Source organism: Phoxinus phoxinus (genome assembly GCF_949152265.1).
Source record: "Phoxinus phoxinus genome assembly, chromosome: 9".
Classification (NCBI taxonomy): domain Eukaryota; kingdom Metazoa; phylum Chordata; class Actinopteri; order Cypriniformes; family Leuciscidae; genus Phoxinus; species Phoxinus phoxinus.
Window position 1 is genome coordinate 3,352,920 of NC_136884.1, and position 72,089 is coordinate 3,425,008.

Consider the following 72,089-nt stretch of genomic DNA (forward strand, 5'->3'; position numbering starts at 1 on the left):
AAGGCGAGAAACACTTTCTTTCCTGTTTATTTCACGTTCAGTACTCAGTTCCAAGACCTATATGCACAAAATATAAGATGTCCATAGGGAAAGTGTTCAGTTTTATTCTCAGAGGAAGCTTCCACATTCATTTGTGTTGCCAAACCAGCTCACGACACATTAATTTTAGCTCTGTTAAGCATTAGAGGAAAAAAACATCAAGCAGTGTTGTACATGACTTCTGAAGTTGCAAAGAAATGTGCAATAAAGGTAGTTTTCTCTTAGTGGTTATAGCAGCCTCCCTGTGGCTTTATGAATTATCAATGTCAAACCAGTCTTGATACTATTTTTAATTCTGTATTTGCAAACAGGATTAAGGCGCTGGTGTGTGGGAATGCATGTGTCTTTAGACATGCAAACATGTTCTTCTCAGTGTGACTGCTGCTATCTTTGCTCTGGGGTTTGTGGCACGGGTGAATCCTGTCTGTTTTTTCACAGTGTGTGAATGTTTTCGTAGAAATTGAAAGATGAGCAGCTTTTAGACTAAGGCCAAAAATCCAGCAGTGTATGGAGGCCCAAAACCTGCGGAAATTTATAATGAATAAATAAATGAGATCCATCCATCCATCCATCCATCCATCCATCCATCCATCCATCCATCCATCCACCCACCCGCCCATCCACCTGCCCATCCACCTACCCATCCATCCATCCATCCATCCATCCATCCATCCATCCAACCGCTCATCCATCCATCCATCCATCCATCCATCCAACCGCTCATCCATCCATCCATCCATCCATCCATCCAACCGCTCATCCATCCATCCATCCATCCATCCATCCATCCATCCATCCATCCATCCATCCATCCATCCATCCATCCATCCATCCGCCCATCCATCAATCCATCCATCCATCCGCCCATCCATCCAACCGCTCATCCATCCATCCATCCATCCATCCATCCATCCATCCACCCGTCCATCCATCCATCCAACCGCTCATCCATCCGTCCATCCATCCACCCACCCGCCCATCCATCCATCCATCCATCCATCCATCCATCCATCCATCCACCCATCCATCCATCCATCCATCCATCCATCCATCCATCCATCCATCCATCCATCCATCCAACCGCCCATCCATCCATCCATCCATCCAACCGCCCATCCATCCATCCATCCAACCGCCCATCCATCCATCCATCCAACCGCCCATCCATCCAACCGCCTATCCATCCATCCATCCATCCATCCATCCATCCAACCGCTCATCCATCCATCCATCCATCCATCCATCCATCCATCCATCCACCCGTCCATCCATCCATCCAACCGCTCATCCATCCGTCCATCCATCCACCCACCCGCCCATCCATCCATCCATCCATCCATCCATCCATCCAACCGCCCATCCATCCATCCATCCATCCATCCAGCCGCCCATCCATCCATCCAACCGCCCATCCATCCATCCATCCATCCATCCATCCATCCATCCATCCATCCATCCATCCATCCATCCATCCATCCATCCAACCGCCCATCCATCCATCCATCAATCCACCCGCCCATCCATCCATCTGACCGTCCGTCCATCTATCCGCCAATAAATTATTTTGGGGTTTGATTGTACAAAACCTTTAGATCTTCAACAGGTAGAACAGCTCCCGCTTGTGAGAGAATCAGTGGCTATTTTCTGTTTGAGGGAAAGACCAGTGGATACTGTAATGAGTGCATGTGAGTCAGAGATGATGAATCACTCCATTAGACTCAGTCCAGCTGTGATTCGCTCTCAGCTCTAGAGAACTGAAACCCTGTTTTGCACACTTTAGAAAACACCATTCACCTTTAAATTGTTAAATGGATGCTTCTACTTCCCAGTATAACTCACTTTGAGTACATCTAGTTTTTTAATAGTATATGCAATGCCCCTAATGTTCACAACACACTATTACCTGTAGATTTTTATGGTAAACAAATAGGTTAGGGTTTCTTTGTTGCTTACATGAGGAAAATATATTTCATTAAAATATTCCGTCAATGAAAGTTCAGTGACTGCTTTGACTGATTCAGAGTTCATTCAGGAAAAGAGGCATCAGACAGATTCAAACTGTAGTTGCCAAGTCAACCAATCAATCCGGCCTTTAACCTCGGATACTTTATTCGAATCAACTTTAATATAAATTCAGGATTAATAAACTTTAATTGAACACATTTGTATGTGACAATAAATGCGGTACAGTAAGATGAACTCATTCAAGCCTGTAAAGTGTTACAAATATTCCGAATCTAATTTGAACATCTCGAGCTGGTGTGACAACCATCATATGACATCATATTTATATGAATAGGCTATATTTATGCCGAATGCCACTGAAGAGAAAGGGTGTGTCCTTGAGAGAGAGAGAGAGAGAGAGGAGAGAGAGAGAGAGAGAGAGAGAGAGAGAGAGAGAGAGAGGAGAGGAGAGGAGAGAGAGAGAGAGAGAGAGAGAGAGAGAGAGAGAGAGAGAGAGAGAGAGAGAGAGAGAGAGAGAGAGAGAGAGAGAGAGAGAGAGCTTGTTGCTCTCAGGTGATGATGGGTCGATAGAAGGAAGAGCTCTCGCGCCGTGTGTCTTTCACCTGTCTGCGCGCTCAGGGCTGGTCGGAGGCGCGCGCTCATTACCCTCAGAGACGCGCTCGGGAGCGTGAGTAAGTTCTCCTCTCGCGCTCCAGGAATAAAGCGAAGCCTTCGGTTCGACACTTCAGTTCAATGAGGCTGTTCGTGAACTATTGGAGTACTCAAGCATCGCCACAGCATCGTAGAGTAACGTTACTCCCCTCGCGTCATGTCTCACTCTGAGAGATGGGCAAGTTCGACGAGCACGAGAGGGTAATCCTCAACGTCGGGGGCACGAGGCACGAAACTTACCGGACCACGCTGAAGACCCTGCCGGGCACGCGTCTGGCCCTGCTCGCCTCCGAGTCAGACCTTGAGTCAGTCCTGGACCAGCTGCAACAAGTCCCGGGGTTCATCGAGTACAACGCGCGCAGCAACGAGTACTTTTTCGACCGGCACCCGGGTGTCTTCGCCTACGTGCTCAACTACTACCGGACGGGGAAGCTGCACTGCCCGGCGGACGTGTGCGGACCGCTGTTCGAGGAGGAGCTGTCCTTCTGGGGCATCGATGAGACGGACGTAGAGCCGTGCTGCTGGATGACCTACCGACAGCACCGGGATGCCGAAGAGGCGCTGGATGTGTTCGAGATGAACGTGGACAACGACGAGGACGACGAGTACGGCAAGCGACTGGGCATCGAGGATGTGGTGTCTGCAGACGGCACCGTCAGCAGGTGGAGGAAGTGGCAGCCGGTCATCTGGAACCTGTTCGAGGACCCGTACTCCTCTAGAGCCGCCCGGGTAAGAGCGCATGCAGCGTGGAGTCTCCAAACGGTTGCGCGCGCGCGAATCTCTTCCAGTGCTTCAATAGAACATCCAAACAACGTCTAAACTTGTTTGGATGCATGCGTGCGTGAAGATAAGTCTGTTTTGCGTTTGAGTTATCATGCATGCTTCTAAACATGTGCGTGATGTGTGCTGGAAACATGTCAGGAAAGGGACGAGAGCGTGTCCTGGTCACCTAAAACTGTTTAAAACCTGTTACAATTCCAACAAACTTAGTAAAGACATCACAACTCGAGCATGCATCAAAAATGAGTGCTCGTAAGCGCTCGTGCATGAATCGTAATGGTGTGCGTAATGGTCAGATACACGTATTGGAGAGGCAGGTGTCACATATTAATAACTCTCACCTGGACGCGCGTAATCTCCAGATTTACATTAGTAACAGGTGTCAGTCACACATCTGTGATGAAAGCGCGTCCTTTAATCGCAGCATTAGATTGTCCAGGAAGTAAAAGTTCTCAAGTGCAGGCATTATAGCCTCTGTTAAAACACTCTTGGATAAATTTGGCCTGATTAAGGGAGAGAAAATAATCACAGCCCTCCCACACTTACGTGACACAACCCAGAGCCATAATGGAGCTTCTTTTCTGTTAGTCGGCATTTGAAATACTCTTAATTAAACGATGGGTTGGAGGAGGCTGGTAACGTCAGTGGAAAAGAAAAATATGAATTATTGAGATTATTGCAGGCAAATTCAGATGCACTGCAGAGATCAGGCAGATACAGTTTTAAAGATCTTTTCCTTTGTTTTCTGAGTAAATGTCATAACTTATTTTGCTCTGATTATATGGATGGTAATGCATTTAAGTCTTCTACTACATCTACTACATGTTTTAGTTTAGAATCCTCAGATTGTTGTTACTCAACTTTAAGGATACCCCTTAAATGTCAATTTACTTCAAATGATTACAAAGAGAGAAATTGTTTTAAACTGATGTTCACATTAATGGTCAACCTAACCCATATTATTTTATTTTAATATTATTGGCTGTTAAATTGGAAGTTTGGTTGTAAACTGGGAGTTTAAGTGTGCTTTCTCATCTGTTCGCTTCATTTGATCCGGATCAATGGCGAAAAATAAGATTTTGTAGCACTTTTCACACCACACTGCTCTGGCCCGAATCAGTTGATGAGTTGATGAAACCAACTAAAATGCAGTCACGTGACAACATCCACATCACTCGTTGGCCAGATGTGTCTTGAATGTATTTCCATACCTGCACTTCGATTGGTCAGAATTAACGTGCGGGAAAATTCACACAGAACTCCCGGAAGTAAACAAAGAGGAGGAAAATCCGGCAGACAACGCACCGCTTTTTACTCTGGAGAGACGACTGCGTGGGCTGATTGAATCCCTGGTCATAGTTTATTGTATAGTTTGTCTACACCACTTTAGGCAAACAATAACATTTGAGAATGAAGCGAGGATGCGGCTTGAAAATAATGTTTTAATGCACTGCACGCGGCGAAGGCACTTCAGGAGGAGGCGTGCATTAATGTTGCTAAACGGTGACATAATGCACAGCGCAGCCGGCGACTACGGCAGCTGCTTTAGTCCAAAAATGCGCAGTTCTTTGGCAGTTGGGTCTGTTCTCACCGCAAACGAACCGCTCCAGAGTTCGTTTGAAAGCGTATCGAGACCTCCTCAAAGAGTTGGTCCGCTTCCACATTCACACCTGCACAACCGCACCAAGGGGGAAAACTAACTCTAGTGCGATTCAACCCAACTAAATGAGGCAGGTGTGTAAGCACCCTAACTTGAGTTGGTTTGTGGAAATTTGTGAAATGGTTATGATTGATTGAATTTTGCAGAGATGGACCAGACGAGGCGGCGAGCGAGGTGCTCATCAGAGCTGTTGATCAAATCAATAATTAAATGTTTATTACGCATAAACGTAATAAACATTTATTGTTTAATAAATAAATGTTCTCGTGTATTACGCATCACGTTTGAGCTTCAGCAAGATCCAATGAGGTTCATTCTTGTGTTACGCGGCATGTTTGAGCTTCTGCGAGAACCAATGAGGTTCATCCTCGTGTTACGCATCAAGTTTGAGCGTCTGCAAGAACCAATGAGGTTCATTCTCGTGTTACGCATCACGTTTGAGCTTCAGCGAGAACCAATGAGGTTCATCCTCGTGTTACGCATCACGTTTGAGCGTCTGCAAGAACCAATGAGGTTCATCCTCGTGTTACGCATCACGTTTGAGCTTCAGCGAGAACCAATGAGGTTCATCCTCGTGTTACGCATCACGTTTGAGCGTCTGCAAGAACCAATGATGTTCATTCTCGTGTTACGCATCACGTTTGAGCTTCAGCGAGAACCAATGAGGTTCATCCTCGTGTTACGCATCACGTTTGAGCTTCTGCAAGAACCAATGAGGTTCATCCTCGTGTTACGCATCACGTTTGAGCGTCTGCAAGAACCAATGAGGTTCATTCTCGTGTTACGCATCACGTTTGAGCTTCAGCGAGAACCAATGAGGTTCATCCTCGTGTTACGCATCACGTTTGAGCGTCTGCAAGAACCAATGAGGTTCATCCTCGTGTTACGCATCACGTTTGAGCTTCAGCGAGAACCAATGAGGTTCATCCTCGTGTTACGCATCACGTTTGAGCTTCTGCAAGAACCAATGTGGTTCATTCTCGTGTTACGCATCACGTTTGAGCGTCTGCAAGAACCAATGAGGTTCATCCTCGTGTTACGCATCACGTTTGAGCGTCTGCAAGAACCAATGAGGTTCATCCTCGTGTTACGCATCACGTTTGAGCGTCTGCAAGAACCAATGAGGTTCATCCTCGTGTTACGCATCACGTTTGAGCTTCAGCGAGAACCAATGAGGTTCATCCTCGTGTTACGCATCACGTTTGAGCTTCTGCAAGAACCAATGTGGTTCATTCTCGTGTTACGCATCACGTTTGAGCGTCTGCAAGAGGTTTGTTCTCGCGTGTCAAGCAGTTTCGAATGAGCTTTTGTTCATGTTCGCTGATTAATGTTTATACGTGAATAAAAGCCTAAATTAAATCTCTTCATCATATAAAGCCATCAAGTCTTTTCAGAAAATTTTGACTAAAACGCTAAAAATTAAAAATTAAGTTTTACAATCTCTTTATGATCGTTTTGATGCGTAAAATTGGTAGTTGCGTAGCTGTCAATGGAGGGACAGAAATCTCAGATTTCATCAAAAAAATATTTATTTGTGTTCCGAAGATGAACGAAAGTCTTACGGGTTCGGAACAACATGAGGATGAATAATTAATGTCAGAATTTTCTTTTTTGGGTGAACTATCCCTTTAAGATTCTTGTGTTTTGTTCTCAATGAGCATTAAATATGTGCAAATTTATTCTAACAAAGACTTAAGTTATTAGCAGGAGGACACATTTCCCAGAATTCACCTTGCAGTTTCTAGTTTCTCCCTTCTCCCTCTATTAATCCATCTGTTAATGTAGCGGAGGCTGTTGACGTGTGTGTGTGTGTGTTTTGATGCCGAGCGTGCCGTTGCCACTTAAGAGGTTAACACTGGCGCACGTCTGAAGATGCTGCGCCGAGACCGTTTCCATGGTGACCTTATCGTTCATCGGCCGCCCATGTTCATTCAGAGCAGCGATTGATTTCAGGAATTCAGTCGAGCACAAACCTGCCTTTAAACACAGTGTGCGTCTGCTCGTATCCTCTGGCACTGTTTGAAATGTGTGCGCGTGTGTGACATATTGTTTGTGTGGATGATTCATGCACTGGGAAAAATAACACGGTCATACAGATTATGTGTATTTATGTGGGCACAGATGAGTCGCATGCTGATGCCGGCAGCTTAAACTTTGTTGTCAGTCATTTTCTTTAGATCACTCGCTGAGTGCTGATTATCTCCTTGAGTTTAGCATGTGTTGAGGCAGTGGGCGTTTTTTCGTGGGATGTTAGTGTCCGTGTTGTTCGATTACAGTAATGAAAGTAACGTCTTTTAAGGAACATTTCACCCACAAATAAGGTTTCCAAAACTTCTTTTAAAGAACAATGATGTCATTAAGAACAAGCCATGAGTTGTTGATGATGATTATGATGTCATTGTGCATCTAAAATGTCTGTAAATTGTTGTTTGGCTCAATTTTTCTTTTTTTAAAGCAACATGAAAAAACATTTGCGACCCATTTTTGTTCCATAATGTGACGCATGTCTGAGTGAAACATAATAATTAATGATAAAATGTGAGTCTTAAAGGAACAGTTCACCCAAAAATAAGGTTCCAAAAGGGCTGTGCGATATTGAAGAAAAATGTGATATGCAATAACTCCTTAAATAATGCGATATTCGATATGCGATACGATAATGCTTAAAGTGTGTAAAATTAACTTAAATTATCTTTAAAATATATTTAAAATGATATAACCTACATGTTTCACATTCTTTTTATGACAAGAAAACATCATTATAACTTCTGAAAGTGAACATCAGTGTTTTACTGTAGCATAAGAAGTGTTATTTTAACATCAGTGTAAACCACAGGGGTTCAGGTTATCCTGCATTAGGTTTATTTAATAAAAGATACTGAATCATAAAATATAAAAATAAAACATTGCTTAGTTTTCACTGTATGAATTAAATATGTCCTGATACTTATTAAAGCTAAAAAAAACTTTGTCTTTTGTTCATGACCCCATTTATTGCAAGCTGTTGCGATATATACATTTGCGATATTTCGATAAATTCGATATATTGTGCAGCCCTAAAATGTGTCTGTAAATTTGACCATAATATGATCCACGAGTGGAACAGAATAACAAACAAGAATATGTAGCGTGAGTCTTAAAGGAACAGTTCACCAAAAATGACTAAACACTGATAATATCCTCTTTTGTATTCAACAGAAGAAAGGAATGACATGAGAGTGAGTAAATGACAAAATTAGGGCATTTTCACACCAGATTTGATTAAAACCACTTCTGAGGAGGCTTTTCCGTCCGGACGTGGAGGCATTTCAATCATTTTCTCAATGGAAGCGCTGCTTTTTCAAATCTGTCATTGTTTACTATCATTTACTGTCACACTTGTTGCATTTAAATGAGTATCAGTGGCTTTCTGATTGCATAGTGCTTGTGTTCATGCACTGAGACAAACATGCATGTGTGTGTGCGACATATTGACCAGTGTTTTTAGTCCAAAGTCCAACATTAGCATCTTGAATTGCAACCGTTTATAGGCTCTGTGTGTCATTTTAGTGCGAGACAGTAATTACAGATCTGTCTTTCTCGCTGCTGACGGGAGGACACTGCGAATCACTGTTGGTGTAAAGCGCGGGAGAGAAAGATGTGTGGAGAAATGAAACCGAATGCAGGGTGCCGTGCTAAACAAGCTGTCGCTCGACACCGATGTTTTGGTTTTGTGTACTTCTGGACGAGGGAGGGTTTGGCTTTCATGTTCAGCTCGTTTGAATCTCACACACATGCATTAGTGTGCTCATTTCGGCCAGGACTGTCTTTTGTGCTGTGATAATTGCATAGGCTTTTTCCCGTATCTGCACAAACGGTCCACGGCTTCAAACGCCCCGCCTGGAGAGAGTAACACAGGCTTAATGAAGCCGTTCAGACCACCGAGGCCAATTGCACACACACACACACACACACACACACACACACACACACACACACACACTCCAACCTGTCGCATTGAGCCTTCGACTTTTCAAAAAGCATCAAGATATACTTCGCCTACGCTTATCTTTAGATGACACTGAAAACGAAGCCGCTCTACTGATCTTTAACTAATGGAGGAAAACTTTCAGGACGTGTTTTGACAGCATTTCAGCGCGTGAGTGTTTAATAGTGTTTTAATGTTTTGAAAGAATGAGGTTGGAATGAGTGCAAAATATTATCACGATACGAGCAATTTAGTTGGCATTCAACTGAAATAACTATGATAATGAATGTTTGCATGCTCTATACAACATGTCTTTGTGTATAAACATTAGTAAACCCAACACAATCCATGCAAATAATGGTGTAGCAAAAAGCCATTTTCAATGGACGCATTCTCATCAGATATCACTGTACGGATGCTGTCAACTTTTTTTTTTGGGAGACGTTTTTCTGATGTCTATATTTCCATCCGTTCAGATGAGATCGTACTGTACAAACTTTCTTTCATCTTTACACATGTCCTCTTTGCCTCTTGTCAATGTCAACTCTTCTCACACATGCATGCAACTTTTGCTTTAGTTTATTCTTCAAATAAGGAGTAAAAATAGAGCACTACATCATGCTCATGGGAGGTTATAGAGAGGTCATTCTCATAGCTTTGCAGCAATAACCGGTACAAGAAAGACTTCGAGCAGGAAAGAGCGTGTGCTTTTCTTCAGGTGTACAAATAGTTAGTTTGAAGCTAAAATGGGATGCTGTCTCCATCAAGCACACACACACACACACACACACACACACACACACACACACACACACACACACACACACACACACACACACACACACACACACACACACACACACACACACACACAGTGTTGAGTTCAAGGGCAGCGTGTGCCAGACTCAAACTCAATAGGGATGTGAAACTCACACTCCAGTTAGCAGCTCAGTGTCTCCACGGTTAGTGTGTCTCTCATTGAAATATGGATTATTGTCAATCTCTTATGTTTTTCTCTGGTAGCTCTGATTGTCAGTAAGCTTTTGGATAGTAATGACTCAAGTGTTATACATCCTTCTAAAGGAACTACAAATTATTTGGATAGATCATATACTCTAAAGTGAAGATCATGGGAACACACTAGTCAAGTCAAGTCACCTTTATTTATATACAGTCGTGCTTTTTACAATACAGATCAATGTATCAAAGCAGCTTCACAGTGATAATATGAAAATAATACAACAAAGTTTGTTTCTAGAAGAAAATTGCGTCATCGTCCACCTTATAAGTAAGGCAGATCAATAATATTGTTGAATATTAAATGTCTCCAACCAAGCAAGCCAAAAGCCAAGGCAACAGTCTGACTCAAGTGTTACCAAATCCATCGCAAGGAATTACTATATTCACAAAAACCTCAAAAGCTTACAATGACGTACAATATTAGGTAGTTAGTTATCATGATCACTTTACATTACTGATCCAAATAATGAGTTATTCCTTTGGTAATACTTGAATCATTACACTCTTAAAAATGCTGGGTTGTTTCAACCCAATTTTGGGTCAAATATGGACAAACCCAAACGTTGGGTTAAAATTTTTATTAAAAAATGTAACCCAGCATTTTTTAGAGTGTACTATTTCCGTATTTAATTATTTTTGCTTATTAATTAATTAATTCTACATTGTTCATTTGAACCTGTAGTAGTTATTAGTTCTCTGGGAGGTATGAAAGAAATGTAGTTACCGAACAGCTAATATTGAACGACCTCATTCAACTGAGCGCTGTTACTTACTAATTAGTTTCTTGTTAGTTAATAGTTGTCACGAGTGTTAATATTGCGTTTGTTCCTGTGTTCTTATTCATTAATGACGGAAGAGTTTTCTAAAGTGTTACAGAGGTTACCTTTCATCTTTTCTCCCTTTTTTCCTCTTCTGTCCTGTTCTATTTCTCCTTTTCCCCCCTTCTTTCTCATGTTTTGGGGGTGATGTTGTGGACTGTGTGTCCTCTCTGCAGGCTTCTGGATCATAGCGTTTCTTCCTCGGCGTCTTGAAACTCCAAACTTGGACAAAACCGATCCAGTCACCGGGAGCTCGACGTCTTATCCGATTGACCCGCGCGTGTCCTCTTTCTTCAGATGCAGAATCGATGCAGCTTTGCCTGTAAACGGCTCGTCTTTCTCCCAGAAATCCACAGCAAACGGATTTCTATTTCACATTCCTCCACAAAACGTTCACCTTCAAGACGCTGATCAGACCGTCTCCAGTGTCGTGAAACTTTACTTGGTGTCACTCGGAGAGCGTAATTGGAAAATATTAGCTTGTGTAGTGCAAGGTTAAACGGTTTAGACGCTCAAGCTGTCACTCGTCTAACTCATTCGGTTCAGTTTACATGTAGCGGCGGTGTTAAGCGCTGACATTTAAGGCTCTTCACTCCCTGTTGGTGTGTAAATACGGTATACTCCATTAAGTGAAGGCCTCTTCACTGTGCTACTGTACGCCGGCAGCCGCAATTATCCTGTTGAGTTGAGTTGAGCCGGGCTGCTAGTCCAGGTTTAACTATTAGGAGTCACTTCAGCCGAGCGGGAGAGATCTCCTCGTCTGAATGGCACTCAAAAGCCCGTCTCGCTCTCTAGTGCATCTATTAGTCAACATGTCCGTCTCGTGCACACGTGCTTTAAAGACACACAGGTGAACTTAATTGAGTTTGTGAAATTAAGATGAATCTGAGCACTTGCTGTTGCCGACATGAAAATGGCATTTGCAACCATTTACACACTGTAAAAAAATGATTTCTTAAATAAAATGAAGATTATTGGAATACATTTTACAAGTAGACACTAGTTTTTCTATTTCAAAATGTCACGTTTAGTTCAATGTTACTTGTTGTTTCTTTGTAATTTGTCAAATTTACTGGCAATTTCAGAGTGAATTTGTTTTCTCTCGAAACTTCATACTTTGTGGAATTGATCGGATAATGAAACATGTCTCAACATGTGAATGGTTTGAGTTGAGCGGCTGAAAAGGAAAGTTGTTTCCAAAGTTCATTTAAAAAATAAATGGTTTAGGACTTACTTTGAAACAATTTTCACTCCGAAATTGCTAGTAAATTTGACCAATAATTGAACATTAAATTAAGTGGTAAAACTAAAATTGTATTTTCTTGTAAAACATATCTTTCATTTATAGTTTAGATAAAAACAGCTCCACAGTGTACAAATATTTTTATTACTACTGTACCTTTAAGTATGTAAATGAGCTCTGTCGTGATTGGCTGAACTGGCCAGGGTGACTGTGGATATGCAAAAGAGGGTGGTCAAATTTTAATGAGCTCATTACCAAGATGGTTTAGGAAATAAGATGGTTCAGTAAACCTTTGAGGAAGCTTTGTAAACGTTAGCACATTATGCAACGTTTTATAAACAACAAGAGACCTTTACAGTCAACAGTTTGATTATGATGATCTTTTCTATATGGTTTAACGTGAAGCTTTTCATCGCTGCATGTCAGATGACATTTTCAACTCGCTGCTGTTGAGTAATAATAATTACAGTAATTTGCCGAAGGAAATGAACGTATAGTAGAGCTGCATGCATAAGTGCAGTTTAGTAATAATGAGTCTAGACTGTGATCTCTCTCTCTCTCTCTCTCTCTCTCTCTCTCTCTCTCTCTCTCTCTCTCTCTCTCTCTCTCTCTCTCAGTTCTCTTACGTAGAGTTCTCTCGTACTGCGTCGAAGAACGCTACGGGAAAGATATTTCTTTGTCGAGATTGAAGCCTAAAATTAATCCTTAATTTTGTAATAATGTAAAACGCTTTTCTGAAGCATACAACCTAGGCGGAGCAATACAGCTCACCCATTGGCTGCTCTGCCAGAAAAGCACAGCCTATGCGAGGCCAGGACGCTGACCAATGAGGGCGCGTCGCGCCCTTCTGCGTCACCTCCCGCCCAAACAGGCGTGGCCTAGGCCTATAAATACGAGCATAGCTGTCTAACACGCCGATTTTCTAAAATTCAACGAAGCTGCACGCATCGCTGGATTGGATTCGAGCCGCCACAGCCGTTTGGAACAAGCACCTCAGCAGGACGCGCCTCTTACCTGAAGCCGCTGGTCTTCGCCGCCTTCAGCCGCCGTTCCCTGCTGCGCTTCTCCGGTGTGGAATATCCTTTACATTATGTGTGTGTGTTTTGTGTGTGTGTTCGCCGTCGCGACACACAGTTTTTCCACCACTAAAAGAGCCGAGCGTCTTTTTCAAGATGTCTCGCACCTCCTGTGGCTCGTGTAGAGCCCCGCTCAGCGACAGGGACCACGTGCTGTGTTTCCTGCCTGTGAGTATCACGCAGCTTCAGCTCTCGTCGATGGCGGCTGCCATCGCTGTAATTTGATGCCTACGGTGACTCTGCGGACTCGCCTGGCGTTCATTTACTGAAGCAGCATCTTTTCCGCCTGCTGTAGTGCCGCGCCGTGAAAGCGCCGTGCTTAGCAGAGCCCGGAACCTCCCTTCACCACGAGGTGCTCGCCGCTGCTGCCGCCAGCTTCTCCGCCCGCTTCGCTGGACTCTATGATCGACGGACAAGGGCCGCTGTGTGCCGCCGCGTCCGTCATGAACGAGGAAGGTGAAGCCGCGTCTGTGGAGGAAGACTGCTTTTCTCTCCCGCTTCGGATGGGCGAGCTCCGAGGATCTCCCCTCCCCCGCCGCTCATGAGCGTCGACGGAGAAAGACCAGCATCGATGCGCTTACCGGCTGGATGGCTGCTTTTCTGCAGAGGAACGTACGTTACCGTCCTCACGACCCGCGCCTTTTTCTTCCTGAATTCACGAAGAAATCGCGGAGTCCCGGAAAGCCCCGTTTTCAGCCAGGATGCGCACTTCTGCTTCGAGGAAAGCTAACGTTACAGTGTTAAAATCCCGCCGCGGCCGGATTTCACTAAAATGTCTCGCTCGCACAGTCCCAACATACGCGACCGTGCCAGTGTATTTTGCAGTCACCAAATCAGCATCAATGCTCGTTTGCCTGCACACAAACGCCGTTTTCACGACGCCCCAGGTAAATCTGAAAATGTATTTTCTGGTGTCCCGGCCACGGCCGATGGTGTAATGTGTGTATCCGTAATGCCCACGACTCAGTGCCCATTCATACACACAAGCACAGCCCTGCACAATACAGGGCTTGCACACATAAAATCGACTCGTGTCGGTTGTGCAATACATGTAAGTTAGTGAACGTGCCCGCTTTTCAGTGCCCACAATCACTACACACTGCATGTCCCGTGGTTTCTGTAAAAACGAAACGAATGCACGGTCAGTCGGTTCTGATAGACAGTACTCTCTGTGCTACACGGTGTCCCGGCCACAGCCGATGATGTAATGTGTGTAACTGCAATGCCCACGACCCAGTGCCCATTCATACACACAAGCACAGCCCCACACAATACATTGTGCACTATATGTAGTGAGCGTGCCCGCTTTCAAGTGCCCACAATCACTACAAGCTACATGTCAACATGGTTTCTACGGAGCTCGCACCGCGTTCTCTCTCTCTCTCTCAGCTGAGAGAGCTGAGCGCGCGCGCGGGCTGCCCGCTCGATAAGCGCGCCCCCGCATCACGCCATGTTACAGCACACGACTGCTCTCGTGTCGCCGCCATTTCGCGACCAGAGCCCGGTTTTTCAACCAGTGCAAGCACAGCCCCGTACAACACAGGGTCTGCACACATAAAAACGACTCAGGTCGTTTGTACTTTACATGTAGTGAGCGTGCCCACTGTCAAGTGCCCACAACCACTACACACTGCACGTTCCGCGGTTTTCTGTAAAAACGAAACCAACGGACGATCAGTCAGTTCACAAACACAGTATTCCCGGTGTTATAAATGTGCCCGCTACCACGCGCCCACATTTATTCACAAATATACGAGCCCTACGGGCAGCCCCGTTCAACACAGGGTTTGCACACTTAAAATCGACTCAGATCGATTGTGCTTTACATGTAGTAAGCGTGTCCACTGCCAAGTGCCCACAACCACTACACACTGCACGTTCCGCGGTTTCTGTATAAACGAAACTAACGAACGGTCAGTCAGTACACAAACACAGTGTCCCCGGTGTTATAAATGTGCCCGCCACCAAGCGCCCACGTTTATTCACAAGCATAACGAGCCCTACGGGACTCGTCCCGCGCGCTCTCTCTCGACACAGAGAGTCGAGCGCGCGCGGGACGCATACTGTGTTAAACATGTCCCCCGCCTCAGACGCCACGGCGTCCATGTTACAGCACACGGTTGCTCTCGTGTCGCCGCCATTTCGCGACCAGGGCCCAGATTACATTCAACCCCTAGTCACACGTGCACATGCATGGGAAAGACTTCCCGGGGTCTCAGAATGGGTGCTAGAGACTATAAAAAGAGGCTATTCGCTACAGTTTCATCGACGCCCTCCCCGTTTCACGGGAAAAGTCGAAACCACGGTAAAAACAGAAGTAGCACATCTACTTCGAGCCGAAATAGCGAAGCTATTGAGCAAAGGGGCCATAGAGCCTTTATCTCAAGCTCAGAGCGAAGGGGGTCTGTACAGCAGATATTTCCTGGTACCGAAGAAAGACGGGGGTCTCAGACCCATTTTAGATCTAAGGCGTCTGAACAAAACGCTAACAAAGCGGAAGTTCAGAATGCTCACGACCAGAAAAATCCTCGCGCAAATTCGCAGAGGAGACTGGTTTATGGCGATAGATCTGAAAGACGCGTATTTTCACATACAAATTGCGTCACGTCACAGGCGATTTTTGAGATTCGCCTTCGAGGGCCGGGCATATCAGTACACAGTCCTGCCATTCGGCCTGTCTCTAGCACCTCGTACATTTACAGTGTGCATGGACGCGGCGCTGGCACCCCTGAGACTCCGAGGCGTTCGAATTCTGAACTATTTGGACGATTGGCTGATTCTAGCTCAATCGCCGTCAGAACTCGCTCACCACAAGACACTAATACTCGATCACCTCGAGTGCTTAGGTCTGAGAGTCAATTGGGAGAAAAGTTCACTGTTTCCCAGTCAAAGGATCTCCTTTTTAGGACTGGATCTGAACTCACTGTCTATGACAGCACGCCTGTCATCACAGCGCAGGCGAAATACCCTGCAAATGGCGAAATCCTTCCGCAGCGGCCACATAGTGCCGCTCAGGAGATTTCAGAAAATGCTGGGCCTCATGGCCTCAGCCTCTACAGTGCTGCAGTTGGGCCTGCTGCGCATGCGCCCACTACAGTTCTGGTTGAGAACGCGCGTACCGCGCCGAGCATGGTTACACGGTCGTTATCGCCTCAAGGTCACTCAGGAATGCATTTCAGCCCTGACACCATGGAGAGCGTCAGACTGGTACCGGTCAGGTGTAAGCCTGGGAACTTCCTCGAGCCTGAAGGTGGTGTCCACGGACGCGTCCACCTCAGGCTGGGGAGCACTGCTCGACGGCAGACCGCTCTTTGGCCAATGGGCAGAGCGAGCCAAACTACCGCACATAAACTGCCTGGAAATGATGGCGGTGGACTTTGCGCTGAGGCGCTTCTGTCCCCGGATAAAAGGACACCACGTCCTGGTCCGCTCGGACAACGTGTCGGTAGTAGCCTACATAAACCACCAGGGTGGCCTGAGGTCCCGAAACCTATTCAGGTTAGCGGAACGCATACTGGTGTGGGCTCAGCACAACCTGCGCTCGTTAAGAGCAATACACGTGCCAGGCCACTTGAACGTAGGCCCGGACAGACTCTCACGGAACAATGTTCCTACGGGAGAGTGGTCCCTACACACACAGACAGTGCGTCTGCTGTGGAAAAGGTTCGGCAGAGCGGAAATAGACCTGTTTGCAAACCAGGAAAACGCTCACTGCCCAGAATTCTTTTCGAAGAGCACGAACGCGCTGGCCAGAGTCTGGCCCCGCCGTCCGCTCTATGCTTTTCCTCCTGTCTCACTCCTGCCTCAAGTGCTGGAGCGTATCAAGGAGAGCGGATGCTCAGTACTACTGGTTGCTCCATACTGGACGAATCAGACCTGGTTCCCAGCTTTGATGCGACTGAAAAGTACTGCCCAGTGGCCGATTCCAGTGAGGAGAGACCTCCTCTCACAGGCCAAGGGCGCGATTCTGCATCCTCACCCCGAGCTTTGGTCCCTACACGTATGGGCCATAAACGGGTACCCGCTAACCTCCCAAGAGGAGTGTTAGACACGATCGAGCAAGCTAGGGCTCCGTCTACTAGACGGCTCTACGCTTCCAAATGGTCGGTGTTCTCTGGATGGTGTTCAGATCAAGGTCTGTCACCACTTCAGTGTGGAGAACCGGAGATTCTCTCCTTCTTGCAAGAGCTATTGGATAAGGGAAGAACCCCATCCACGCTCAAAGTCTATGTGGCTGCCATATCAGCGTTCGTTAATCCAACGCTTGGCCGTTCACTAGGCAGGAACGACCTGGTGGTCCGCTTCCTTAGAGGCGCCAGGAGGTTAAACCCTCCAAGGCCCCCCCTCAGTCCCCGTTTGGGACCTTTCTACAGTGTTGAACGCTATGAAAGGGGCCCCTTTCGAGCCTATTCACTCAGTTGACATGAAACACCTGTCTTTCAAGACCGTGTTTCTTTTGGCTCTCGCTTCAGTGAAGCGTGTGGGAGACTTGCAAGCGCTCTCAGTGAGAGCTTCTGGTATGGAGTTCGGGCCAAACGACTCTGTAGTCGTATTGAAACCGAAGCATGGGTACGTGCCTAAGTCCCTCAACACACCGTTCAGGGCTCAGGTCATCTCCCTGTCGGCCCTGCCGGCCTCAGAGGACGGAAATAGCTCCCTTTGCCCGGTCAGGGCATTAAGAGCTTACGTGTCCCGCTCCGCTGTTTTTCGACAGACGGAGCAGCTCTTTGTTTCGTTCAGCGGACGCTCCAAGGGGCGAGCCGCGACGAAACAGAGTCTGTCTCGATGGGTAGTGGACGCCATTGCGCTAGCCTACGCATCTAGAGGTTTGGAAGGCCCTTTGGGCATCAGAGCACATTCCACGAGAGGCATGGCCTCTTCATGGGCTTGGTATAGCGGAATCTCGTTACAAGATATCTGTATGGCGGCAGGCTGGGCCTCCCCGTCTACATTTATTAGGTTCTATAACCTAGAGGTTCCTGCGTTGCAGGCTAAACTGCTCTCGGTCTAGAAGACTATGTATTAGTGTCCTGCCCCGCGCTGCGGCCCAGATCACTTCAATGTTAATATGTATAAGTGTTCCTGCCCCGCGATGCGGCCCAGGTCACTTCAATGTTTAATGTGTATAAGTGTTTCCTGCCCCGCGCTGCGGCCCAGGTCACTTCAATGTTTAAGCATCACTCACTGACAATGTGTCCCATGAGCATGCTATTACCCCTCATATATATCTATATTTACATATATATGCTGTTATGCCTTAAGAGGCACTACTATAAAGGGATGATGCTAATTTAGCCGCTCTCCCTATACTTCTTGGGGTAGGCACTTGTATACCAGGGCGCGCGCGCCCTTAGGTGTCTGTGTCGGTCCAAGAGCACGCACGGCGTTTTACATGGGGTTCCCGTAGCGTTCTTCGACGCAGTACGAGAGAACTCTACGTAAGAGAACGTACTCGGTTACTAACGTAACCTCGGTTCTCTCTAGAAGAGGGAACGAGTACTGCGTCTCATGGCCGTGCGTGTCCGCGCTGCGTCGCTTCATTGACGAAAATCGGCGTGTTAGACAGCTATGCTCGTATTTATAGGCCTAGGCCACGCCTGTTTGGGCGGGAGGTGACGCAGAAGGGCGCGACGCGCCCTCATTGGTCAGCGTCCTGGCCTCGCATAGGCTGTGCTTTTCTGGCAGAGCAGCCAATGGGTGAGCTGTATTGCTCCGCCTAGGTTGTATGCTTCAGAAAAGCGTTTTACATTATTACAAAATTAAGGATTAATTTTAGGCTTCAATCTCGACAAAGAAATATCTTTCCCGTAGCGTTCTTCGACGCAGTACTCGTTCCCTCTTCTAGAGAGAACCGAGGTTACGTTAGTAACCGAGTACGTTTGTGTACTGATAACTCAAATAATACATTTGATATCTGGGTCAGTGTATTTTTTATGAATATTCACATTCAAGCTCTGTTCTGAAACCTACTTTACGTAGACGGCATGAGTACAACATTGATTTGTCTTGTGATTATGTGTATCCTTCACAGAGAAAGCAATCCTGTAATGCATTGTCTGTACAATGTACTTACATACAAATGAAAAATATTATATATTGTAGTGGCCAATAATAAAAAGCTTCACCCTTTATTTAAATATTATTAAACATTTGTTAAAGTTTTTTTTATCTTTAGTTGTATTTGTGATAACGCAATTAAACATGCCAAATTGTATGGACATAATTTTTTTTTGCCAGGCTTTCAGAAAGAAATTATGAACTCATGCCAGAACCAACGAAATATGATTATGTTGTAGTCAGTGAATGCTTTTCCCTGCTGAGCTGTTTTTCTATGCATTTTATTGCATAGTAAAATAAAACCTGTTGCTGTAGTTTGCCTTTTTTTTTTAATCAAATATTTTTTTTCAGGTAAATGCCTTAACCAAGCTTAGTGTTTGTACTTCCCTCAAAAAAAATGCAAATTTTCCTCATAATTAGATGGTTTAATCAAACTTGTTGGGTCATATTTACCTATATTTATGTACAGTACATGTTTTTTATGCTCATGTCAAACTCAATTTGAGTGTTTCATATCAGACGCTTGTGAATATCCATTTCAGACACTTGCTGGGTTTATTACAGAGATTCAATATCACTTTATCGATGTTTATTTACTCTATATAATCCAGTAAGATCAGTTTACATTTCTGTTTACTATGAGAGCTTTGATGCTAAAGCTGGTTTCATATTTTATATGTATTTTGGTATTTCTGTATTTGATCTGAACTGACTTGAACCCTCGTGTTGTGTTCCGGTCATTTTGAGGATTTTCTTTTCCCAAAAAATGCTATTTAATGTCGTCACATTCCACTAAAACTTACTGACTTTGGTCTCACGGGGTATAGTGATATACAACAAATATATATATATAATGTGGTGTTCTCGAGCAACAATGGCCTACAAAAAATATTTGGTAACACTTTACTTGAAGGGGTGTGCATAAGACTGACATGACACCTTCATAATCATGACATAACACATGTTATGAATATGAAGGAGGTTTTATGCATGTTTATGACATCTACCGTTAAGTGTCATTCGCTCAATTATGACATATTTAATGCACATATGACATTGTTTGAGATGTCTTTGTTATGACAACTTGACATAAACCAATATATCATAACCTGTCAGTGTCTTGGTAATGACAACTTGACAATACCATAAATATGTCATAAACATGAGATAGCAGATTCATTATCTAACTTAAGAAACCACTTCGCTTTGTGGGTAAACATTACAATATTTTTCATTTTAATGACAAATTCGATGTGTACCACTGTTGTTAAGGTCAAGAAAAATATTCCTGACACAGTTATAATGTCCTCATGAAAATGCCAATGTCAAAACCAATCACATGACAGTTTAATGTAATGTTAACCCATAAAGCTAAGTGGTTTCTTAAGTTTGATCATTAATAATTTTCAGACATATTTATGACATATTTATTGTCAAGTTGTCATGACAAAGACACTGACAGGTTATGATGTATTGGTTTATGTCAAGTTGTCATAACAAAGACATCTCAAACAATGTCATATTTGATTGATAAATGTCATAATTGAGCGAATTACACTTAATAACAGTTGTCATAAACATGCATAAAACCTCCTTCATATTCATGACTTATGTGTTATGTCATGATTATGAAGGTGTCATGTCAGTCTTATACACACCCCTTCAAGTAAAGTGTTACCATATTGGGAATAAATCTAACATTATGTTGTGACATATTGGATTCAATCTTTTTATTCAATCTTTTTTTTGATGAGTTCAGAGCAATGAGGCCTACGATTAATCACCTCCAAAAAACAAACTCAAAACCTGTGCTAACTGAAAGAAAACAAGATGACACAAAGATTGAATCTAATATTCTGTGATAATATATCATAACGAGAGATTTACCAGCAATCGGTTCTTCAGCAAAGATCCATCCTTTCAACTATACAGTACAAATGTAAATATTAAAAATATAAAAATTATGATTAGCACACAAATTAACCCTAAGGGAGAATATTTAATCATTTTCATTTATATGGACCAATATAATCTAATTAATTACACACTCTTCAGGGAGATTAATAGCCAAAAAAGTGCATTAATATTATTCACAATGTTGCAAATCAACACAAAAATCATTATGAATATATCACGAAGATTTCTTTATAAGTGTTTCTCCCGTCATTTGAGGTCAGCGTGGAGGCCGCCTGTACGGCAGTAATAACTGAGGGCTGCTATTACCCTGGGAAACATTAACACGTCTGAAGTGTTTCTAAAATACTGTTCTCATTTCCCCCGTTATAAACCTGCTAACCTCCCTGCATTACTCGCCTCTAAACTAATAACAGACTAATAATAGACACAGTGTAAATATCATATTTTTGTCTAGCACTCTGACTTTAAGCTCCTTCTAATGAGGGCCTGGGTGAGATATTGCATATTCACATCACAATATGTTTGTGATGAGTTCGCTGGCGAGCTAAAACTAAAAAGCATCGTAAATATCATAATGATTTATTTGGCCAACAAGTTTCCTAAAGGCTGAATAGTTGCATGATTCTCGTACAACTTGTGAGTGTGTGAGCGTTATGACCAGAATTACTTTTTTTTTTGCAAAGTTTGTTTGTAAGGTTGATTCATTTTTGTGAATCAAATCAAATTGTTCTATTCAATATATCGATACAGTGTTTTTTTGTTATCATCAGAACAATTTTCACTCAGAAATTGCTAGTGAATTTTACAAATAATTAGAAAGAAAAGGCAAATAACATAGAGAAAGTAGAAAGACTTCTTGTAAAACAATCTTTCATTTACAACGTATGTAAATGATTAATTAATATTATTAATTTTGTTAATTTTAATGTTCTTTTCTCCATTTGGCTTAAATTAAATACTGTTTTTTTTACTGTTTGGTTGAAATGATTGTTCCTCTAAAAAACTTCACAGCAAATCCATAAATATATATTGGTGTTGAATAACATGTAAAAGCTGACACTGGTGCTATATCTTCTTCTGTGTGTGTGTGTGTGTGTGTGTGCTGTCTGAATTACAGACTCAAAGATTATTTTGTTAGGATGAAATAAATGATTTCTTTTTTTCCCAGATAACTTTGCTTTAAGTGACAGAATGAGATCACATTGATTTATCATTTATCTGTCTCTCTCTCTCTCTCTCCCGCTGGCACGCTTCCTTCACACACACACACACACACACACACACACACACACACACACACACACACACACACACACACACACACACACACACACACACACACACACACACACACACACACACGTTTGTTTTGCTATACTTGTGAGGACTCTCCATAGGCGTAATGGTTTTTATACTGTACAAACTGTGTATTCTCTCACCTTACACTGCCCCTATCCCTAAACCTGCCTATCACACACACACACACACACACTGCCCCTATCCCTAAACCTGCCTATCACACACACACACACACACTGCCCCTATCCCTAAACCTGCCTATCACACACACACTGCCCCCATCCCTAAACCTGCCCATCACACACACACACACACACACACTGCCCCTATCCCTAAACCTGCCTATCACACACACACACACACACTGCCCCTATCCCTAAACCTGCCTATCACACACACACACACACACACACTGCCCCTATCCCTAAACCTGCCTATCACACACACACTGCCCCCATCCCTAAACCTGCCCATCACACACACACACACACACACACTGCCCCTATCCCTAAACCTGCCTATCACACACACACACACTGCCCCTATCCCTAAACCTGCCTATCACACACACACTGCCCCCATCCCTAAACCTGCCCATCACACACACACACACACACACACACACTGCCCCTATCCCTAAACCTGCCTCTATCCCTAAACCTGCCTATCACACACACACTGCCCCCATCCCTAAACCTGCCCATCACACACACACACACACACACACACACACACACACTGCCCCTATCCCTAAACCTGCCCATCACACACACACACACACACACACACTGCCCCTATCCCTAAACCTGCCCATCACACACACACACACACACACACACACACACACACACACACACACACACACACTGCCCCTATCCCTAAACCTGCCCATCACACACACACACACACACACTGCCCCTATCCCTAAACCTGCCCATCACACACACACACACACACACACACGCACACACACACACACACACACACACACACACACACACACACACACACACACACACACACACACACACACACACACACACACACACACACACACACACACACACACACACAGGTTTCAGGTTTCCGTTCACTTGACTCAGCAGTAACTGAAGGTGTTTCATGGGTTGCTCTCCTGACCTCTTGAGTGCCGGTGTGAGTGTGTTGACGGAGGGCTGTCAGCGGTCTGGGTTGGGGAGTCATTTTGCAGACAGAAATAGCTGCTGTCTCTCTTTCTCTCTAACACACACACACACACACAGATGTACGTACATACGGCCGCTCGCTCTTTCTCAGCATGTTACACACACACCTGCTGCTGCTCAGCGCTGCCTGTTTTCTGCCACTTCACGTGTGATGTGAATTACACACAAACTGGGGGACCAGTCTTGTTAAGAAGAAAAATATGATGGGTTGGATCTTGTGTTTCTCAGTGTTAAACAACTGTATACGTCAAAGCTGGCCAATCTGTCTAAAATATATATTTTTATTATATCTATACGTTTTTTGTGAAGAAGTCACTTTTCAGTGGGCTTAGGATGTCTATGATGTAAAAAAAGAATAATAATAATTTAGGAAAATATTTATTTTTAGAGGGGTTTTCTGGCATTATATTATCTAGTGCTGTCACATAGATTAATCGCATCTTACAAAAAAGTTGGTCTTTATATAATACACACTATTATATAAACACAAACTTTTATGTTAGATGCGATTTAATCGATTTGACAGCACTAATTGTATCCAATCAGTCTAATTTATTTATACCAAACAGCCATGCATGGCTAATGTGGGAAATTATGAATATATAATGTCTGGTACATGTGGTTTATTCATGTTCAGTAGTTTATGAATAGTGTTGTTAAATTATGATCTGACGTGCTAATGATGTTGTCAGAGAGCAGTTTTTGATGTGTTTTGGTTGCTCTTGCGATTTCCAAGACGGATGTTGAAATGTTTTGATGCTGTACAGGGTGAAGGATGTTAGACATATTATATTGTGGATGTTTTTATTTAGTAACAGACTTTTTAATTAATGGTTCACCCAAAAATGTTAATTGACTGACTCAAGGTCAGTCAGTTAAATGCTGTTAAAATGCAAAACTTTGTCTTCATTTTGAACTTGAGAAGATCTAGAATATAGTGCATTACTCATATGGACCACATTTTTTTATTTTTGGCAATAGCCAACAATACATCGTATGGGTCAAAATTATCGATTTTTCTTTTATGCTAAAAATCATGAGGATATTAAGTAAAGATCATGTTCCATGAAGATATTTAGTAAATTTCCTACCGTAAATATATAAAACATGTATTTTTGTGAGTTAATGCAGCACAATCGTGAACATAAATGCACAACTTTAAAGGAGATTTTCTCAATGTTTCGATTTTTTTGCACCCTCAGATTCCAGATTTACAATAGTTGTATCTCGGCCAAATATTGTCCTATCCTAACAAACCACACATCAATGGAAAGCTTATTTATTCAGCTTTCATATGATATATACATCTCAGTTTGCAGCATTATGAGGGTGAATAAATGATGTTTCTCTAATGAACACGCTCTCTGAAAGCATCATAACGTGAAGATTTGTCCTCGCAGACAGATAGTCTTACGCTCCTCCCTGACCTTGAGTGGGTTCGGGACAATGAAAGGGTTCGCGAGGCTCTTCGGGTGGATTCATTTCCTCTGTGTTATTCTGAGAGTCTCTCATGAGGGATTTGAGCGTGTGCGTGTGGTTTGATTACGGGGGTGAAATTCAGAAGGCCAGGGCAAGGGCATCAGTGATTCAGAAGTTAAGCCTCCGGGAATCTGTCTGTCTGATCAGAAGGCCTGCTGTTCTGTCACGCTTCTCCTCGTTCTGTCAGACCGGCCTGCTTATGGGTCTGTGTTTCTGTCTGCCTTGTTGTTCCACAGATGAATCTGATCTCGTTTAAAGGAACAGGACACTTGTCCTCTGAACACTTTAAGAAGTAAAGGTTCTATTTGGAACCTTAAAGGATTCCGTCAGGCGCTTCATAGAACCTTTTAGAGGTTCCAATCATGAACTCATTTTGTGGATTAAGGTTTAATTTTTTATTTGAATGAAATTTTATGAATTAAACAGCTCATAAACATACTTTTTATCATTAGAAAAACTGAAATAACCCATTAAAGAAAAACGCTTGGAAAACAAACAACTTTGGACCCCATTGACTTCCATTGTATTGGAAAAAAACACAGACATTCTCAAAATCTTTTATGTTTCACAGAAGACTTTAAAAAAAAATATAACTATTGCTTTGTGACTTTATTGTCAAGTTATATATATATATATATATATTAGCAAGTTTGTTCAGCTGTAAGCTCTATAAAAGACAATAGTGTCATCCAGCTCAATTCAGTTCAAGTTTTTAAAAAACAATAGTATTCTCTATTACATCACTTATTTGCTTCACTATATGACCCAACGATTTGTATTCACCCTATAATGTTTCTTCAGCACATTTTCCCCTTCAAGCGCCGCTGCGCTCACCTCGAACACACCCACACACACACACTCACACACGCACACACACTCCCATCCATTAGGGACCCCGTCTGGAGCGAACTGGAAAAAAAATGATGGTAGATTTTCACTCGGGCATCTCGCTCATCCCACCATCCATCTCTCCGAACTCTCTTAATAATGGAGCAGAGACAGAGCAGCCGTATCATCTATATCCATTTAGCCAAATTACCCCCAATCCCAGACTAAAACACCAGCATTCATGATTCATCAGGTCTCCAGAGCCACTGTGACGACGCACACATGATGTAGTGGGCCGTAAGCACTGGGAGGAGACCACAGGTTTCTGGTTGTGGAGATTGTGCCACCACAATACATTATTACTCATGCGTTCTTTGTGCCTTGATAGTTTTTAAGAGCAAATTACTGGAGGGATGCAGCCGTTTTTCACACTAAATATGGTTCATAACCGGTTTAGCTAACTTTTTACTCATCTTGACATTTGTCATTTCTTTTGTTCAAACTGGTTTCAAAAACCTTCCATGTCTTCCTTTTGGTCATTCAAACAGGCAATTTTAAAGAAACAGATTTAAAGGATTATATCTTGCATATATTATATCATATGTAAATATATAACAATCATGTAATATATATTTATATATGATTTAAAAAAATTATACATTTTGAATATATTCTAAAAAAAGTAAATAGATTTTTATTATTTTAATAATAAATAATATAGTAATAAAATTAATACTTTTATTTAAAATTATATGATAATGAATGTATGCATAGATGTATATATTATAATTTGTCTAATTATTATATATTATTAATATTGAAATATTAACATTTTATGTTGTTACATATATTCCAAAATAAACAATAATTATATATATATATATATATATATATATATATATATATATATATATATATATATATATATATATATGTGTGTGTGTGTGTATATATATATATATATATATATATATATATATATATATATATATATATTATATATATTTATTTTTTACTATGAAATATATTCTAAGATAATAATAATAGTAACAATAGACTAAATCAACCAATGACCCTCCAGTTGTCAGTCAGCAAATATAAGTAAATGCTGCTTGTGTGTGTGTGTGTGTGTGTGTGTGTGTGTGTGTGTGTGTGTGTGTGTGTGTGTGTGTGTGTGTGAGAGTGAGAAAGTTGCCTTAAGCTCGCCATGTGTCTGTCTGATGGCCAAAACGCCAGAGCATAACTTTCACGTACACCATCAGGTCAGTAATAGTGTGTGACAGTCACGTGTGTGTGTGCGCTTACACACATCAGAAGGTCAAATCTGCGCGAGTCGGCTTTGGCAACAACGGCACCACGCTGTCACACCTGTCCTCGTCTACCCGGCATATCTCTATGACAACTTGCGTAATGCGGTCACCATAGCAACAGCTGAATCCCTAGCCTTGGCTCCTTGTGAGGACCAAAACCAAAGAGAAAGAAGATGACAATGCACACAGATAAGAACTGGCGACAAAAGCTGTCTGAAAAGAGCTGAAAAATTCATACGCCAAAGTGGCGTGCAGATCGCATCGCGAGTCGAAATCTCCGAAAGCGAGATCGCACCTTTTGTTTCAGAGAAGTATTAATAGCCGAACAGAGGCGACTGTTACTATTTCAGGATGTGTTTTATGTGTTCTCGCATGCATTTATTCCCGTTTAGGAATGACACTCTTTCTGGAGAGATACGACAGCGCCTCCTTTCATGATTGTATCAGGCAGAAACGTGAATTCATTCATCTTCCATATGCCCAGCCTAATTATCTTTAAACACCCGTCGTCTGTTGTGGATGCTACTCATAAGCGCACGATTCACGCTTTCAATGCAAGTCTTTCAAAAAATAAATCAGACTGAAAATTAACCTTTTCTAGCCCAAAGCAGCTCTGATGAGTTCATCCAAACCATGAGCTTTGTTTAATAGTGACTAGCATCACTGTTACTATTGCTTATGCTGTATTAGTTTAGACCCCTTTTCAGTTAGTAAACATGGTGACGTTTTTTTTGTGGGCGGAGCTTAGGTGGTTGCAGAACGATCCCTCTGACCGCTTCTCTAAAAGTTAGTTTTCAAGTTTTGTTAGCTTGTTTTTTTAAAGGAACACTCCGACTTTTTGGGACTTTAGCCTATTCACCTTATCCCCCAGAGTTAGATAAGTCCATACATACCTTTTTCACCTCCGTGCGTGCTATAAGTCTGTTTGACGCACCCACCGCTAGCCTAGCTTAGCACAAAGCAGGCATGAAAACAGGTCAGGGGTAAAAAAGGTGAGAAGGATGCGGCATATATATATACCCCCCCCCCCCCCCCCAACCCCCCAAAAAACAACAACAACAACAAAAAAACAACTTGTAATCTGCATTGGCATTGTAGTAGGCTACCAGTGTTTCTCACAGGATTTTTGGATCACTGTGATGAGTGGTCCTCTGCCACTCTAGGGTGGTTCGGGGGCATGCTCCCCCGTAAGAAAATTTTGTGCTTTTTAATGTGAAATTCATCAATCTGGTGCAAATTAAACAAAGAAAATTTCAAAACTCTTTTAGTTACAGTGTCTGTCTACATTACTACTACAATAATAGTTATAATATTAATCCCATGATAGTAATAGCCATATAGCCTATTGTAAAACAAATGCACTGAAAAATAAAGGAAACTTTCATAATTAGTTTTGTACTAATTTCTATACTTGAAAGAGTATATTTCTATACTTCACATTAAAGATGTGATTGGGCTAGCCCAGTGTCAATCAAGAAAAGAACCAATGGGCCGCTGATCTACGCATTTCATCGGGTCTCAGAGAAAAAAAACTATTTACTACTACTATTTATCCCAAAAATGCCCCAAACCAGTCGTCTGTATGATAATCTGAAACAAGCACTGGTGAGCCGTTGTCCTGCTTCACTTCACAGATGCTGAGTGAAAGGAGAATTATAGAATGAAAGGATATTCATTTATATGACACTTTATTAATCAGGAGAACAGCTTGTTCAGCGCGTCATACGTCGTCCTTTCAGTTTCGGTTTTCAATCGATCGAGTTTTTTCACGTTCTCTCGATAAACCACCCCTTTCAATCCGATCGAAATAATTTGTAATAGAGCTGACACTTTGAGTTTTTAACGGGTTATGTTAAAGCCCTACTTGTTATGTTTTTATAAAATATCTATAGTGAATGCATTATCATATCACCGTATTATTTACCGCCATGCAACTGCGAGCCACAAATTAAAGCTTGGCGAGCCGCATGAGGCTCGCGAGCCGCGCAATGAATACTTGTTCCTGCTCGCTCAGCGCTCACGGCGCCCGCGCCCACTCGCGATATTATCTCGCCCACTTCTATGTCAAAATAAAAAATAATGACATTGGCAACATCGCTGTCTGTATCTGACAGGACAGTTAACATTGTAAGCTAACTTACCTCAGGCTTGCTTTCCGACGTGCGGTTCTTTGTTCGGCAGTGTGTCCAGTTCTCAGACTCGCGGTGTAAAAGACTTTGAAAACATTTCTGCCCTAACGTTACTCTGACTCGTATTGGCTGTCATGTTTCGGCATTCGGAATGACGATTGTTTTTTAAAGCTTATAGTTTTGTAAAGTTTATGGTAACTTTATAGGGGATAAATGCTGGCCTCGACCTCGAACACCCCCCGCCCCCTTCTCTAAAATATTTTCTCATCGGATCTGCACAAATCACGTAGGTGACCCTTTTAGGTTTTAAAACGGCGAATTTCGCCGAAAGGTGAGGAGTTTTCATGCCTGACAAAGACTGGATGTGAATGGTTGCAGCTAGCATACTAATCCAAATAAGTGACAAAATAAAACAAACATTTTCCTATTTACATGTAGTGATTTGTATAGTCACAGAGTGTACAAAAAACAAAGTCACAAGAGACACAGACATATTTTAACCGTATAAATACTGGGAACTATATTCTCTGAAGGCGAAGCACTGCTACTTGGGCGGAGTGATAACCGCAGCACATGAGACGCGCCGTGGTGAGGAGCAGAGAGTTCGTTCAGAGTTTGGGTAACAGAGTCAGCAATTTATAAATAGTAAAAGCGTAGTTTACAATCATGGATTTTCGCTGTATTGTAAAGAGCTGTGACAATAAACAGGGGAGACCAGGTAATACCATGATGTTTCATAGAATTCCAACTAAAAACGCTGACCGGATGAAGAAATGGCTACTTGCTCTGGTCTGGATATTGATCAAAACACACCTAATGAGATTATCAAGGGACATTATGTTTGCTCGGTACATTTCACTGAGGACGACTATTTTCAAAAAATGGAATTTGCCACAAGGACCATGAAACGTGTGCTGAAGGATACAGCCATCCCATCGATATCACATAACGTTACAGGACAAAGTGGAGCGGCTGCGGTAAGTGTTCCGTTATATTTTTTAAATGTTTAGCCTAACGTTACTGTAACAGTGTCATTAGCTAACTTAGATCTAATGTAACGTTAGTGACACTATTATATGAATAGGGTGGTAACTACTATTGCAGTTGTTTACGGGCTCCATGTATCCCCTGTAATGTTACTATTGTTGCCTCGAACGCGCTCTGTCGTCCCAGTAACACTTGAGCGGAGCTAGAGTCACTCACGTATAGTCACGTTGGTTTTGTTGACAGAAGAAACAACTGCGCGTCTCAGGTGCTGCGGTTATCACTCCGCCCAACTAGCAGTGCTTCGCCTTCAGATAATATAGTTCCCAGTATTTATACAGTTAAAATATGTCTGTGTCTCATGTGACTTTGTTTTTTGTACACTCTGTGACTATACAAATCACAACATGTAAATAGGAAAATTTTTGTTTTATTTTGTCACTTATTTGGATTAGTATGCTAGCTGCAACCATTCACATCCAGTCTTTGTGCTAAGCTAGGCTAGCGGTGGGTGCGTCAAACAGACTTATAGCACGCACGGAGGTGAAAAAGGTATGTATGGACTTATCTAACTCTGGGGGATAAGGTGAATAGGCTAAAGTCCCAAAAAGTCGGAGTGTTCCTTTAACAATGACTGGACTTATTTTAATGTGCACGCTCACTCACTGTCCAGGACAGAGAAAAACTGTAAGCTGATATTCCCACAATTCTTCCTGTGAGACTTTACATTTGACGGTATTTTATTATCGATATCAGCAGTTCAACGAATCAGAGTTTCCCGAAACCATCATTCCAACAAACATTCGCAAACTGCATCGCAAACTTGTGTGTTAGCTCTCGACCTGTGGTTAGAAGCAAAGTTTCTAGTTTACATGACATGTGGACTTAATAAATCATTATCTTGAGCCAAATAAGCAAGCTGACATTCAGGACAATCTGTATCTTTTACTTAGAATACATATAAATGTCATTTACGTCTTTTAGTTTGTCAAGAAATTTACAGCGTCATTTTTTAAAGAGTGCGCATGTGCGTAAGAACGAGCCTATGATTGAGTCTGGAAATAAAGCAAAATAACTGAGAAAAATGAGAAATAGTCCTCAGATGCCATGTCTGTAATTTATAGCAAAACATTTAGCGTTAATTCGATCTCAAACAGTTTCATTAAAGGAAGATATCTCTCCACCACGTGTGTGGCGTCATAAATCAACGTGGTTGAACGACCAATTTGCGACAACATGGATTCGGGAAACAGTCGTGACTCGTTGATTGTACGGGAAACACACCCCAGAGCGTTACTGGCAGACTGGGAAGAGAGGAGCTGCAACAATGGAGAATATGGGGAAATAATGTTGTTTTGAACGAGACAGAAAAAGGGAATAATAGAGTTTCCCCCCATAAATTACCATAAATGTTGCAGACTGCTTAAATAGTTAAACAAATAATTAATTTTGACTTGGCACACACAAATCACTGACACACACACACACACATATACACTTTCAGGAGGGCAGTATTGTGCGAGAGTGTGATGTCAGTGCATTTAAAACATTTTCACATCAAGACTGTCTCACGAGTGCTGAAGTTACACTGAATTATTAAGATGAGCAGCGAAGGCTTGGAAGTGTTTGATTTTTCTACTTTACGTGGGTTGCTGGCAGCGTGCCGAGCGCACGAGTTTAACCGGCTTCCCCGAGCGAGCCGGACACAGTCTCTCTCTCTCTCTCTCTCTCTCTCTCTCTCTCTCTCTCTCTCTCTCTCTCTCTCTCTCTCTCTCTCTCTCTCTCTCTCTCTCTCTCTGTGTGTGTCATTTGCATTCAGTTTCAGTTCGTCTCCATCTGTTATTTCCATCCTTTCTGCTCTCATCCCTCGGACACACAGAATGACCTTTCATTGTTTAGATGTGCGTCTGTGAGATCCGGCGCTGTGTGTGTGTGTGTGTGTGAGCGCATCTGTGAGGGAAATCCCTGCGTTCTGTGCCAAACGCACTGTTGTTTTCTCCCTAACTCTTCCCGTTCCGCTTGTCTTCTCGCTCACCCCTCGTCCTCGTTACGCCGGAGAGAGAGAGAGAGAGAGATGGGGTGCGGTTACCATGGTACCCCTGATATGAGAAGAAAACACAATGACAGTCTTTGTGGAGACACACGATCGGCTGCTGCACCTTTTTATAAACCTACAAAAACGGAGAAGGAGAAGCTGTGTGTGTGTGAATCCTAGGGAGTTGCCAATGTAGGCAACATTTCGGGAAGCACATTTCTTATTTTAGCCCAATTTACTCTACAGTAGGTTATTCAAGCATGCATTGTGAGCACTGTGTCTTTAATAAAGTGTACATGAACATTTTAAACCATTTTAATCTCTTATGACCTGTTTACGAGAAGGGAAGACACAGATATTTCCCTGCGGTTTGGCCTCTCATTTACACGAAAACCACGCTTTTATCACAGAAAACGATTATTTCTAAAAACTCCTGCCAAAGTGAAGATTTCTGATAACGCCGGTTATCAGAGAAACAGGGTTTTCGGTTCTCAAACGTCACATTATGCGCCAGAAAATGCTTAACGTCATGTGCCCATAGACATAGCGCCCTATGTTTACAGTTTGTTTGGCTACTACTGATCATGGATGCTGTAAAGGTGATGGTACTCATTTTTACTTTTGTGCAAACGCTTTTGACCTGTTTGCATTTGCAAATACAACTGCGTTACTATATCGAGGAGCAGAGCAGAGGCGAAGGAGTGCATGCACTCTCAGAAAAAAAGGTACGCAAGCTGTCACTGGGGCTGTACCCTTCTTAAAAGGTGCACTTTTGCACCTAAAAGGTACATATTCGAGCCTAAAAGGGACAAAAGTGTACCTTTTAAAAAGGATACAGCCCCAGTGACAGCTTGCGTACCTTTTTTTTCTGAGAGTGTGGAGGTCAGCATTTTTACTGCAGCTTTGGAACAGGAAGTCGCTCGTGTTATTCGAGTTGTTGTCGATTCTGAGGATTCTGATTGGCTTGCATGGTTTTATCCTTCTCCCTACACTGCCGCCCATAGGTTTGCTCGATGGCGTATTTATGCGGGTTGATGTAAATTACAACTTTATTTGTTTCTTCAGTTTTTTCTTCTTCAATTTGTTTCTCTAACAACCCGGCTATGTGTAAATGTGGCCGTAATACACAATCCTGGGCTAGTTTTGGATGATTGGTCAATGCACATTAACCTGGCTTCGCCCTCCGCCCTTTTCAATTTTAATTTTCCTTCAGTACTACGTCTGGGTTCGCGGTGTATTCTTGGGTTTTCTCCGGTCATTTTTTTACCGGTCCAATCAGCGAACAGAGGGAGTGTCTGAGAACGATGACGTTGAGGTCGTGCGCTAGTTTGAGTTGAAGTTTCGTCACGAGTCACGACCAAACGTTAGCGATTGGTTATGGCAGATCCAGAGTGACTCTGGGCAGATCCAATAGTTTTAAACTTCAACAGAGTATCCGCCTTCAAGGAAGTTAACGCTTGTCAGTGGAGAGAGGACAGACTCTCAAATGAAATGTACGAGAGTCTGGTAGCACCAGGCTAAATGCACGTAGCATAATGTCAATCAATAACCATTTAGTCATTGTTTTAGACTGAGACTGCTGTTGTAGGCAATGCAGACTTTGTAAAATCTTGCAAATTGAATGTTGCAGGTTGTAATGAAGGTTATATCTGCAATAGATGCTGTGCATGAACCACTGGAATCAGTTGCATAAGTGCCGTCCTAAATTTATTTTCATTAAATATTTTATTTCACACATGCTTAATAAATAAATGTTTGTAATGAATTTAAACATCTGGTCTTTGTGCATTCGTTGATGAGCTTGTGCAACATGCAAGAAACCACAGTGATGCAAATGAATTATAGTGAGATGTTAATTACTCCCTGATCACAGCGGGTTTAAATCAGCCAATCAAGTGTCCTCTGGGCTCTCTGAACGTTTATACCGTATCTCCTCCTGGACTCGTGCAAATGTTAGATTAATGAGAAGGGAAGTAGACACTTATTGTCTGATGACATCTTATGATGTCACGCTGATTATGTAAAACGGCAGCAGATGCAAGGATGCAGTTAAAATGTTTTTGTTACCACTTTTTCATAGTTTTCATATTATTATTATTTGAAATAACATGCACCACTGAATTGATCATTGAAAAAATAGGCATACAAATAATAAGAGTGAATTTGAGCATGTGTCCAAAATATTTCGTCACGTTCAGTTATGAATTGCATGAATCACATAAATGCTTTATCCTTTTCCAGTTCAAAACTTGCTCATTGTTTGACATCCTAATGTCAAACAGTTGTCAAATATAAAATATTTAGATGGAATTCATGTTCAGCATCTGTGAACTGTAAAGCCCCGCCATATTTGATTTGATTGGCAATCTCAATCATTTTGAGATAGCCAATGAAATGCCTATGGAAGCCTGTTTCCGCTACAGAATAAAAAAGGTAATCGCGACTTTTTATCTCACATTTCTGACTTTTTTCTTGTAATTTCAAGTTAACATCTTGCAATTCTGACATTTTTCCTCAGAATCAGTGAGTTATAAAGTCATAATTGCGAGATATAAAGTTGCAAATTCTGAGAAACAGTCACAATTCTGAGATATAAACTCGTAATTCTCACTTTATACACAATTGCAAGTTTATTACATTTCTGAGAAAATTCTGAATTGCGAGATATAAACTACCGTAAGAATTACAGTAGAATTACAACTTTACATCTTGCAGATGTGAGTATTATAATTGTGACTATTTCTCAGAACTACGTCTTCATATCTCGCAATTTTTTTCTCAGAAATGTGAGATATGAACTCGCAATTGCGAGAAAAAGGTCATAAGTCACAATTATATGTTTTCTTTTTTATTCCATGGCAGAAACCAGCTTCCATAAATGTGCATTTAAGTAAAAAAATATTTTTTTTAGACTGTGGTTTTTAGTGGCCAACTATATTCTAGTGTGTGTTCATTGTTTATAAGGTTTCTCATGGCCTGTGATTAGAGCGGGAATCCTGCCGTGAGATCACACACACGATCAGGACATCTGCCACTACCTGCAGGGACGCCAGCGGGACGTGTGTGTGTTTGTTCGGGAGCTTCTGACGGTACAGTAGGAACCACCAGGCCGATGACGTGACACGGCGTTTAGGAGTAGCAGTGATGAACAGATGGCTAATACGACTGTGAGCACAGATCATATCAGACTCGCTGAAAGACACGTCTCAGCCGTTTAAGAGAGAGACATGACAGAATCTGTCAGTATTCTCTGGATCAGTGTTTGTTGCGCCGCTATTTGGTGTCAAAAAGAATTATATAATGACAATATTGGGTTTTTTTTCCCTGGCTGTGTGCAAAAATAAACACTATAATCCGATCCATGAGCAGTTGACTCTTATGAGTCGATTCTTTTAATGAATCACTGGCAATTATTTTGACTGATTCAATAACGTGACTGTATTTTATGTTTAAATCACGTAAATTATTGTATTTTTTGTAATTTCGTTTATTGAGTTATCTTTATATAACAAATGAGTTCACTGCAATATATTTAAAATGACTAATAGCTAATTGGCTGTTTTGAATTGAACGGTAGAATGCTACTCTTACATATTTTTATATAGCAGAAATAATAGATTATTACCATAATAATCATACTTACCATACTAGTAAGAGTAGTATGATATTAATGTAATTTTATTGCATGATCTTGTTACCTTGCTTGATTTAATCAGCAATTGGAGTCGTGTGTTATGCCATTCTCAACATACGAAGTGCCTCCGCTGGCATTTTTGCCCATTGGCTCAAGCACACAATCATGATCTCAGCATATTGATGAACTCGTGTTTTACTGAGAGCCCTGAAAACTTGATATGACGTTGTGATGTGACTTTAATGGGGTTTAGATGGGCATGGGCTGATCTCTCCGGTCTGACTGTCAAAAGCCCATCAAGCTTTACTGAAAGAGCATGAAATGAATTAAACAGCAGCGACTTCTGTGGAAAGAAGAGGAGATGGCCATTTATAATGCACAGAACAGAAGAACACCAGATTGCATGCTTATATATGAACACACACACACACACACACACACACACACACACACACACACACACACACACACACACACACACACACACACACGCGCGCACACACACACACACACACACACACACACACACACACAGATTCTGCCTATGAAAAAAGTAGACAACTCATCATGGATTGGAACAGAGCCACAAACACATTTTTTGTCCGCCCAAGTAGCAGTGCTTCGCCTTCTGAGAATATAGATCCCAGTATGTATGTATACAGTTAGAAGATGGCTGTGTCTCATGTGACCTTGTTATTTGTACACGCTGTGACTATACAAATCACAACACTTAAATAGGAAAATGTTGGCGTTATTTTGTCACTTATTGGGAGCAGTATGCTAGCTGGAGCCATTTACCTCCAGTCTTTGTGCTAAGCTAGGCTAGCGGTGGGTGCGTCAGACAGAGTTACGGCAAGCACGGAGATGAGAAGGGTGTGTATGGACTTATCTAACTCTGGGGGATACGTTGAATAAGCTGTGTGTTCCTTTAACGGTAAGAACAATAAAAAATAGTTTATTAGAATATTGTGGTGTTTGTTCAGCATGATGATTAAAAACTGAGTCTCCATGTGAGGAGCACTGTTTATGTGTCATGCAGAGTTTCTGTCCATGTAAAGACTTCTAAATAAGTCACTTATGAGCTTTTTTTTCCTGTTAGGATGCTGCCTTAGAAGGCTTCTGCTGGTGTAGCTCGCTGGTTTTTGGAGCAGATCCACAGGCACCTTTTTTTGTGTGTGCATGACCTAAATAAGAAGTTGCATGCCGGGAGCTCGTGTGAAAGGACTTCCCGCTCCTGCTGTTGAACAGGGACTATAGGACACACCTGTAGACGTGATTCACACACACACATAACTCACCCACAGACACACATCTCCGAACTGAACCTCCGAGCAGATTTCCTCTGAAAGCCATTAGTGGCTCTGATATGCTTTCACCCTTCATGTGACATCCATCGTTTTCCTGCCACGGGGATGTCGTCCAGACCCCTGATAAGTGCGTGAACTACTCGCAATACATTAGTCGGATAATAACAGAGCTGTCAGCGAGTGTGTGTGTGTGTGCATGTGGCTGTCAGCGATAATATTTGAGTGACTGTGAATCACAGTGTTGAAGTGTCGTCTCTCCGGCTCGCAAATAAAGCCGTGACAAGACTTGATCCTGGTCTAAAATGACAATGACACAACATCTGTATTCATTACTTCAGACTGTTTTATGTCCACTAGTACATCCTTAGTAGTACTAAGTGAACATTTGAAACCGTAGTATGCTGTTGTCGTCAAATTACTTTTGAATGCATGGATGCAAACACTAAATTTGCATATAACAAAGCACACCACACAGAATACTGTATCCCACAATGCAATGCGCTAAACCTAACCTTTTGTGTGATCAATTATTTTTTTTAAAAGCTAAAAAACCTTCAAACTTCCAGCTTTTAAACCCACTTTCTAGGCAGGCTTTCTCAAGCCAACATCAAATTACAAACTTTTTTATATCTATTATTTTGCTAAGAAACTAAGCTGTTTTCCCCTTCCTTCCATGTTTGAGTATTGTGTCATGTGCAGCATCATATACATACGGTGTCTCAATCCGTCTACTCATACCATGCCATAAAAGTATGTACTCTTTTTGTGAAGAAAAAGAAGAGTATGCAGGTTTTGGGAGATTGAAATTGCACTGTCTCATAGTTACATGCATTCTGTCACTGTAAACCGGCCTGTCAAATCTTGTTATAAAATCGTTCTATGCATTGTCCTCATTTGTGCGCGCGCACATTTGTGTGTGTTTCTGTGCATGTGTGTTTGTGTGTGAGTGTGTGTGTGTGTGCGTGTGTGAGATTTAGATGGGGTGTGTTCTGATAATCATGCTCAGAGGAGTCTGACACACCAGGGACTCGTTGCTCTGGAGCTTTTCCTGACACTGTTGCCTTGGAGACGGTGCCGTGTCTGCCATATGTTAAGAGCTGGGGGTCCTGAGAGAATCATCCACAGGTGACCTTCAGTCACGGCCAAACACACACACACACACACACACACACACACACACACACACACACACACACACACACACACACACACACACACACACACACACACACACACACACACAGATTCACGGCGACAGCTACATCTACAGCTTCACACGCGAATCAATCACCATTTTTAAGCAGCTTTGGATAAAAAGCAGAACTTTCTTTTATTAGCATCAGAACCTGTCACATAGACAGCACTATCTATGGCACGATACACACACACACACACACACTTCGGGGAGTGCAAGAAGAGTGCATGTTTGATCCATTTTCCACGGACTTAAAAAGGAGTATAAAGCCTCGATATCAGCTTAGAAAGCACCTCCAACGTCAATAGATTCTGGCGTCTCTTCAAAGGAGCTCAACTCCTTCAAATAGATTTCTCTGTCATGCGGGACATATCCGAAAAAACTATTTTATTTTCCAGGTGTTCTAATCCGTCCACCGCAACTGTCAAATGTACACTAAATATTGTTGCTCCTGGGAAACTGCTTTTTTTTTGCTTACTGAGCAGCATTTTTGAAACCTAGTGAGCGGTGTTGCTGTCTTCTCGGTATACAGGCAGCTGCCTTATAAGGCAACATCCTAACTGAATCCATCCAGCTCAGAAGTGGTGTAGCAACTCTGTAAATGATCAGGCACATCTCAGTTTTAGACAGATATTGTTCATTATAATTGTGCATTTTTAATAGTTTTCTAGCAATAATTTTCAGTATTTTTTTCCACCTTTTGCATCGAAATTTTTTATTTTTGGTATTCAGGGATATATAGTTATTTTAAGTAAGGTTGTAATGCATGTTGTACTTGCATATGCATATATACACCCTTAAATGAATAATAAATTATATGCATAATATATATATAATATGCATGTAATGAATATATTAATTTACGCAAAATATTTATTTATTGTAATGTTTTTTATTTTAATGCATGATATAATTGCATGTATATATGCATGCACCCCTAAATGATATGCATGAATGCATTACAAAGAAAACATATATATATATATTTGTCTTTTTTTGTAATAAATGCATGCATATGATTTGTGACTTTTTAACTCATAATGTCACTATTTCATATTTTAAATGTTGCGTCACAAATACCTTTTGCTTTTTTTAGACTGAGGCACAAATCTGCCTCCATAGAAATTGCAGAGACATTCATTTTTCAGGCATAAAAATGCAGCCTAGTTGAGCAGCTCACTAGTTTTTCGAATCAGAGCAAACGAAGCCCTATAAGGCTGTGTTCACACACTGCGATAAGAAGACGTCACGCAGCACGCTGTCATACGGAAGTAAACACGGATGACATTAAAGTAAGCGATTGTGCATTTATTTATAGTGTGAACTGCCGCAGAACCCAGCTAATTTATCCACAGGCAAAATTACAAACAAAGACGAGGATGCAAAAAGTGTTTTTAAACATTTATGATGTTTTTCTGGTATATATAGAGCTGTCACTGTAACACTTACAAGTTCTGACACATAATTGTCCTTTCCACGGACTATCTTTCACAACCGTGTTAATAACTTCTGGTATGTAAAATCTTTGAAGTGACAGAATTGTGACGGATGTCGATCAACAGTGACGTAAAGGAATTAATTTATTTGCATTGCAAAACATCTGACTTGTATCAGATTTAGGACCACATATTGAAGTGGCCCAAACCATAATCGAAAAGATCAGATTCCACGTGGTTTGTGCCGTTCACACTGTCATGAGAAAAACAGTCAGAAAAAAAAAAAAAATCCAATTTGGGCCACATTTTCCTGCAGTCTGAACGTATAGCCTATAAGTGTACACATGAAAGTATAGCTAGGCTTTAGGCTGCTTGCTTGGCTAATGAAGTCACGGGGTGTAAAGCGAGGTTAGTGTGCATGTGAAACCCCACACAGATCTCTGCCAGCTGCGTTCACTGCCAGAACCCCACATTACACTTCTGAAGCCTGCGGTGGATGACAAGATCATTAGATACTGCTTACAAGTGTACCGCACGCGCAGTAGACCAACAAAGACCCTATTATAGTGCGTTTGGAGGTTGTTTTCATTGTCTGATCCCATAATGCTTCGGTCCTGATCATTTCTGCTGGCTTTGCAGTGATTATAGCCCTCCAGACGAGTTAAAGCCTCATTAGGACGCTAAAACAAAGCAAGAGTAGAAGCGAGAGACAGGCCCCTTTGAGACGCTATCCAGAGGGGACAGGCTGTCCCGCGCTGATGTCTTTTCACATTCGGCAGAGCTGGCTTCTGCCTTCAGCGATACTTTGACTGGAGATTTTTCAGTTCTGTGCTGATCTCTTGCAAATCACAGGCTCGCCGTGAATAAGGCGGGTGAGATACGAGAACTAGCATAATTGAGTAATATCGAGTTATGCGAGTGTGTATGTTTGTGGTTGAGTGACGGCACACAGGGTCTGTTATGATGTGTGCTTTCTGAATAATTGTGTGGACATTAAGGTGATGTGTTGACAGACGGGACGGGAGTGCTGTTGTGTGGGCTGAACGCAGCTGCTATAAGGTCTGACTCACTCATTTGACGGCTTTTATTGACATTAAATATTACACGCCGATGACCGGCCAAGATACTGGAAGAGTGTTTTGCTTTGTTGTGCCTCACATTATCGTGACAACGGTGGTGGAGAGAAACTCACTAAAAGTGCAATGCTATTTATGTCACGTTGAACGCTGCTGTACCACAGACGAGCAATAAATCTGAGACAATACTGTAAATAAATGTGCCTTCCCAAAAACTTTTATGAGGCTCTCCGTCATATGAAGCTTTTGGGGAATGCTTTTTAATAAACTCATTCTTGTGAATCGGTTCATTTGGATGGCCTGTCCCTTTGGGTGGTTCATGAATCAATTCGAAACGATTATTACCCCATGGCATTTTTTTTGTAATAATATAGAAAATAAATAATTTTTTATAATAATTTTGTGAAAAAAATCACTAATTGTTTTTGTCAAATTAATACTGTTCTGATTCCAAATCAATGAGATATAATAAATAAATAAATAAATAAAAATAAATAAATACATTTATATGTATACACATATATATATGTGTGTGTGTGTGTGTGTGTGTGTGTGTGTGTGTGTGTGTGTGTGTGTGTATACACATATTTAATTTATTTTTATATAAACAATTATATATATATATATATAGGACTTGAAAAAGAGATTCTGAATCTCAATGCGATTATTTCCTGGTAAAATAAAGGTAAAAAAAAAAAAAGATATATATATATATATATATATATATATATATATATATATATATATATACACTTTTTATATATAATATATATATAAAAATATTATGTTATTTTTATATGTAAAAAATAAACAAACCTATAACATCATACATATATAAAAATGATAAATATGGAATATTTCAATGATTTTAAATATTAAAGAAAATCTTTGATTTATATAATTTATGAGTTATATAAGTTACAAGTTATATTATATCCCAAATCGCTACAGTTTCCCCAACACTGCTTGGCAAAGCTTTCACATTGCTTTTATAAAAAAATATGTGACTCCTTCCCTTCAGTGTGTCCTTGAAAACACAGCATTTTTAAGACAGAACAAATAAAAACAAGAACAACTGGACATTGAATAACGGTATAAAGACCGAGAGCTCACAGCTCACCAATAGTTGCTAATGGATGTCAGCGCCATTCAAGCTAAACAAGAGCTGACCTCGTAAATATAGTGGCGTTGTTTGAAACTGCACTCACTTCTCCGTCTCTCTCTCTCTTTCTCTTCCCAGTTCATTGCATTCGCCTCATTGTTCTTCATCCTGGTTTCCATCACAACCTTCTGCCTGGAGACCCACGAGGCCTTCAACACGATCATCAACAAGACGGACGTGTCTCGCAACGACAGTCTGCAGTACGAGATCGAGACGGATCCGGCGCTCACCTACGTGGAGGGAGTTTGCGTTCTCTGGTTCACCTTCGAGTTCCTGGTGCGCGTGACGTTCAGTCCGGATAAGCTCGAGTTCGTCAAGAGCGTCCTCAACATCATAGACTTCGTGGCCATTTTGCCGTTTTACTTGGAGGTCGGATTGAGCGGACTTTCCTCCAAAGCGGCCAAAGATGTTTTGGGCTTCTTGCGGGTGGTGCGTTTCGTGCGGATCTTGCGGATCTTCAAGTTGACGCGGCACTTCGTGGGCCTTCGCGTATTGGGACACACTCTCCGCGCGAGCACAAACGAGTTCCTGCTCCTCATCATCTTCCTGGCGTTGGGCGTGCTCATCTTCGCCACTATGATCTACTACGCCGAGCGGATCGGAGCCAGTCCGAACGACCCCACGGCCAGCCACCACACGATGTTCAAGAACATCCCCATTGGCTTTTGGTGGGCTGTGGTCACTATGACCACTTTGGGTTATGGAGACATGTACCCTCAGACGTGGTCTGGCATGGTTGTGGGCGCGCTGTGTGCCCTCGCCGGGGTGCTTACGATAGCCATGCCGGTGCCCGTCATCGTCAATAACTTTGGCATGTACTACTCGCTAGCCATGGCCAAGCAGAAGCTCCCCAAGAAGAGAAAGAAACACATCCCTCAGGTTGTGCAGACTGGCTCGCCGTCCTACTGCAAAACGGATCTGAGTACAGCATGCAACAGCACGCAGGGAGAGCTGAGCCTCGGCCAGGGCAGAGGACTGGAGCGCCACCGCTCAGGTGAGAGCCCGTTCAACACATGCCGTCATTTAAAGTCCTCAGGAAGTTTTTTGTCTTTTAGCATGAATATGTTAGTCGTACTGTTATCTATAAGCTTGTGTGCTCCAAAACAATGACGAAATTCTTACATTTAGTAAGTATTCAAATCTTAGTCTCTCACTTATGCTGATATGGATCAATGATTTTGATGACATCCCTCTGCACTTTAGCTTATAGGGCTGTGCGATATAGCTAAAAAAAGATCACAATAATGTTTAATATAGTTCGGTATCGATGATTATTGAAATTTTGTATAACCTTTTATATAAAAAAAAAAAAGTTTTTTACATGTTTTTTTAAGTACACCAAAAAAATATTTTCATGATTTGTTATCACAACTTTTTATCTTTTGTCAAATCAACTTCGATAACTAATGTGTGAAGATAACATACTATTTTGAGTTTCTGTTTATAAAACTATTCTTCTTCATTGTATTAACTCAAATTTTTTTAATTACAACGAACTCAAAATTTTAAGGTAACAAGGTAACTTAGCTTTTTTAAGTTAAACCAACATTTTTTTTTTACAGTGTAGAAAAGTTTGGTTACACATTATTTTAAGGTGTCGTTGTTAGTGTAATTATATATTTAAGTACTGAGTAATATTAATGAACTACAGTACATGTACTTACTATAGGGTTAGGATTGGGTTGAGGGTTAGTTGCATGTAATTATGCATAATTTACTGTTATTACGATAAGTACATGTAACATATGTAACAAGGACACTGTAAAATAAAGTGTTACCAAAAGTTTAAATTTAAATCAGTTTTTTATTTATTTATCCACATGCCCTGTGTGTTTTTCCATAGTCTCTGGTCACGTTCATATGTAAATTGCACAAGCTTATTTTGTCCATTAGATTGAAAGATCTGAAAAAGCATTTACCCTCCCCTCGAAGAAAACAGGACAGAAGAAAGTGGACAAAAGAAATGGATTAAAACATCAGGTGTAAACGGGAATGTCTCCCTCGTCTATAGTGATCCGATCGATCAAAACGCATCTTAATACCAGATGTAAACAAGGCCATAATAACAAAATGACATGAAAGCTCAATGAAATCATTGTTTTTAAACTGAAAACAAGTGGGAAGGAGGGTTTGAACGACATGAGGAAGTTTTAATTTTTGCTGAACCATACCTTAAAGTAAGACTCAGTAACTGAGCGTTGTGCCATCTATTCCACTGAGTCAGGTGTGTGTGTGTTTCTCCTGAGGTTAAAGCTGATGGCGTTTGAGATACAGTATTCCTTGCAGAGCCGAGCATAAGAGAGCGTGCAGATCTATCCTGTTGCCACGGAGATGCATTCAGGAGCCTGAAGATGGGCTGGATTTCACTGCCATATTTCAGTCTGAATGTAGAGACAAAACTGCAGTTTGATGCTGGTCAGATTTTAGGATGCTGTGCATGGTGCTCATTTACATGTGATGTGCTTTTGCTGTTCGATGGTTTTCACGGGATTTAACAGTGGGAAAAGTCGAGCCTTGAATTAGCTGTCCAACTGTTTTTGAGCAAATAACACACATGTAGTAGAAACGCATCTGATCTGGGTCAGGTGAACCCCAAATTGTTTTGTTTTTTTACAGGGTTTCCAGTATTTAGAGACTATACATTACTCACCTGTTTTCAAGTTGGGGAAAAAAGTAATCATTGTGTTTTCCTGATCAGATTTGTTATTATTTACTAAAAATAAAATTGGGTTTGTGTTAATTGAAATGAAAAGTAAATAAAATAATAAAATAAAACGAAATAATATAAAATAAATAAAATAAATATTAAATAAATAAAACTAAAACTAAATATTAGATGACAAATTAAAGCCAAAAAAATGCTGCTTTGAGAACTAGCTAAAAATAAAATTGACAATAAAACATGTACAATAAAAATGACAAAAGCGCATAACGGAATTACTAGTACTTAAACTGAAATTAAGATGAAAACTGAAAAATATAAAGCTAATTCAATTTATAGATGGGAGGAAAAGTTATATTTCAATGCTTTTGCGTTCTCTTGCAAAAGTTTTGCGTTCCCCAAGAATCTTTGCGTTTGTTCACAAAACTTTTGAGTTCTTCATGAGCGAAAACAACGTTTTTTCGAGGAATAGCATTGAAATATATTTTTTATTTCATATTTTTCCACACCATCATGTCCCTTTAGGGGCTCCGTAGTTCATGATCGATTGAGAAGTGCAAAAATGCACATGTTAAATGCGTATTTTATTTATGGTAAATGGACTGATATGAACCGATGGATATTACATATTAGTTAGTCAATGATGCATCATACAAATGACCAAAAAGTCTGGAAAGTTAATGACAATGAACCTTGTTGTGAGAGATAATACATTTAAAAAGATCTTATACAAGTTATTTTCCAAATGCATGGACTTCTGCTGATTTATCACGACTAAATTATATTTTGTCTCCTCTCTCACAGATGTCTGTCTGCATTGGTACATTTTCATTAAGACATTATTTTGGATCTTTTTTTTAGCCGTTTTTCTTTAACAATATAGCCAATTTCAGGTTTTATTCCTTATTCCCACACTGTAGTTAAACCCTGACCCACACACAGCTTCTCATGACTCATTCGTTCAACCCAATTTCGGTCCTATTTTGGTCTTGTGATTGACCTCTCACCTCTGTCTCTAGCTGGTACGTGTCCCAAATAAGCAGATGTTGTTTTTCACTGCTCGTGCTCTTCATTTCCCACCAGTGTTGTCTGCGGACTGCAGCGCAGGAAGTGACATCACCATGTCTCCAGAGGAGCGGATACCCATGCGTCACTCCAGCATGCGTGAACAGGACCGTCACACTGAAGGCACGTGCTTCCTATTGGCCGCCAGCGACTACACCTGCACAGCAGATACAGCTATTCGGAAAAAAGGTATATTCTGCTCGTCCAATCAAAGCCTTCCATTCTTCACATTAGCATATATGTCCAAACAAAAGCCCATCACATTTCCTAAACTCTAAACCCATTTCATCCCTTATATCTGTCAATCCATTGTCATAAACATTGATTCATGGATGGAAATGAAGAACTTTAACTGTTCAGAAGGTTTATATTGCTCAATATGAGTGTTTTCTTTGCTCTCCCTTTTTAAAGAGGTCCTATGATGCTTTTTTACACGTTCAACTCTCTTTAGTGTGTAAATGTTGCTGTTTAAGCCTGAAAAATTGAGTTATTCTCTATTCTGTAGTGTTTCTGAACTCCCTGAAACATTGTAACCTTAAGGTTTTCGTCCAGACACAAACACGTCACAATATTTCTCATTTAAATAATTTATGCGCAGAATAAAGGGGCGGGGCTTGAGCTAGTTAGTAGTGTGTTGAAAAACTCTTGGTTATGGTAAGGGGCGGGACATTTCCCAAACACACTCGAAGCGCTTGACCAATCACAACACACTGATCCAGCCGACCAATCAGAGCACAGTGTGCTGTTCAGAAGGAGGGGCTTCATAGAGACAGGAACTAAGCAGAGCGTTACTGACAGACTGGGAAGACATTCAAGCACGAAAACCTGTTATAGCAGAGCCCAAAAGGTCATAATAGGTCCTCTTTAAAAGTCTATTTATTTTGCTGTCCTATGCATAATTGTTTGGCTGGCTATTTTTTTTTTTTAGTTTGCATTGCTTTTGCATGAATACTTAACTATGTTGAGTTGGCACCCAAGACCACACGGCTGTACTGTTTGACAGACACAAATGCTAGGCTAATAACCCTGCTGGGAGGTTACATGTGGGCCAGCTCAAGGGCAAGGCGCCCGGGGGGGCCGGGTTTGTAAGGTCACACTCTGTCCCAGCCTGGCGTCGCCTCAACACTACCAGTGCTAAAGGGCAGTAGAAGGTTATCACCAGCTAAACAGACTTATTGATCCTGTTTACATGCACATTCCTACACCAGTTATACTTAATAAGCCGACAGTACATGTGCTCAAACATGTTAACCCGTTTTTCTTTATCGGAGTAAAGTTTAAAAACGGCATTAGCATAAACCGATCCACACAACTAGATTTTCGCCACTCAACCACGATTTCTCCCGGCATGTAAACGCATTAAACCTGCGTTCTGTCGGCTTAGTGAAGTGTGTGATGTGTGACAGGAAAGCAACCTTACTGCGAATTTACTGCGAATCTGCATCCAGACAGAGCGAGCGTATCGCTGTAGGGGAGGAGGAGATATATTGCAAACTCTGACTCTTTCTTGACCCCAGAAACTGTAAAAATGTGTTCTCATCTCGTGCGGAAGTGCCTCAGTCAAAATACAGCATCTGTCACTGCATGAGAGGATAATATACGAGTCTGTAAGTTTCCCGCTGACATTCTTCGGTTTTTAATGCTTTATTTAACATCACAACAAACAAAACATGTGAAATACTCAGTCAGATTACATTTTGTCGGTTTACTTGCGTTGCCGGGTTATTGGTTTGCATGTAAACCGGGACAACAGGTTATTTCAATAAGCGGATATTTGTGAGTTATCAGCATATTGGTTTGCATGTAAACAGGCTCATTGTTGCTTTATGGCTGTGCATGACAAGTCACTCTACAAGCTATAGTAATATATTACAGGGCCAATATATATATATTATTGTTTTATTTTATTGTATTGAATATTTTATCTTGGACAAGATCAGGACAAGAGGTCAGAATAACTGTCTTCCATTTATTATTTACTATTACAATCAGATATACATGATACTGTACGTACTCACCAATATCATTTACTTGCATTGATCCTCGTTTCATGATGTGTAAACAACTTTCTAGAATTACGTATATGGTCAGGACTGTTACTGTACACTGTAAACTACTGAACTGCTGATCATTGATGAAATGAATGGCAGAAATAAGACGCATTCTGTATATTTGCTTTGTGAGCTTTTTGGCAACTTTTGTACAGTTTTAGTTGCCATTTCCATCCAGACTGGCTTTGAATTTTTTTTGTGTGTGTTGAATTTCATCATCATCCTCATCTTCCTCCTCCTCCTCATCATCATCATTATCACCAAAACACATAAATTGTGTTTATCATAGTAATTTGTTTAGGAAATTATAATGCCCTGTTTATGTATTGATAATTTAGCAATTCGGTTTCTCACAATTACTGAGCACATGATTGCACACAAAACATGTTCAGTGATCAAAATGAAAAAACGAACACGAGCCGAAAGCTCGTTCTAGACATTTCAGTGTTTTAAAAAATTGCATCATTCTGATGGCTGGACACAGTAAATGTGATGTGGACTTGTTTGTGTGCGCACATCTCACACCCGAGACACTTTTGTATTTGTTTTGTGTGTCTTTTGTGCTCTTAATGTTGCGTTCTCTCACATCTGAAGGCTTTGAGAAATCCCGAAGCTTAAACAACATAGCCGGCACTCTCCGTCTCTCTCCAGTGACCTCGCCCTGTCCGATTCACCGCTCCCGTTCCCCTGTCCTGTCCATCTCCTGAGGCCACGCCTACTCACACGTGCACTGCAGAGACTCCGCCCACTAGACATTATACTCTCCCTCTGTGAATATAAGGAGTATTATGTATAGAACTGTATGAGTGATATGAGAAAGTAATATATATATATATTTTAGGGTCAATCTCACAAAATCATAATAGAAAAAAATATTTTAAATTTTTTTTTGCATTGTGACATTTCAGTTAAACACATTTCCACCTCAAATCATCAATGCCTTAAAAAATTAGTCTTAGTGATTATTCTGACTAGATTATCATTCTTGTATAATAGTATAATTTTTTTTTAAATTAACATAAATTAGTAAGTTATTAAATTACATACAGTTCTACCATGATGCATAATTATTTCACAATTTACATTTTTGATATATATTGTTTAGTAATGAGAGTAATGAGTAATGCAACAGTAATGAGAATTATTACAGGGTTTTTATCAAATACTACGATGATGCATAATTACATCATAATTTAAAAATAAAAAATGTAAATATGTATATTGTATTACAGTCATGAGAATATTTTTTCCCCCATAAAATACTACAATAATGCATAATTACTTCACATTTTAAAATATAAATATGTATATTTTATTACAGTAATTAGAATGATCTTTTTTTCATAAATGACTACCATGATGCATAATTACTTTACAATTTTAAGTGTATATATATATAATAATAACATAATATATATGACAATTCATCTGTTTTTTGGATAAACTTTTAATGAAAAAATAAGTTGTCCTGAAAATGTCACAAAGGAAAAAAATCTTAAACTGGCTTAATATGCTTTCGTGAGCTTCACGCATTTGATTTGATCTTCTTGCATTAACTTGCAAGACATGAATTGAGGGAGAGAGCAGGTAACGGACTTCAGAAGTATTTGACACTGATGTTTCCAAAAGCAAGAGCAGAATGAGATATAATTAGAAAAGCACGACCTCACTGTGTCTGTCTGTTTGGATTTAATTGTCTGTTTGTCTGTATAAATGTTCATGTTTGGAGCTGCCAGTTAGTTGTTGGTGTGTTCATGGACCGCTCTGTCTGGAGACGTGTGTGTGTGTGTGTGTGTGTGTTGTTGATCTGATTGAAGCAGTGGAGAGTCTCATGCATGACCTCTGTCTCCACCATCTCTTGGCACGTACTGAACCGGCTTCATTACACTGGTTGTACACACAGATAACTGCTCAGAGCTTGTGTTCACGGGGTTCAGCCGAACAGAGGGGAACGTTCTGTCTTAAAAGCGAGGGAACGGCCCAGACGAGACTCACAGGTAACAAACGCTCTCGTGCTGCTGTGTGATGAGGATGATGTCACTGGGGAGAGAGAATGACTCTAATTGGCCGAACTTGTTCAAATCGCTGTCAGATGTTGTTCTTACAATTCAAAGAAAGCATTCAAAGTCAACATGAAATGCTGTTATTGATTGGATGGTGAAAAGTGGGCGTTACCTATCACTCTAAAAAATGCTGGGTTGTTTCAACCCAATTTTGGGTCAAATATGGACAAACCCAGCCATTGGGTAAAATTTTTTAATTACATTTTAATCCCAACGTTTGGGTTTGTCCATATTTGACCCAAAATTGGGTTGAAACAACCCAGCATTTTATAGAGTGCGGGTTGAACAAGTAAAACATTTCACAGACGGAGCAAATACACTTCCCGTCAAAAGTTTGGGGTCAGTATGATTCATAATGTTTTTGAAAGAAGTCTCTTGTGCGCACTGATGCTGCATTTATTTGATCAAAAATACAGGAACAATTGTGACATATTATTATGATGTAAAATAACTTTTTTCTATGTGAATATATTGTAAGATGTAATTTATTCCTGTGATCAAAGCTGAATTTTCAGCATCATTACTCCAGTCTCCAGTGTCACATGATCCTTCGGAAATCACATGATGATTTGCTGCTATATGAACCATTATTAATTCATTGATAATAATTGAACAAATCTGCATATCGACATGATTTCTGAAGGATCATGTGACACTGAAGACTGGAGTAATGATGCTGAAAACTCAGCTTTGAATAAATTACACTTTAAAATATATTCACATAGAAAACAGCTATTTCAGATTGTAATAATATTTCAACATTTTTACTGTATTTTTGATTAAATAAATGCAGCCTTGGTGAGCATAAGAGACTTCTTTCAAAAACATTTAATAAATCTTCCTGACCCCAAACTTTTGAACGGTAGTGTATGTTTCTTCTGGTGTGTTGCACAGGAACATGTTTCTGATTCCATGTTGACTTTAGTTTGCTCTCTTGATGTAAACTGTAAATGCATCAATGAGTCAATAATGTATTTGTATTCATGCTTGCAGACACATTCGTAGTCATAAGTAATTGAAAACATGGTCTGATCTAAAATATTTCATCATTCATTATTAACTACAGACAAACTCACGTCACCGAGTCATTCATCTGCATCCTCTATACTCTGTGTGATACATATGTATTTTTAGCCAATGCTAATTATGCTGGATTTTAATCGAGAGATAATTCCGAGATTTATCCCGAGCATCATGTGAGTGAATAGAAGGGAAGGTTGCTAAGCAACTGGCATAGGGAGATTTTCTGTCACGCATCCTCAGCATAAACTTCATTTGCCACTTTGTGTCACACCCTGCACAGTGTGTGTTGTGTTCAGCACTGTAAGTGTACACCTCGAATGCCGTGTGCTCACTCTGCACGTCCTGAATGTCTGACTGTAAATCACTGAAAAGCTGGAATATTTATATATGATCATAATATGATCATAAATGATGAATTATTGTGTTATGATGTTAGGGTGAATCTCACAAAGAAATATCAGGTCACATTTAATTTCCAAAATCAAAAGAAATTATATTTTGCATAAAGTACTTATTTTTGCATTGCACAGTTTGTGATTGTATATAATTTATTTTATTTAAGCTAATTGCCAAGTTAACGTTTCTCATTTTCATTTAGTTTAAGTTTTTTTTTACATTTGATTTGATTTCTGTTCAAGTTTGTTATATTTCAATTAACAGTTTTAGTTTATGAATTCAGTACAAAAGAATACTGTATACAGTGTATATACTATATATCAAAATACAGTATCATAATGCAAATAAAACTTTATAATTTCCCTTTTTATTCATGCAAAATACAATTTATTATTTTTTATTCAGGGTGAAATTTGACCCAGATGTTTTTTGACATTATTTATGAGATTCACTTGTTCAAAGATGCAATATATTTTGTCTACGAATGTTTTTTTTGTTGTTTTTTTAAGAATAAATTGCTCACATTGAAGCGCATTACTGATGCAGCGGGTGTTGTTGCGTCCGCAGCTACTGTATCACCTCTGGCTGACGTACAGTTTATATCGGCCAGAGACGGGGAAGGCGGGGCCAGCAGAGACTCAGATGGATTTGATGAATTGGATTGGACAGTCTGGAATAGAATAAGCCTGTGATTGGACGGTTCTGAAAGCGGACGCTCTGTGAACGGACATCTTGATCGATCGGACTCCTCGTGACCGCTGGAAATTCCCGTTTATTCTGTGTGGAAACAGACTAAAGCCCGCTGGCACACACACACATAAAAAAACAAAAGTCCTGTTTTCCTGCTTAAAACAAGTCGGCTCTCCATTTAAATGTCGCATCTGTATAAAGGACACACATCCACCCGTGGCTTCCCTTCTGTGTCCGGTAGCAAATCCAACACCCCCTCGAACCCCTTTCCAAGGCCTCTGTCGTTGCAATAAGTGTATTAAGATGTGTAGAGGCACAAGTGTTTAAAAATGAAGTATTGGTGTATCGACTATACTAAACTACAGAGTAGAGAGAGAGTAAACATGATGCGTTTAATAAATGTGACCTCCAGTCATTAATGCTTTTATCTGCTCTAGTATGGTGGATTCATTGTTGTCTCTGTGTGTGTGTGTGTGAGAGCGAGATAGATGTTCATCTCAAATGGGACACTTAAAGACCTCATGAAAGCAGTTTTCTTTCTTTCTTTTTTAAAATAACCAATATAGGTTACATGCCATTGGTCAATGATGCCCAGTTAAGTTGCATATCAAGCTAAAATGTTTTATTTTTTAATGTATACATCTTCTAAAAGTTGATTTTGTCAGCTTTTAGGAGTGCACTAGTGCATATATGAAGCCACAAAACTCTCTATTTGAATGTCATGGGGTCTTTGAATGTGTGTGTGTGTGTGTGTGTTGATTTATCGCAGTTCTCTTTCCCATCCCCGTTTCCTGGAAAATTTTCCCAGTGCAACAATCAGATGTGATGTGCAATAATGATGTGAAACAAAGCTGCACCGATTCACACTGTGATTTGAGTTCAGTCCGTGACAGAGCCTCTGGAAACACACGCGCGGCAGCTCTGCGCCGTGAACACACTCGCTCTAATTAGATCCTTTCGTTTCTTTCAGCCATGGAGAGATTAGAGCTGTCACATCAGCATGTGTGTGTGTGTGTGTGTGTGAGAGAGAGAGAGAGTGTGTGAATGTCATGAAATCTGTCAAGAACATGTCCAGGTCACATTTCACTTATTATATACAAGACGAAATGGTCATTTTTATTTATAAATTAAAAGCAGTGCTAATTACAACATGAATTATATATAGCCTATAGTGAAAAATAAATACGCATTCAAAAGTTTGGGGTCGATGAGAAGTCTCTGCTCAGCCGGGCTGCATTTATTTGATTAAAAGTAAAAATTGTGACTATTATTGCAATATAAAATAACCATTTTCTACTTAAATATATTCCTGTGATCGAATATGCTGATTTGGTGCTCAAGAAACATTTCTGGTTATTATCAGTGTTGAAACAGCTTCATATTTTTGTGGAAACCGTGATACTTCTTTCTTTAGGATGATTTGAGGAATAGAAAATTTAAAAAATAACATAATTTATTTTAAATAGTGATTGTTTGTAACATTATAAATGTCACTTTTGATCAATTTAATGCATCCTTGCTGAATAAAAAAAATATTGAAAATAAATTAGTGAAAATAAATAATTGTCACTAAAAAACGAACAATACAAGAAATCTTTTTGTTCATAAAAATTAGCATTAATTTATTTCTTTGGACTCTGGGTTTAAAATGTGAACCAGACATGTTCTTGATGATGTGTGCGTGTGTGTGTGTGTGTGTGTGTGTGTGTGTGTGTGTGTGTGTGTGTTTCCACCACCCACAGAACTTAAGAGGATAGTATTCTTCATGTTAATATTATCTGCTGCTTTATGAAGTCAGGGCACCGTTTCAAATAAATGACGAAATGTAAAGGTATATATTTTTGAACTTAGATCTTGTATTTTTGTGTCTCTTTTGAGTCTCATTGTCCCGCGGTGTATCTGTGTGTCCACTCTGTGCAGACTGTGAACCTGGAGTGTTTTCATGTTTCAGTGATTCGACTTTTGAACATGTATTGTGGAGTCTTTTGTCAGCCTTTTGTAGTGCATGCAAAAACCCATGGTCAAAATGTAAAGACTACGTCTGAAGAATATGTATAGTTCAATGCCATGTGAGACAGTCGGATAAACATATGAACATTGTTAAAAAACAAACAAACAGCTTTCTTTTCTTTCTGTTTAAACCATGCATCACCCGGACTATAAGAGGACAATGCTCAGATGCATTTATCCAAAGAGGAACGGAAGCAGTTTATCAGAGCCAGCAATATTTGTAATATAGAGGTGCTCTTTCATAGTTCAGAGTTTTCTGTCACTTTTTCATCAGATGTTTCTCCTGAAATTCACGAGGAGAAATAAAAACAGACACAATCGAGATGACTTTTGATATTCAGTAAAGATGAGGCCTTCTGAACCTCTCGAGGAGAGATGTGTGAGGAACATCATCTGAGCAAAAGTCTACATTTTTGCATCCCAGCTAACTAAAAAAATCCGTTCTAAAAAAGTTTAGCTAACATTCCCATTCAAATGTTTATTTCTGAATGTTCTCCGATGTGAGCGTTAAGGAAACATTCCATTTGATCATTCTTTGAACATTACGGAATTGTTACTTTTGAATGTTCTCTGAACATTCCGATTTAAGTATAGCAACATTCCATGACAAGCATTCTATTCACGTTACTGGAGAACCTTGGCAGAGTGTTCTGAGAACGTTCCCTGTTCGCTGGGATTTATCGTCACTGCTGCCTAGGTGACCGAAATAGACCTAGATTTGTTTTCTTTTCTTTTCACGTACACATTCAGAAGATCAGACGAGATCAGACACTCATCTCTCCCGTCAGCCTTGATGTAGGTCTCAATATGTAGGTCTTCTTCTGTCCCGTCACTACGGACACCGTTGCCATGGTGGGGAAACAAAACAGCAGGAGGGTGAGTTTGTGTTTTTTAGGCCGCGGGCCTCCCGTGAGCAACTGTATCCATAACGACCAGGGAGTTTCCGTATCCATAACAACTCCATCTCTGCACAAACCCGCTTCTGAGAAGACTGAACCGAAGAGCATGAATATTGCATCACAGTCTCTCTGCTCTTCTCCGTATGAACCACTGTGTGATCTACAGCTCCACCACACACACACACACACACACACACACACACACACACACACACACACACACACACACACACACACACACGCACACACACACACACGCGCACACACACACACACACACACACACGAGCGCATTTAAAGTGAGCACAGCTTCTAGACAAGATCAAGTTTTGTTTATTTACCTTCAGAAATCACCATCTTTTGCATAAAGCGCAGTGTTTGCATTATCAATGGTTGCCTGCAAAACATGAGTTTGATTGGAAGAATTTGGGATTCTTGTTGTTGATTTTGTCTGAATTGACGATACCAGCACTTTAATTATAACTTTTTCCCCTCTGCCATATTGCAAAACAGTTATCCATTTCTTTATACATTTATAATGTTTTTGATGTTAATGTTTTAAAATAAGAAACAATATAATGTGTAAACAAATAGCCTAACTACATATATTATAATAAAAATAAATTAAGCAATATAAAACAAGAATGCTGTTGTTCCAACAAGTAACAGCACAACACAAGTGTGATATTGCTTTTATACACTTCAATAATAGTATTGTTAAGTTGTTCAATAAACAATTTAGTATTAAGGAACATACATTTTAGGCATTTTTGCTCCACAGCAAAATAGTTTAAAACGTTAAAGTCGAACTGAAATCAACTGCGCATCTCCAAGGCGTTTTCTTCCTGAACGAATCTTGGATTTTGAGTTGGTTGAGTGAATGATTCAGTGACTCCTTTATTAAAAACAATAACATGTTTCATCCCTGAATTAATCAAATCTTTTGAATGAATGGTTAAATGAGAGTCACTTGTCGCCAACTAATGGTGTGTAACCGTTTTCTTTCCTGCATTGACATATTGAGTATTTTAGTAGACACTTTTATTATTATTATATATAATCATGAATATTTTTCTTTTTGAATGAATTAAAGTTTCTTTTGTCAACTTTTAGGAGTACTTAAGGGGGAGTTTAATGCTAAAAGACCTGAACAGAAAGCCATACTTTTCATTCATACTTTTTAATGTCTGGAGGAATTAATGATATTTCTCAATGTTTTCTGAACGTTCCAAACGTTTTTTTCTTTTCTTGTGTATATATGAACGTTAAGGGAACATTCCATTTTATCATGTTGCAAACATTATTTGGAATGTTACTTTTTGAATGTTCATTGAACATTCCGAAACAAGTAACATTTAAAACACGTCCAGCTACAACATTTCAGGAGGAAAATGTTCTATATACGATGAATAAAAATGTTCTTAACATTTTGGGAACATTAGATCACTTTGAAGGAGCGTTATTAACGTTACTGGAAGAACATTTGTTCATAACCTGAGAACCAGCCCGATCTCATGAAAGTGCGTATACCACGAATGTTATTTCTCGTGCCATCTATACGGCAAAATAGTTTTTGCGTGCATATGATACGCACTTTATGGCGTGTATACGCACACACTCCCCACCCCTAATCCTACCCAAGGGTTTTCAGTGCGTATATGCATGCAAAAAACATTTCTGGTGTATATGGCATGAGAAATAACATTCGTGGTATAGATACACACTTTCATGAGGTCGTGTTGTGAGGACCTGTTAGCTGGGAACACTCATGTCTGACTGACAGTGAGTCTGTATTGTTTCTAATGAAGTTAAAAAACAGCTGAATTACCCTCCAAACACAGCCGGCTGAAGTGAGCGCAGCATTTTCTGTGTGTGTGTGTGTGTGTGTGTGTGTGTTCGTGTAGGAGGTTGTACTATTGCAGTCTGATTGCTCACAAATGGAAATCAGATATGCATGACTCAAATGATACTTGAGCAGCACTGTGAATTGTTCTGCGATATGTCAATGGATGTCAAATTGATAAATTGATGTGTTATTCAGAAGCACAGACGCTTACCTGACTCGACGTACAGCCGGGATCCCCACAGGCAACACGGATCTGAAACTTTCATAGATCTATAAGAACACTTTAATATTTTACAGGGACATGAAGACTTTAAATGTTTCGCTGTAGCCGCAGAGTCACGGCAGTTTTTACGCTCCCACAAAGTATTTTGTTTGTCTAGTCTTGTTCATGACAGAGCCGTGCTATGTTTAGGGATTTTTAAGTCCTTAAGTTAGGGAAGTAAAGTCAAGACAAATTCACAATTCACATTAATTAAAAGCAGCTTTACAGAAAAGCATGATGTTAATAGGTCATATCTTAAAATATTCATACCCTATAGTTGCATTATGCCAATTAGAGCTGGGAATAATATAGTTACTTTTTTTTTGCAAAAAAAGCCTAAATTTTAACCTCTAAAAATTATTGTATTGCTATAAATGAATGTATTTGGGTTGACTCTTGTCAGGAAGTCAGGTTAATTGTTGCATGCTAAATATTTTTGACTTGAATACAAATTTATTTCAGTATAATAATAATAATCAAATTTTACATTTAATCTCCAAATGAATGTAGAAACAAGATAGAGACAGTATCTTTTAAATATTTGGTCTAACATGTAGGAAACATCCAGACATTGAATAAAGCTATCAAACACTTCACAGTCTTCATAATGTATCAATTAAATACAGATACATTTTTATCAAAGCTACAAAAGTGATTCACTTAAGAGCAATGAGTGAATTTCTCGTTTCTTTTGGTCATTGATTATCTTAACGACAGTAAGCATCAGGTTTATTGGGCTGCTGTCACTTTAAGACCTGCTGCATCACACACGCGTCACACTTTGTGCTCATTTAAGACTTTATTTGACTCATTTAAGACTGTGCTTGAGAGGACACTCGACAAAATGGTCATTTTGGCATAATTTTGTGTTTTTGTCTGTTCAAGTGCGAAAGAGAACTATATACATATATATTTACAGTATATTTATCAATATGATCTGTTAATCTACGACTATAGGGACTATATGTGACTAAGACTATAAAGTTATTGCTAATATCAAGGTTTGTTACTCTTTTTTTTAAAGTGGAATTATTCCTTCAGAAAATTAAATCAGAGCAAACAGTCAACCTTCAAAAATGATTAAATATTGTGAGTCAAGACAAATATTTTGGTGTGTTACTAATCAAAATGTGGCATGTTTAAGTATGAGGAGGGGTTGAAGGTGATAGTGTTGTTATATAATGTTGAATCTCTGTTTCTTATTGAAAGCTGTTTTTGTGACTTAATGTGACTAACCAGTTTTATGGGTTGTTATATGTTTTTGTTGTTGTCGTTCTTGTTCTTGGAGCTTAGCATCTTCAGACATCTTTTGTGTTACGCAGAAGAAAGTTGTAACGCTTTACTTGAAGTCTTTATGTATAATGCATTATAAAGTTATTCATAAAGTACGTTTTAATGCCTTACATCTTTTCATAAACAGTTGTAACCAAAGTTAAAATGCATATATATGTATATGCATTTTAACTTTGGTATATATATATATAGTGTGTGTGTGTGTGTGTGTGTGTGTATATATATATATATACATAATACACATAATACACTATCAATACACTAAAACACTGGGGAAAAATATGATTTTTGCATGAATTAACCCTTAATGGGGATAAATCTCAAATTCTGAAGACATAAAACACACATATAGTGTCATAAATCATAAACTCTCACCCACGGCAACATTTGGATCCATACACTGTACAGGCAACCTGAATCTGTTGCTATGAGACGAGCTGCTTCATTAGAGGAAGCATCGTAGTGATGAAGGCAGTGTGTGTGTGTGTGTGTGTCTCGGTTCTCAAGGTCAGCACACACACACACACACACACACACACACACACACACACACACACACACACACACACACACACACACACACAGCTATATCTTGATTGCATTACATTACATCATTATGAAACAGAATGTTGCATCTGAAATTGGATCTTTTTAGTATAACACAGCTCTCATATATTCAGAACAGAATAGCTATAATCATAAACGTGATATTGTGCTGCATATGGAAACGTATCTCCCTGTGAGGCTCTGATTCATGCCACCGCCGCTGCCTCGCTGTCTTTTATAACGCAACACTTTTATAGGCACTTTAATTACTGTAATCAAACAGTCATTGAAACGGATCTGGCCTTGCATCCGCTCACATTTGAAATGCTGGTTTCAGTCGGCAAACTCGGCACATCTGAATTCATATCCAGAGAACGCTGCCATGACGTGCTGGATGAAATGATTAGGAAATAACTGCCCTCGTCTTACTTATAAAGAAACCTAATGAATGTAATACAGGCTTAAACAGCTGTATATCACTTATTCAGGTGATCGATAGCAATAGCCTGAGGAATACTTCTCATGTAGTTTGTTTGCCAAAACACCTTTTCCCTCCTCCTTCCATTCTTCTCCCTTCTTCCTTCCAATCACTGTGATTGATTTGTTTGTGTGCAGATCATTCAGGTTTTCACTGATCTTCTGGTGTTGGTGAGTTTGTCATCTAGCTAGCACAGGGTTTTTCCAAATGGGGTAAAAAAATGTTTTAATTAATAATAACAATAAGATTAAACTAAATACATGAGATAAAATGTAAAAAATGAAAAAAACATTTGTTAAAATAATATATATATATATATATATATATATATATATATAAAAAGATAGATGATAAAAGTATTTTTTTAAATAAAATAAAAATATATACACTTCATTAAAATAAATAAATCAATAATTTCTTAAAATAAAAATAAATAAATTGATTGAATAAAGAATAAATACATTTAATCAATATTTATAAATTCAAATAATACATAAATAATCAAACATTGATTCACTGTAAAAAACTGTAAACATGTTCTAGTGACTGGTAACATCTAAATATTTCAATTAGTCTGACATATTATTTCGCATTGAGCCAATGTTAACAGACTATTGCAACAATTAATTCAATTTATTTGACAGAATTTCACTTGGGCCAATTCAAAAATTTAGATGTGACCAGTCACTAGAATATTTTGACTTGGAGAGGTTACATTTTTTTTTACAGTGTTTGAGTTAATATTTGATATTAATAGTTGATATTTGTGTGTCCATGGCATCTAAAAGGTTGAAACCCAGCAAACACGCGACGTCTGTTTGACGTTCAGATCATCTCCGTATAACGTCCGTCAGTTCAGAACCACTTTTGTACGTCCTGTGGACGTGCAAAACAGGTTCAAAATTTGAACGTCTGACTAGGACCCCCTATGGATGTCTGTGGACGTTCAAAACAAGTTCAAAAACTGAACGTCTGACTAGGACCCCCTATAGACGTCTGTGGACGTGCGAAACTGGTTCAATATCTGAACGTCTATTTAGGACCCCCTATGGATGTCTGTGGACGTTCAAAACAAGTTCAAAAACTGAACGTCTGACTAGGACCCCCTATGGACGTCTGTGGACGTGCGAAACTGGTTCAATATCTGAACGTCTGACTTGGGACACTTTTGGACGTCTGTGGACGTGCGAAACTGGTTCAATATCTGAACGTCTATTTAGGACCCCCTATGGACGTCTGTGGACGTGCGAAACTGGTTCAATATCTGAACGTCTAACTAGGACCCCCTATGGACGTCTGTGGACGTGCGAAACTGGTTCAATATCTGAACGTCTGACTAGGGACTCTTTTGGACGTCTGTGGACGTGCAAAACTGGTTCAATATCTGAACGTCTGACTAGGGACTCTTTTGGACGTCTGTGGACGTGCAAAACTGGTTCAATATCTGAACGTCTGACTAGGGACTCTTTTGGACGTCTGTGGACGTGCAAAACTGGTTCAATATCTGAACGTCTGACTAGGGACTCTTTTGGACGTCTGTGGACGTGCGAAACTGGTTCAATATCTGAACGTCTGACTAGGGACTCTTTTGGACGTCTGTGGACGTGCGAAACTGGTTCAATATCTGAACGTCTAACTAGGGACTCTTTTCGACGTCTGTGGACGCGCGAAACTGGTTCAATATCTGAACGTCTAACTAGGACCCCCCCTATGGACGTCTGTGGACGTGCAAAACTGGTTCAATATCTGAACATCTGACTAGGGACATTTTTGGACGTCTGTGGACGTGCGAAACTGGTTAAATATCTGAACGTCTGACTAGGGACTCTTTTGGACGTCTGTGGACGTGCGAAACTGGTTCAATATCTGAACGTCTGACTAGGGACATTTTTGGACGTCTGTGGACGTGCGAAACTGGTTCAATATCTGAACGTCTAACTAGGACCCCCTATGGACGTCTGTGGACGTGCGAAACTGGTTCAATATCTGAACATCTGACTAGGGACTCTTTTGGACGTCTGTGGACGTGCAAAACTGGTTCAATATCTGAACGTCTGACTAGGAACTTTTTTGGACGTCTGTGGACGTGCGAAACTGGTTCAATATCTGAACGTCTGACTAGGGACTCTTTTGGACGTCTGTGGACGTGCGAAACTGGTTCAATATCTGAACATCTGACTAGGGACTCTTTTGGACGTCTGTGGACGTGCAGAACTGGTTCAATATCTGAACGTCTGACTAGGGACTCTTTTCGACGTCTGTGGACGTGCAAAACTGGTTCAATATCTGACCGTCTGACTAGGGACACTTTTGGACGTCTGTGGACGTGCAAAACTGGTTCAATATCTGAACGTCTGACTAGGGACTCTTTTGGACGTCTGTGGACGTGCAAAACATGTTCAAAATCTGAACGTCTGACTAGGATCCCCTATGAACGTCTGAGGACATGCAAAATGGGTTCAAAATCTGAAAGTCTGACTAGGGACTCTTGTGGACGTCTGTGGAATTAATCAATTATTTACAATTTCTTTAATTTATATGGATTAAGAAATGGAAACTGTGAAATTTCTGAAATATATTTATTTTGGAAGAATGTGTGCTCAAACTTGCACATTCAGTGCATGCACATTTCCAGCATTAAAAACAATTCAGTAGAATTACAACCTTGCACATATGGTTGAGCCCACAAAGGGCCTAAAATATTACAGATTTATATTGAAAATGTTGGAGTGGGATCATATGTGTATTTTTGTTTTTGTAAAAACTCCTAATTCAATGTTGATTTAGCACATATACTGCAGTTATGTCCTGGAGGACACAGAATCCTTTACGGATGAACAAATATAGCAAATATGTGTGAGATAGGGTTAGGGTTAGGGTAACCATCCTACTTAAAAATATTTAAATATACCGCAAAGTAAGTAAATCAGAAGCTAAATCTATAATAATGAAAGAAGTTATGAGAATGTGTCAGGATAATAGAGGAAACATGAATACTGGTTTATGTAATAGTTGCAGGTATGATCAACAGAGCATTGTTATGAATCAAGAGGAAAATTTAGGGTTAGGGTTGTTAACCCTAGCACAAAATACAACAAAATTATACACAAAGTTACAGCAAGTAGGAAGCTATTATCGATAATAAGAAAGAAGTTATGAGAATGTGGCAGGAATAGAGGAAGGGGTAGGGTATGCAGAAAGAGGAAACCATCACGATTTTGGTTAGGACACACTGCAAACTCTGCACCTGATCAGCAGTGTTGTGCAATAAATATGATAGCGGGCGGCAGTGGCTCAGGTTCATGCTACAAACCGGAAGGCTACCTAACCCTATTCATCAAGGATGTTAAACTGATCAAACGTTACAGTAAAGACATTTATAATGTTAGAAAATATTTTAAATAAATGCTGTTCTTTTGAACTTTCTATTCATCAAAGAATTTTGAAAAAAAAATTGTACACAACTGTTTTCAACATTGAAAATAATAATGAATGTTTTTTGAGCATTCATCAGCATATTCTAATGATTTCTGAAGGACCATGTGACATTGAAGTGACAATGATGCTTTTTTTTTAATTATTATTATTATTATTTTTTTTATCTATTTTTTATTTATTGTTTTTTTTAATAAAATAAATGCAGCCTTGGTGAGCAGAAAAGACTTATTTTAAAAACATAATTTTTTTTACCGATCTAAAACTTTTGACCTGTAAAATATATAAAACTGTATATATATAAATATATTAAGAAAATATTATTATGAAAATTATTATTTTCTTCATAATAATAACAGTAGCATAAGCATGATCATTCATAAACTGGGGGTGGCACGGTGGCATTGTGGCGCACTGACTAAAACAGTTAGCGACCATATTTTGCGACCATTTTGCGACAACCGTTAGAGGAAAAAACCAAAGAAGAAGAATCGCCACACCGCAACGTCACCTGAAAGGTATCAAGCGAGGCTGCAGACACGGTGATATCCAGAGACTCTGCTTTTATTGAACAAAATCAGGTAGGTACAAAAAAAAACATTAATTTGATATGTTATTCAGTTGACATCAGATGAAGTGAATTAAGTCACGCCTCTTAATACCTTGAAATACTTCTTTAAACGTAGGCATTTTGCGCGGGGTCGACAAACGCGCCGGCGTTGCATAAGTTACAGACTTAAGAAATGTGAGAAAAAATTACAAATTTGTCGAAACAAAACTTTGTGCTTAAACATAATTCTGACCCTCCGTTAACTTTTTTTCTGGAGCACGTGTCTAATCTTAAACAAAACTCAGCAAACAGAGGCATATATCTTTATAATATAAGTGTCTATTTTTAAATGATCGAATTCAAAACTAATATAAATATTTTATGTTTATGTAATCTGTATAAAAAGAGAGATGTCTATCGTTCTCTCATCTGCTAACGTTAATTGTAGGCCTAACGTTAATATGTGAACACGTGAAGAGCACGCGCTTTTCAAGCAAATGTTCTGAGGCAATCCATGAAAACCTGTCAATGTCCACATCAGCTCGATAAAACATATCAAATTTAATCAGATTTATGTACTTTATGTCGTCTTGTGACGATATAAGAATGTTAATCTTGGAAAAATCGACCTCAGAAGTGGATTATTTTCACTTCGAGGAGAATTGGATACAGCTGTGAATAGTAAGTTATTCTTATGTATGTGCTAAATTGTTCTAATCGCTATATGAAATAATGTCTGAAAAACCGCAAAATGAGTGTTTAAATATTTAAATGTCGTGATTTTATATGTATTTGTAAGCAACGTATAACTGCAAATTAAAATGTAACGTTATATGCTCTAAAAAAAATTTATAATCTATCCAAAACTAGAAAACGAAAATTGTCTAACGTTAAACATATTTGTCAAAAATAGACAAATAGTTTTGGATAGATTATACATTTTTTACTGTAAACTAGACTAAATATATAGTATTTTGTCAAAAATAAAGTAGGTAACTTTATGTTGAATTATCAACTGATGTTAGTGTTTGTTCCAATTCAAATCCTTTGAAATATGTATGATGATAACGTATATTTTTACAAAGAAAGATTACGCTTGAACTATTGTTAAAATTTTAATTTTGTTTGACTTATATGTGAAAACTTTAATAAAATGGCAAAACATTTATATTATAAACAAAATCTTACCCATTCAATTATTTTTTATTGTGTTTTATTAGTGACGAATTTGGGGAGAGAATAAATATTTCCAAAGTTTCTGAAAATACAGTATGAGAATTAACTGTGTGTCCTCTTAGCTAAGATGTGCTGAAATACTCTTAGAAAGTCTTAAATGTTGGACTGATATGGCCATTAATTTTAAGAGTTTATCCTAAATTGGCACATTTTTAGTCATAAGATTTTTTTTTTTAATACGGCCCCTGATCTGTATATTTCTGTATATAAAATAGTTGTAGAATTTGAAATATTCTTCTTTATCTCTTTTTTAGGTTGAAGCAATAAAGACAGAAAAAGAGTTAAGTTTATGTTGAAGCAGAAAACCTTTATCGTATGTTGTTTCTCAAACGAAATCAATTGTACTAGGAACTAGTTTGGTTTGAGCACAAACTAGGGCTGCTCGATTATGTAAAAAATCAATAACAATTATTTTGGTCAGTATTGAAACCACTATTATGAATCTCAAATACATTAAGGCCCAGTTCCAGGAATGCACTAATCTTGTTGGTAGTACCAGTTTGCAACAATTATTAGTTAACCCTAAGTTGTTAACACTCCGGAATAGGGATGGGACAATTACCGTTTTCACTATAAACCACAATAAAATTTATTGACTGTTTGTAATATTGTTTAAAATTCAATTATCAGAGCCACGGGTCCAGGCAGAGCCACCAGATGGGACACAAGCAGTCCAGGCACAGCGATTTGTCTAAAGAAGGTATTCCTCCGAATGCAATTCACTGTGGCAAGAGTGTAAATGTTCTAAAGTAGCAGCCATGTCATAGTGCATATTTTTAACAACTGGTTTTAAGATTCTTAGCTTCATGCTTGACCTTAATTTATTCTCTATCAAGTATCATCATGGCTAAAAGTATATTGGTCTTTTTGCACTGACTGCTGAGTACAGCAGAGGCACACAACTTGCTACAAGAGCAATATCCATATTACGAACAATAATGTAATAGACACATTTCGTCTTTCAGATTATGACACGCCCATCCAAAGATCCTCTGGGAGGTCTTTCTCAGAGCAATCCTCTGCACATGAAGCCAGTACAGGGCCTTGTAGGGACCTACGATTTCCAATGTCCATGGCAAGTAAGTACTGAAGTGTTAGAGCTGGTATCAAAAACTATAAAAATGAATTGAACAGGACATACAGCATTAGCAGGTCTAACTTTGAACATCTGTTTAAGGATAACGGTAGCATAATTTTCTAATTGGCTTCTTGTCAGCAGTTTAAACCGACATGTAGACTTTTACATATGTGGTACTTTTTGTTTTCAGAATTTCAAAAAAAAGTTTTGACAAAGCTAGTTGACATCCACCTCGAGGTGAGAAGGCTGGGGAGAAGCGAGCCTCTCCTGTCGTCTGCCCACATCGAGCAGCTAGAAACGATGGACGAGTTTAAAAGAGAGGAGGAACGCCTCAAAGATAAAGATGCCTTTGACTCCCTGGTATGCACAATCTAGAAGTGATATAATTTTATGCACCATTTAATTTATAAATATTATTCTGTGGTATATAAGTCAGAACTTGTTATAGGTTGTTGTTTTTCTAACATGTCAGGAATGTTACACCCTCTCTTTAAAGGAACACTCTGACTTTTTGGGACTTTAGCCTATTCAACTTATCCCCCAGAGTTAGATAAGTCCATACATACCTTTTTCATCTCCGTGCGTGCTATAAGTCTGTTTGACGCACCCACCGCTAGCCTAGCTTAGCACAAAGACTGGATGTAAATGGTTGCAGTTAGCATACTAATCCAAATAAGTGACAAAATAACTCTTTCCTATTTACATGTTGTGATTTGTATAGTCACAGAGTGTACAAAAAACAAAGTCACATGAGACACAGACATATTTTAACTGTATAAATACTGGGAACTATATTCTCTGAAGGGGAAGCACTGCTACTTGGGCGGAGTGATAACCGCAGCACCTGAGACGCGCTCTGAACGAACTCTGCTCCTCACCACGGCGCGTCTATATAGTTCCCAGTATTTATACGGTTAAAATATGTCTGTGTCTCATGTGACTTTGTTTTTTGTACACTCTGTGACTATACAAATCACAACATGTAAATAGGAAAATGTTTGCGTTATTTTGTCACTTATTTGGATTAGTATGCTAGCTGCAACCATTTACATCCAGTCTTTGTGCTAAGCTAGACTAGCGGTGGGTGCGTCAAACAGACTTATAGCACGCACGGAGATGAAAAAGGTATGTATGGACTTATCTAACTCTGGGGGATAAGTTGAATAGGCTAAAGTCCCAAAAAGTCAGAGTGTTCCTTTAAAGGTGCTTCAACTCAGCAGAATTGGAGGGAGAGATCTGAGAGATGGAATACATAAAATTTTAGACAGGTATTTTTAACAAGATCCCTACATATAGGAACATGTTACACGCAGAACACAAAACGCGTTACATTTATTGTCACAGTTTGCTGGTCGACGGAGGATGTGACGCATCTTAACCAACTTATACTATACACTTTATTCACTAGACCACTGTCCGAAACAAGAAAGCTGTGGAAAAATAGAAAAAGCTTCAGAAAACTGCATTGACTGCCATTTCCATATTTCATAAAAAAAAGTTAAACAAATGTAAGTTGCCTCTGTCATCCGCCCATATAGTGCAGCTGGAGACAATGGAGGAGATTAAATGCTTATTAATTATCTGAAATGCAATCATGAGTCCTCAAAGAAACTTGATGTGTAAGGTATAAAGAGGAGGGGATTTCACAAGTGCAAGGACAGGAAAGTATGTCATTGGAGCTATAAAATGGTCAACTTTCTGGAATCGATTAAACAGAACCACATTTCTTTAGTCTACTCTTGGCACTCACCCATGCTACAGTTCCTGTAGATTACCACACACGTGTCATTTCTAAATGGTGAATTTGTTTCCTCAGGCTCTTCACCAACCGGCTAATGTCGAGTTTTAACATGAAGGGGAAGGGGAAGAAGCAAAAACTGCCTCTAGAATCAACCAAAACATTTGAAGCAATTACAGGTACACAGCAGTTTCCCACGTCATTTAAGTTTAACACTAACTCACTTGTTTTCACTACCTCAACATATTCTAGTGTCAGTCTTAGCAAAAATATTGCAGTCTTACACCTTCCTAACATACAGCGAAGCGAGTTTACAGAACCAATCTTCAGTCAGGTGTATGCTGCCATATACCACACCAGTCACCATGGGTCTGTGCAGTATTGCCACTTAGTTGATATTTGACAGGAGGAATAAGGAACTTCTCAGCTGGTTGTTTTCACATAAAAAATATTGTATGTGAAGTCATTGCAATGTAACACTGGTTTTCTATATATATATATAAAAATGTATATATTTTTTTGTTCAACTCTTGCAGTGGCTGTCTTGAAATGGGATGCAAATGCGACTGAGGCTACAATCAAGCTCCATGCCGCAGACCACCTAAAGCATGCGCCGGGAAGGAAGGGAGGGGGAGGGCACACGGGTTTAAATATTCTATAATTTTCTATTATTATAATTTTTTTGTTCACTTGCCGTTTAAATAATTAAATTAATTGTATTTATTTATCAGCCTGTTCAGCGCTGAGAAGAATGGGAGGGGGAGGGCATACAGGGGTGGTGAAATTTTGTGTAGTTAAGGGAAAATTCTATATATTTTTGTTCACTTGCTTTTTGTTCATTGTTTCAAATTTGTTTTAGTAATCAGCCTGTTCAGATTTTTTTTTTTAAATCATTAAAGATGTAAAAAAATAAAATATTGGCATTTCAAACTATTTATTTATATTTTTGTCCTTTTTAATAGATCAGATGTCATTTATTTCCAATAAGGATACTAAAATGTATTTGCATATCAGGGGTGGGGATAGGTCATTTATTTACAATTTTAAAGCAGTAGTGCGCACTGCTTTCACTATGACTCGAGTGAGTTTTATTGTATACCATGTGGTCATCCAACCTTGTAAACTGATGAAGGTCTGATGACCAAAACATGGTTTAATAAAGATAATAGGGTTAGAGGATAAGACAGGCCTCATTAACTATTAAAATAATAGTTGATTTGTGACATCTGAAATCAAGAAATGTGTCAAATTGTGTGAATGCCCTCTAGACATCTGTAGGTGACATTGAAATGACTTTTTTATTTAGAACCCTGTAAAGATGTTGGACGTCAATAATGATAATTTAAAAAGTTCAATGTGTACGTCAATAGTGAACGTTAAAAAGACGTTGCAAAAACGTTCATTCTGGCTCCTCAGTGGACGTCTTCTGAACATTCACTTTTTATGTCACTTGGACGTCCACAGTTAACGTTGAAAAGACGTTCGTTCTGGCTCTTAAGTGGACGTCTTTTGAACGTTCACGTTATGTCACTTGGACGTAAACAGTGAACGTCAAAAAGACGTCTAAAAAAGACGTTGCAAAAACTTTCATTCTGGCTCCTCAGTGGACGTCTTCTGAACGTTTACTTTTTATGTCATTTGGACGTCCATAGTTAACGTTGAAAAGACGTCTAAAAAAGACGTTCGTTCTGGCTCTTCAGTGGACGTCTTTTGAACGTTTACGTTTTATGTCACTTGGACGTAAACAGTGAACGTCAAAAAGACGTCTAAAAAAGACGTTGCAAAAACTTTCATTCTGGCTCATCAGTGGACGTCTTCTGAACGTTCACTTTTTATGTCACTTGGACGTCCATAGTTAACGTTCAAAAGACGTCTAGAAAAGACGTTCAAGCTGACTCTTCATTGGACGTCTTTTGAACGTTCACTTTTTGTGTCACATGGACGTCAACATTGAACGTCAAAGAGACGTCTAAAAAAGACGTTGCAAAAACTTTCATTCTGGCTACTCAGTGGACGTCTTCTGAACGTTCGACAAAGACGTTGTAATGACGTCGTTTGGACGTGTCTGTGCTCAGTGGGAAGCCTTGTTCCATTGTGGCGGTGAGCAACAGCAATTATGGCCACGATGATGTTGAGGTGATTTTATGTGAATGATGGTGCAATATCGCAGCATGACTGGTGTGAAAAACGAGAGCCGTTACTCCATTAGTGTAGACATCAGTAACCGGTTCATGACGGAAACACGACAGAATCCAGCCGAGAGGATTAGTGTGTCTGTGTTATTAAAGCTCACATGATTACTCTTCACTCAGACGTAATTAAACAGGGAATCAGTCGCTCACAAAACACTGATGTGGGAATGGAAATGTGCTTAGTTGATCTGGGATGAATTGGACACATTTTTCACATTCACACTGCAGTTAAACACAATTGTGTCTCCTTGTTTGGAGTCCCGAACAATACATGCAGAGTTTAGTTATGTATTTTAGTGGCTGACACAAAACTGCCGAATAGTAGTCGCAGTTAATGTTAATAATTGCCCAATTTCACTGCAATTTGTAGTGAAGATGGGGAAGATGCATATGGTGTATTTCAACAACCTTGATGAATGACCTTAAGCTTAATCTGAGCTCGCAGACGAGTGTAAAGTGAGAGGAGAGTGTAGAGGTCATTATCTGGCTCCAGCGGTCAGAACAGAGCAATCTGATCCCAACGTCAAGAACTCTTCCTGGCATACACACACTTACAGGATGCTGTACTTACACTGCTAATGCAAGTTATGAACATTCAACACGTCTGCTGACTGCTGCAGGTCTGTCTGTCTGTCTGTCTGTCTGTCTGTCTGTCTGTCTGTCTGTCTGTCTGTCTGTCTGTCTGTCGACTGCTGCAGGTCTGTCTGTCTGTCTGTCTGTCTGTCTGTCTGTCTGTCTGTCGACTGCTGCAGGTCTGTCTGTCTGTCTGTCGACTGCTGCAGGTCTGTCTGTCTATCTGTCTGTCTGTCTGTCGACTGCTGCAGGTCTGTCTGTCTGTCTGTCTGTCTGTCGACTGCTGCAGGTCTGTCTGTCTGTCTGTCTGTCTGTCGACTGCTGCAGGTCTGTCTGTCTGTCTGTCTGTCTGTCTGTCGACTGCTGCAGGTCTGTCTGTCTGCCTGTCTGTCGACTGCTGCAGGTCTGTCTGTCTGTCTGTCTGTCTGTCGACTGCTGCAGGTCTGTCTGTCTGCCTGCTGTCTGTCTGTCGACTGCTGCAGGTCTGTCTGTCTGTCTGTCGACTGCTGCAGGTCTGTCTGCCTGTCTGTCTGTCTGTCGACTGCTGCAGGTCTGTCTGTCTGCCTGTCTGTGAGTCTGTCTGTTTGTTTGTCTGTCGACCATCTGTCTGTCTGTCTGTCTGCCTACCTGTCTGTCCGTCTGACTTCTGCAGGTCTGTCTGTCTGTCTGTCTGCCTTCCTGTCTGCCTGTCTATCTGCCCGTCTGTCTGTCTGTCTGCCTGCCTGCCTGTCTGTGAGTCTGTCTGTTTGTTTGTCTGTCGACCATCTGTCTTTCTGTCTGTCTGCCTTCCTGTCTGCCTGTCTATCTTCCCGCCTGTCTGTCTATGAGTCTGCCTGCCTGTCTGTGAGTCTGTTTGTTTGTCTGTCTGTCGACCATCTGTCTGTCTTTCTTTCTTCCTGTCTGTCTGTCTGTCTGTCTGTCCGTCTGACTGCTGCAGGTCTGTCTGTCTGTCTGTCTGCAGGTCTGTCTGTCTGCCCGTCTGTCTTTATGTCTGTCTGTCTGTCTGCAGGTCTGTCTGTCTGTCTGTCTGTCTGCCTGCCTGTCTATCTGTCTGTCTGCCCGTCTGTCTTTATGTCTGTCTGTCCGTCCGTCTGTCTGTCTGACAAGGCTACAAGTGTGTTTTGGTGCTCTCTGTCCACTTTTCAACAGCATTTTTCAAAAATCGCTTCCTGCTCTTTTAATCTTACAAGTTAAGAATTGAACTTTGGCATTCCTGATAATAATAATATTTGCATCCGTGACCGTGCCATATTGTATGTTGTGGAGTTTCAGATTAAAGGAAGCTGGTTCACGCTAACGCGCCGCATGTTGTCAGACGGGATGTTTTGGCAGTGTGTCGGCGTCAGCGGGTCGGTCTCGCTGTGAGGTGCTGGTTTGATGTGCGGTTTTAAAATAAGCCGCTTTACACACAGTGTGAGTCAGGCACACATACGGCCGTGAGCTCAAGCATGTGGCTTTGCCTCCAGCAATCCATCCTCAGGAGATTTACTTTCTGGTTGTAAGTGGAGAAGCTTTCAAATCATTACTTAGCAGGGTTTATTCGTTTCCCCCCTAAATATGTAAACAGTTTTGTTACTTTTGGTGGCATTTTGTCCCAAACCTCAGACCCTGGTAAACACTTTTAGGTGAATGTTGGTTTAATGGTGAATGACTGTCTGTGCTGTGAGTCCAGCTCTTGCTGGTGTTTGGGAGTACACTGAAGTCTTTTATAAAGCGTCTCCTCTGGCTCTTA

The 72,089-nt window shown here is 40.1% G+C and overlaps 2 protein-coding genes across 9 annotated transcripts; both read left to right on the forward strand.

Moving 5' to 3' along the window:
• Positions 1-2,434: 2,434 nt before the first annotated feature.
• kcnc2 (potassium voltage-gated channel, Shaw-related subfamily, member 2) lies at positions 2,435-54,430 on the forward strand. 4 transcript variants are annotated; one of them, XM_079622106.1, is made up of 5 exons: positions 2,435-3,384; positions 42,351-43,266; positions 46,018-46,188; positions 49,954-50,047; positions 52,100-54,430. In XM_079622106.1, the coding sequence occupies exons 1-4, from the start codon at positions 2,830-2,832 to the stop codon at positions 50,013-50,015; spliced, it is 1,704 nt and encodes a 567-aa protein (XP_079478232.1). In that variant the 5' UTR covers positions 2,435-2,829; the 3' UTR covers positions 50,016-50,047; positions 52,100-54,430. The 4 variants fall into 4 exon arrangements, with proteins under 4 accessions (XP_079478232.1, XP_079478230.1, XP_079478233.1 ...); XM_079622107.1 differs by having other exon boundaries at positions 2,584-3,384; positions 52,042-52,102; XM_079622104.1 differs by lacking the exon at positions 49,954-50,047 and having other exon boundaries at positions 2,484-3,384.
• Positions 54,431-63,366: 8,936 nt separating this feature from the next.
• Positions 63,367-68,519, forward strand: LOC307003549 (uncharacterized protein). 5 transcript variants are annotated; one of them, XM_079622144.1, is made up of 7 exons: positions 63,367-63,571; positions 65,031-65,056; positions 65,407-65,476; positions 65,742-65,855; positions 66,045-66,214; positions 67,671-67,771; positions 68,129-68,519. In XM_079622144.1, the coding sequence occupies exons 3-6, from the start codon at positions 65,434-65,436 to the stop codon at positions 67,701-67,703; spliced, it is 360 nt and encodes a 119-aa protein (XP_079478270.1). In that variant the 5' UTR covers positions 63,367-63,571; positions 65,031-65,056; positions 65,407-65,433; the 3' UTR covers positions 67,704-67,771; positions 68,129-68,519. The 5 variants fall into 5 exon arrangements, 4 of the variants coding, with proteins under 4 accessions (XP_079478270.1, XP_079478267.1, XP_079478269.1 ...); XR_013798742.1 differs by lacking the exon at positions 65,031-65,056 and having other exon boundaries at positions 65,742-65,851; positions 68,129-68,508; XM_079622141.1 differs by lacking the exon at positions 65,031-65,056.
• The last annotated feature ends 3,570 nt before the right edge of the window (positions 68,520-72,089 follow it).

Bases quoted from the DNA above. Each gene is read 5' to 3' on its own strand.
- kcnc2 (XM_079622104.1), top strand. From the start codon at position 2,830: ATGGGCAAGTTCGACGAGCACGAGAGGGTAATCCTCAACGTCGGGGGC. The intron at 43,267-46,017 runs GTGAGAGCCCGT...ATTTCCCACCAG, and splicing joins ACTGGAGCGCCACCGCTCAG to TGTTGTCTGCGGACTGCAGC. The intron at 46,189-52,099 runs GTATATTCTGCT...TTGCGTCCGCAG, and splicing joins TACAGCTATTCGGAAAAAAG to CTACTGTATCACCTCTGGCT.
- LOC307003549 (XM_079622144.1), top strand. From the start codon at position 65,434: ATGGGACACAAGCAGTCCAGGCACAGCGATTTGTCTAAAGAAG. The intron at 65,856-66,044 runs GTAAGTACTGAA...TTTTGTTTTCAG, and splicing joins ATTTCCAATGTCCATGGCAA to AATTTCAAAAAAAAGTTTTG. The intron at 66,215-67,670 runs GTATGCACAATC...TTGTTTCCTCAG, and splicing joins AAGATGCCTTTGACTCCCTG to GCTCTTCACCAACCGGCTAA.